This window comes from Salmo salar, unplaced genomic scaffold (assembly GCF_965601325.2).
Source record: "Salmo salar unplaced genomic scaffold, fSalSal1 ptg000914l, whole genome shotgun sequence".
In the NCBI taxonomy this organism is placed as follows: Eukaryota; Metazoa; Chordata; class Actinopteri; order Salmoniformes; family Salmonidae; genus Salmo; species Salmo salar.
This window is the reverse complement of record NW_027675550.1, coordinates 13,681-85,769: the sequence shown is the minus strand read 5'-3', so window position 1 is coordinate 85,769 and position 72,089 is coordinate 13,681. Positions and strand designations below refer to the sequence as shown.

The 72,089-nt window shown below is 46.8% G+C and overlaps 1 protein-coding gene across 1 annotated transcript; it reads right to left on the bottom strand.

The window, feature by feature from the left end:
* Positions 1-11,830: 11,830 nt before the first annotated feature.
* Positions 11,831-62,049, bottom strand: LOC106592644 (grainyhead-like protein 2 homolog). The gene is made up of 15 exons (XM_082972653.1): positions 61,667-62,049; positions 58,589-58,775; positions 53,876-54,412; positions 53,139-53,197; positions 46,455-46,614; positions 45,359-45,470; positions 42,878-42,972; positions 27,611-27,769; positions 26,439-26,526; positions 24,781-24,914; positions 23,104-23,141; positions 16,103-16,197; positions 14,563-14,648; positions 13,206-13,264; positions 11,831-12,966 (listed from the first exon to the last, which is right to left on the bottom strand). Exons 1-15 carry the CDS (start codon positions 61,783-61,785, stop codon positions 12,852-12,854), a joined length of 2,043 nt encoding a protein of 680 aa, XP_082828779.1. The 5' UTR covers positions 61,786-62,049; the 3' UTR covers positions 11,831-12,851.
* Positions 62,050-72,089: the final 10,040 nt, after the last annotated feature.

The window sequence follows — 72,089 nt, the reverse complement described above, 5'->3', positions numbered from 1 at the left end:
GTCCTGTCTAAATGTGTCTCTGAGCTGGGATTTCATACAGCAGGAATCCCTCTGTATTGAGAGGTCCTGTCTAAATGTGACTCTGAGCTGGGATTTCATACAGCAGGAATCCCTCTGTATTGAGAGGTCCTGTCTAAATGTGACTCTGAGCTGGGATTTCATACAGCGCAGGAATCCCTCTGTATTGAGAGGTCCTGTCTAAATGTGTCTCTGAGCTGGGATTTCATACAGCAGGAATCCCTCTGTATTGAGAGGTCCTGTCTAAATGTGACTCTGAGCTGGGATTTCATACAGCAGGAATCACTCTGTATTGAGAGGTCCTAGGAGCTGTTGAGGAGGAAAACATTATGGATCTATACTCTACTTCTACTCTTCATTGAATAAATATTTGTTTCTTTCCTGGAAACTGAACATAGCCTCTGTAGAGAACAGTCAGTCAGGGACAGAGTAAACAGTCAGTCAGTCAGGGACAGAGTAAACAGCCAGCCAAGTCAGTCAGTCAGGGACAGAATAAACAGTCAGTCAGGGACAGAGTAAACAGCCAGCCAAGTCAGTCAGGGACAGAGTAAACAGTCAGTCAGGAAGAAGTAAACAGCCAGCCCAGTCAGTCAGTCAGGGACAGAGTAAACAGCCAGCCAAGTCAGTCAGCCAGTCAGTCAGGGACAGAGTAAACAGTCAGTCAGCCAGTCAGTCAGGGACAGAGTAAACAGCCAGCCAAGTCAGTCAGTCAGGGACAGAATAAACAGTCAGTCAGGGACAGAGTAAACAGCCAGTCAGTCAGGGACAGAGTAAACAGCCAGCCAAGTCAGCCAGTCAGGGACAGAGTAAACAGCCAGTCAGGGACAGAGTAAACAGCCAGCCAAGTCAGTCAGTCAGGGACAGAGTAAACAGCCAGCCAGGGACAGAGTAAACAGCCAGCCAAGTCAGTCAGCCAGTCAGGGACAAAGTAAACAGCCAGCCAGGGACAGAGTAAACAGCCAGCCAGGGCAGAGTAAACAGCCAGCCAAGTCAGTCAGTCAGGGACAGAATAAACAGCCAGTCAGGGACAGAGTAAATAGCCAGTCAGTCAGGGACAGAGTAAACAGCCAGCCAGGGACAGAGTAAACAGCCAGCCCAGTCAGTCAGTCAGGGACAGAGTAAACAGCCAGCCAAGTCAGTCAGCCAGTCAGTCAGGGACAGAGTAAACAGTCAGCCAGTCAGTCAGGGACAGAGTAAACAGCCAGCCAAGTCAGTCAGTCAGGGACAGAATAAACAGTCAGTCAGGGACAGAGTAAACAGCCAGCCAAGTCAGTCAGTCAGGGACAGAATAAACAGTCAGTCAGGGACAGAGTAAACAGCCAGCCAAGTCAGTCAGGGACAGAGTAAACAGTCAGTCAGGAAGAAGTAAACAGCCAGCCCAGTCACTCAGTCAGGGACAGAGTAAACAGCCAGCCAAGTCAGTCAGCCAGTCAGTCAGGGACAGAGTAAACAGTCAGTCAGTCAGTCAGCCAGTCAGTCAGGGACAGAGTAAACAGCCAGCCAAGTCAGTCAGTCAGGGAAAGAATAAACAGTCAGTCAGGGACAGAGTAAACAGCCAGCCAAGTCAGTCAGTCAGGGACAGAATAAACAGTCAGTCAGGGACAGAGTAAACAGTCAGCCAGTCAGTCAGGGACAGAGTAAACAGCCAGCCAAGTCAGTCAGTCAGGGACAGAGTAAACAGCCAGCCAAGTCAGTCAGTCAGGGACAGAATAAACAGTCAGTCAGGGACAGAGTAAACAGACAGTCAGTCAGGGACAGAGTAAACAGCCAGCCAAGTCAGCCAGTCAGGGACAGAGTAAACAGCCAGTCAGGGACAGAGTAAACAGCCAGCCAAGTCAGTCAGTCAGGGACAGAGTAAACATCCAGCCAGGGACAGAGTAAACAGTCAGTCAGCCAGTCAGGGACAAAGTAAACAGCCAGCCAGGGACAGAGTAAACAGCCAGCCAGGGCAGAGTAAACAGCCAGCCAGGGCAGAGTAAACAGCCAGCCAAGTCAGTCAGTCAGGGACAGAATAAACAGCCAGTCAGGGACAGAGTAAATAGCCAGTCAGTCAGGGACAGAGTAAACAGCCAGCCAGGGACAGAGTAAACAGCCAGCCAGGGACAGAGTAAACAGCCAGTCAGTCAGGGACAGAGTAAACAGCCAGCCAAGTCAGTCAGTCAGGGACAGAGTAAACAGCCAGCCAAGTCAGTCAGCCAGGGACAGAGTAAACAGCCAGCCAGGGACAGAGTAAACAGCCAGTCAGGGACAGAGTAAACAGCCAGTCAAGTCAGTCAGTCAGGGACAGAGTAAACAGCCAGCCAGGGACAGAGTAAACAGCCAGTCAGGGACAGAGTAAACAGCCAGTCAGGGACAGAGTAAACAGCCAGCCAGTCAGGGACAGAGTAAACAGCCAGTCAGGGACGGAGTAAACAGCCAGTCAGGGACAGAGTAAACAGCCAGTCAGGGACAGAGTAAACAGCCAGCCAGGGACAGAGTAAACAGCCAGCCAGGGACAGAGTAAACAGCCAGCCAGGGACAGAGTAAACAGCCAGCCAGGGACAGAGTAAACAGTCAGTCAGCCAGTCAGGGACAGAGTAAACAGCCAGTCAGGGACAGAGTAAACAGCCAGTCAGGGACAGAGTAAACAGCCAGTCAGGGACAGAGTAAACAGCCAGTCAGGGACAGAGTAAACAGCCAGTCAGGGACAGAGTAAACAGCCAGTCAGGGACAGAGTAAACAGCCAGTCAGGGACAGAGTAAACAGCCAGTCAGGGACAGAGTAAACAGCCAGCCAAGTCAGTCAGTCAGGGACAGAGTAAACAGCCAGTCAGGGACAGAGTAAACAGCCAGTCAGGGACAGAGTAAACAGCCAGTCAGGGACAGAGTAAACAGCCAGTCAGGGACAGAGTAAACAGCCAGTCAGGGACAGAGTAAACAGCCAGTCAGGGACAGAGTAAACAGCCAGCCAGGGACAGAGTAAACAGCCAGCCAGGGACAGAGTAAACAGCCAGTCAGTCAGGGACAGAGTAAACAGCCAGTCAGGGACAGAGTAAACAGCCAGTCAGGGACAGAGTAAACAGCCAGTCAGGGACAGAGTAAACAGCCAGTCAGGGACAGAGTAAACAGCCAGTCAGGGACAGAGTAAACAGCCAGCCAGGGACAGAGTAAACAGCCAGTCAGTCAGGGACAGAGTAAACAGCCAGTCAGGGACAGAGTAAACAGCCAGCCAGGGACAGAGTAAACAGCCAGTCAGTCAGGGACAGAGTAAACAGCCAGCCAGGGACAGAGTAAACAGCCAGCCAGTCAGGGACAGAGTAAACAGCCAGCCAAGTCAGTCAGTCAGGGACAGAGTAAACAGCCAGCCAGGGACAGAGTAAACAGCCAGTCAGTCAGGGACAGAGTAAACAGCCAGCCAGGGACAGAGTAAACAGCCAGCCAGTCAGGGACAGAGTAAACAGCCAGTCAGGGACAGAGTAAACAGCCAGTCAGGGACAGAGTAAACAGCCAGCCAGGGACAGAGTAAACAGCCAGCCAAGTCAGTCAGTCCTAACTGCAACCTCTGAAAGACCAGACAGGGTCTACGTCCCAAATGGAATCCCTATATAGTGCACTACTTTCGACCAGAGACCTATGGGCCCCTGTCAAATGTAGGGCACTAAAATAGGGTGCCATTTGGGACGCAAACGCCTCCTGCTGGTCATTACAACACACGGGAAGCATGTTGTTCAGAGCCCCTGAGTTCTCCTGGACCGGGCAACCTCGTTACAAGGTGTTATTTATTAGTTCCAATCGTAGCAAAAATGTTTTGCAACAAAAACATGTTTCTATTGGACTAATTCAGGAAGGCCCCTCCTCCCCATTTGCTTCCGTCTGCTTTGTAGGGAATGTTCCCCCTAACCCTAACCTGATCTGGAGAAGACTAGTCCACATCAGATATCATATCTAACTACTGAACTGGAGAAGACTAGTCCACATCAGATAATATCATATCTATCTACTGAACTGGAGAAGACTAGGCCACATCAGATAATATCATATCTAACTACTGAACTGGAGAAGACTAGTCCACATCAGATAATATCATATCTAACTACTGAACTGGAGAAGACTAGTCCACATCAGATAATATCATATCTAACTACTGAACTGGAGAAGACTAGTCCACATCAGATAATATCATATCTAACTACTGAACTGGAGAAGACTAGTCCACATCAGATATCATATCTAACTACTGAACTGGAGAAGACTAGTCCACATCAGATAATATCATATCTAACTACTGAACTGGAGAAGACTAGTCCACATCAGATAATATCATATCTAACTACTGAACTGGAGAAGACTAGTCCACATCAGATAATATCATATCTAACTACTGAACTGGAGAAGACTAGGCCACATCAGATAATATCATATCTAACTACTGAACTGGAGAAGACTAGGCCACATCAGATAATATCATATCTAACTACTGAACTGGAGAAGACTAGTCCACATCAGATAATATCATATCTAACTACTGAACTGGAGAAGACTAGGCCACATCAGATAATATCATATCTAACTACTGAACTGGAGAAGACTAGGCCACATCAGATAATATCATATCTAACTACTGAACTGGAGAAGACTAGGCCACATCAGATAATATCATATCTAACTACTGAACTGGAGAAGACTAGTCCACATCAGATAATATATCTAACTACTGAACTGGAGAAGACTAGTCCACATCAGATAATATCATATCTAACTACTGAACTGGAGAAGACTAGTCCACATCAGATAATATATCTAACTACTGAACTGGAGAAGACTAGTCCACATCAGATAATATCATATCTAACTACTGAACTGGAGAAGACTAGTCCACATCAGCTAATATCATATCTAACTACTGAACTGGAGAAGACTAGTCCACATCAGCTAATATCATATCTAACTACTGAACTGGAGAAGACTAGTCCACATCAGATAATATCATATCTAACTACTGAACTGGAGAAGACTAGTCCACATCAGATAATATCATATCTAACTACTGAACTGGAGAAGACTAGGCACATCAGATAATATCATATCTAACTACTGAACTGGAGAAGACTAGGCCACATCAGATAATATCATATCTAACTACTGAACTGGAGAAGACTAGTCCACATCAGCTAATATAATATCTAACTACTGAACTGGAGAAGACTAGTCCACATCAGCTAATATCATATATAACTACTGAACTGTAGAAGACTAGTCCACATCAGATAATATCATATCTAACTACTGAACTATAGAAGACTAGTCCGCATCAGCTAATATCATATCTAACTACTGAACTGGAGAAGACTAGTCCGCATCAGCTAATATCATATCTAACTACTGAACTGGAGAAGACTAGTCCGCATCAAATAATATCATATCTAACTACTGAACTGGAGAAGACTAGTCCACATCAGCTAATATCATATCTAACTACTGAACTGGATAAGACTAGTCCACATCAGCTAATATCATATCTAACTACTGAACTGGAGAAGACTAGGCCACATCAGATAATATCATATCTAACTACTGAACTGGAGAAGACTAGTCCACATCAGATAATATCATATCTAACTACTGAACTGGAGAAGACTAGTCCACATCAGATAATATCATATCTAACTACTGAACTGGAGTAGACTAGTCCACATCAGATAATATCATATCTAACTACTGAACTGGAGAAGACTAGTCCACATCAGCTAATATCTTATCTAACTACTGAACTGGAGAAGACTAGTCCACATCAGCTAATATCATATCTAACTACTGAACTGGAGAAGACTAGTCCACATCAGCTAATATCATATCTAACTACTGAACTATAGAAGACTAGTCCACATCAGCTAATATCATATCTAACTACTGAACTGGAGAAGACTAGTCCGCATCAGATAATATCATATCTAACTACTGAACTGGAGAAGACTAGTCCGCATCAAATAATATCATATCTAACTACTGAACTGGAGAAGACTAGTCCACATCAGCTAATATCATATCTAACTACTGAACTGGAGAAGACTAGTCCACATCAGCTAATATCATATCTAACTACTGAACTGGAGAAGACTAGTCCACATCAGCTAATATCATATCTAACTACTGAACTGGAGAAGACTAGTCCACATCAGCTAATATATCTAACTACTGAACTGGAGAAGACTAGTCCACATCAGCTAATATCATATCTAACTACTGAACTATAGAAGACTAGTCCACATCAGCTAATATCATATCTAACTACTGAACTGGAGAAGACTAGTCCACATCAGCTAATATCATATCTAACTACTGAACTATCGAAGACTAGTCCACATCAGCTAATATCATATCTAACTACTGAACTGGAGAAGACTAGTCCACATCAGATAATATCATATCTAACTACTGAACTGGAGAAGACTAGTCCACATCAGCTAATATATCTAACTACTGAACTGGAGAAGACTAGTCCACATCAGCTAATATCATATCTAACTACTGAACTATAGAAGACTAGTCCACATCAGCTAATATCATATCTAACTACTGAACTGGAGAAGACTAGTCCACATCAGCTAATATCATATCTAACTACTGAACTGGAGAAGACTAGTCCACATCAGCTAATATCATATCTAACTACTGAACTGGAGAAGACTAGTCCACATCAGCTAATATATCTAACTACTGAACTGGAGAAGACTAGTCCACATCAGCTAATATCATATCTAACTACTGAACTGGAGAAGACTAGTCCACATCAGCTAATATCATATCTAACTACTGAACTGGAGAAGACTAGTCCACATCAGATAATATCATATCTAACTACTGAACTGGAGAAGACTAGTCCACATCAGCTAATATCATATCTAACTACTGAACTGGAGAAGACTAGTCCACATCAGATAATATCATATCTAACTACTGAACTGGAGAAGACTAGTCCATTCCCGTTGGTAAGACACACCAACCCACTTGCTCCCAAAATAAATGAAGCAAATTCGGTTTTGAACACAGGAAATGGTTTGTTCCAATAGATTCTGTGAAGTTCCCAAATGCTCAGATTGCTGTTGATCTGGTCATTATCCCCAGACGGCGTAAACAGTCTTCACGGTGCGATGAGGCGATTATACACAAGAGGAAGAGATATGATTGATTAATAACCTTGAGAATCAACTCCCCCCAATGAGACAATTTAATTTAATAAATATGCATCAAACCAGGACAGTCATCAGAGTTAGAAACATCGCTGTGGTTGATTATCTCCTCACTGGTTGTGGACAATTTCCTGTTTGATCCTAAAGAAATGTTTGAAAAGCCTGGACAACAAAATGAGGATTTCACTGGGGAGGGTTTTTTTTTGTATCTGTTGTCATTCTCAGTAAATAAAGGAGAGCGGTTATCCAATCAGAAAAGACCTGGCAAACTGGGTCTGTTTAGTTCAACATCCTGGTGTAAAAATACATCAAACTCTGATTGGCTGTTTTCAAACTGCACCATCGTGAAACACTTCTTTAAAGTTAAATCCACTAAAGAGGAACAACGGGTAAATACTGAAGAACATGCTCATCCCCAGAATATTTATACGCGTCTGTTTTCACAGGATGAAGCTGAGAACATCAACAATATGGAACACTATAGAACACTATAACAATATGGAACACTATAGAACACTATAACAATATGGAACACTAACAAAATGGAACACTATAGAACACTATAGAACACTATAACAATATGGAACACTGGAACAATATGGAACACTGTAACAATATGGAACACTATAGAACACTATAGCAATATGGAACACTGGAACAATATGGAACACTGTAACAATATGGAACACTATAGAACACTAACAATATGGAACACTGTAACAATATGGAACACTGTAACAATATGGAACACTATAGAACACTAACAATATGGAACACTGTAACAATATGGAACACTAACAAAATGGAACACTATAGAACACTAAAACGATATGGAACACTATAGAACACTGTAACAATATGGAACACTTTAGAACACTAAAACGATATGGAACACTGTAACAATATGGAACACTATAGAACACTAACAATATGGAACACTGTAACAATATGGAACACTATAGAACACTAACAATATGTAACACTGTAACAATATGTAACACTATAGAACACTTAAACAATATGGAACACTGTAACAATATGGAACACTATAGAACACTATAACAATATGGAACACTAACAAAATGGAACACTATAGAACACTAAAACGATATGGAACACTATAGAACACTGTAACAATATGGAACACTATAGAACACTAAAACGATATGGAACACTGTAACAATATGGAACACTGTAACAATATGGAACACTATAGAACACTAACAATATGGAACACTGTAACAATATGGAACACTATAGAACACTAACAATATGGAACACTGTAACAATATGTAACACTATAGAACACTTAAACAATATGGAACACTGTAACAATATGGAACACTGTAACAATATGGAACACTATAGAACACTAAAACAATATGGAACACTGTAACAATATGGAACACTGTAACAATATGGAACACTGTAACAATATGGAACACTATAGAACACTAACAATATGGAACACTGTAACAATATGGAACACGGTAACAATATGGAACACTAAAACAATATGGAACACTGTAACAATATGGAACACTATAGAACACTATAACAATATGTAACACGGTAACAATATGGAACACTATAGAACACTAAAACAATATGTAACACTATAGAACACTATAACAATATGGAACACTATAGAACACTAAAACGATATGGAACACTGTAACAATATGGAACACTGTAACAATATGGAACACTATAGAACACTAACAATATGGAACACTAACAATATGGAACACTGTAACAATATGGAACACTATAGAACACTAACAATATGGAACACTGTAACAATATGGAACACTATAGAACACTGTAACAATATGGAACACTAAAACATCAAAAACTTCATAGTTAAGAACACTGTAACAATATGGAACACTGTAACAATATGGAACACTATAGAACACTAACAATATAGAACACTAAAACAATATGGAACACTGTAACAATATGGAACACTATAGAACACTGTTAACAATATGGAACACTATAACAATATGGAACACTATAGAACACTGTAACAATATGGAACACTAACAATATGGAACACTATAGAACACTAAAACAATATGGAACACTAACAATATGGAACACTATAGAACACTGTTAACAATATGGAACACTAACAATATGGAACACTGTAACAATATGGAACACTGTAACAATATGGAACACTATAGAACACTATAACAATATGGAACACTATAGAACACTGTAACAATATGGAACACTATAACAATATGGAACACTAACAATATGGAACACTATAGAACACTAAAAATATGGAACACTGTAACAATATGGAACACTAAAACAATATGGAACCCTAACAATATGGAACACTAACAATATGGAACACTGTAACAATATGGAACACTAACAATATGGAACACTGTAACAATATGGAACACTGTAACAATATGGAACACTAACAATATGGAACACTTTAACAATATGGAACACTATAACAATATGGAACACTATAGAACACTGTAACAATATGGAACACTATAACAATATGGAACACTGTTAATAACAATATGGAAGAAAATGAAACGTATTCTAGAAGAACCAATATCCCTCCCTAGAAAAACACACCCTTCTGGAACAATCCTTGGATAGCTTTTCACAATCCACTGATAAATGGGTCCACATGGGGAGACTAAAGGCATAGAAACCATAAATGACTTGATAATAAGAAATACATTTATTTCCATGACTGCAGTAAAAAAAAAAAAAGCCATTTTGGACTGACCAATGTAGATATTTTCAAATACTGTACATCCAACTTAAACGTTTTACATCAGAGAATTTCAATGTTTAAATATTGTGGACATGAGAGCCATCTTGAAGGGAATCCTATTTGAGAAGAGAAAATGATATTCATATATAGGTCAGCTATACAAAAACTTACAGAGATCCTATCCAACTGACTATCTCTTTTAGATAGAAATATGAACTACTGGAAACGAGCTTTAAGAAGAACTGATGTCGGCACAAGACGGAGGGAATGATGGAACATAACTGAAGAGATTACAGTTCATGAGAACGTACGCTTAATCCAGTATAAATTTAATGTTTAAAATGTTTTATACAAGAGACAAAATTCACAAATTGTACAGAACAACGACAGAGTCGTGTCTGAAGAGTAAAACTACCAATGACTCAATAATCCATGTCTTCTCGGGAAATGTTATAAAGTCCAAAAGTTACGGGCGGAGATGGAAAGATGGCTGCCAGAAGTGTTACAATTGTCAATTTACTTTAAATTCGTCTGTCTGCATATATCAAGACATGGCATATGAGGATGCAGTGAGAAATCCCGATGGGTTGGACAATACTTTTCTCATCAATTATCTTAAAAAAAAAAAATGTTTACCTAAAAAATGTAAATCAACTTCTGCTGTTCAGGCAACAGAAAGGGCAAATGATTTCAAAACATGTAAAGTTTGTGGGTGACGGAGAGAAACAAAATGGTGCCGTTTGAGGCCATGTGGTGAAAAATGATACAGGAGCTGGAGAGAAGGGTGGGGGATAGTGGGTCTGGGGAGGAGGGATATAGGGGTGGGGAGGAGGGATATAGGGGTGGGTCTGGGGAGGAGGGATATAGGGGTGGGGAGGAGGGATATAGGGGTGGGGAGGAGGGATATAGGGGTGGGGAGGAGGGATATAGGGTGGGGGATAGTGGGTCTGGGGAGGAGGGATATAGGGGTGGGGAGGAGGGATATAGGGGTGGGGAGGAGGGATATAGGGGTGGGGAGGAGGGATATAGGGGTGGGGAGGAGGGATATAGGGGTGGGGGATAGTGGGTCTGGGGAGGAGGGATATAGGGGTGGGGAGGAGGGATATAGGGGTGGGGAGGAGGGATATAGGGGTGGGGAGGAGGGATATAGGGGTGGGTCTGGGGAGGAGGGATATAGGGGTGGGGAGGAGGGATATAGGGGTGGGGAGGAGGGATATAGGGGTGGGGAGGAGGGATATAGGGGTGGAGGATAGTGGGTCTGGGGAGGAGGGATATAGGGGTGGGGGATAGTGGGTCTGGGGAGGAGGGATATAGGGGTGGGGGATAGTGGGTCTGGGGAGGAGGGATATAGGGGTGGGGAGGAGGGATATAGGGGTGGGGAGGAGGGATATAGGGGTGGGGAGGAGGGATATAGGGGTGGGGAGGAGGGATATAGGGGTGGGGGATAGTGGGTCTGGGGAGGAGGGATATAGGGGTGGGGAGGAGGGATATAGGGGTGGGGAGGAGGGATATAGGGGTGGGGAGGAGGGATATAGGGGTGGGTCTGGGGAGGAGGGATATAGGGGTGGGGAGGAGGGATATAGGGGTGGGGAGGAGGGATATAGGGGTGGGGAGGAGGGATATAGGGGTGGGGAGGAGGGATATAGGGTGGGGGATAGTGGGTCTGGGGAGGAGGGATATAGGGGTGGGGAGGAGGGATATAGGGGTGGGGAGGAGGGATATAGGGGTGGGGGATAGTGGGTCTGGGGAGGAGGGATATAGGGGTGGGGAGGAGGGATATAGGGGTGGGGAGGAGGGATATAGGGTGGGGGATAGTGGGTCTGGGGAGGAGGGATATAGGGGTGGGGAGGAGTGATATAGGGGTGGGGAGGAGGGATATAGGGGTGGGGAGGAGGGATATAGGGGTGGGGAGGAGGGATATAGGGGTGGGGAGGAGGGATATAGGGGTGGGGAGGAGGGATATAGGGGTGGGGGATAGTGGGTCTGGGGAGGAGGGATATAGGGGTGGGGAGGAGGGATATAGGGGTGGGGAGGAGGGATATAGGGGTGGGGAGGAGGGATATAGGGGTGGGGGATAAGGGGTCACTACGTCGTCGTTTGTATCTGTATGTTTTTGTATCGTTGATAAAATATCCAATAAAATCTCCTATAAAACAATATGAATCAGTCTTGTTGAGTGCTTCTACGAGAACAGTTGTTGACTGGACTTTAAAAGCAGCAGGGCTTTGAAGCCTCAGCTTTAATGGGCTCTGTACCATTTGGGACTCTGCGTTTTGTTCGGCGTTACTTCCTCTCAGTCACAAGAGATGTAATTTCCTCTCAGTCACAGAGATGTCATTTCCTCTCAGTCACAAGAGATGTCATTTCCTCTCAGTCACAAGAGATGTCATTTCCTCTCAGTCACAAGAGATGTCATTTCCTCTCGGTCACAGAGATGTCATTTCCTCTCGGTCACAGAGATGTCATTTCCTCTCGGTCACAGAGATGTCATTTCCTCTCAGTCACAAGAGATGTCATTTCCTCTCAGTCACAAGAGATGTAATTTCCTCTCAGTCACAGAGATGTAATTTCCTCTCAGTCACAGAGATGTCATTTCCTCTCAGTCACAGAGATGTCAGGAGCCCAGGCGAGATGGGAGGTTGGGGGTGAGGATTACGTTCAGAAGGCACTAACTGGGAGGAAGCTAATGGAACCATGCTGGAGAGAGAGAGAGAGGCAGATCAGAGCCCCTAATGTCCCACTGGAGTCCCAGTCTCCACCAGCAGGGGGAGCTATTGGGGGGGGTTGAGCCGATTAACTACTGAACAACGCAGGTATCCCATCCACCGTCTGGAGCGGGAGCCTTGGCGTCCAGCATTGGCTCTGAGGTGTGGGTGCCGTCCAGTGAGGCCCCTACTCCCTCACGAAGGGTCAGATCTCTGCCAGCGTGACCCGGAAGCAGTCCGCTGACCTCTCGATGGACAGGGTGAAGGTGTCCTCGTTGGAATAGTGGTCTATGATACTGTCATTCATGTTCACCAGGATCCTGAGGGAGAGAAGAAAAAGGTTCTCATTTCATAAGAAAAAAAAATTACATTTAAAAAACATTTGTACAAGCATAGAGGAATGACTCGCCCTCTGTTGTTCTGGAACGACTCGCCCTCTGTTGTTCTGGAACGACTCACCCTCTGTTGTTCTGGAATGACTCACCCTCTGTTGTTCTGGAACGACTCACCCTCTGTTGTTCTGGAACGACTCACCCTCTGTTGTTCTGGAATGACTCACCCTCTGTTGTTCTGGTAGATCTTGGTATTCTCGCGGGGTACTCCATACTTCTCTGAGATCTGTGAAAACAGTTACAGAGGATGTCACGATACGTGGCCGGTTTTATTACAGTTATCCTGGTTTCCAGTGTATCAACACTGAACAGAAATATAAACACAACATGTAAAGTGTTGGTCTCATGTTTCATGAGCTGAAATAAAAGATCCCAGAAATGTCCCATAGAGTTATGGTATGGGCCCCATGGTGGAGGTGGGGTTATGGTATGGACCAGGCGTAAGCTACGGACAACGAAATCAACTGCATTTTATCCGATGGCAATTTGAATACGCAGAGATACCGTGATGAGATCCTGAGGCCCCGTTGTCGTGCCGTTCGTCCTCCTCCATCACCTCATGTTTCAGCATGATAATGCACGGCCCCCCATGTCACAAGGATCTGTACACAATTCCTGGAAGCTGAAAATGTCCCAGTTCTTCCATGGCCTGCATACTCACCAGACATGTCACCCATTGAGCATGTTTGGGATGCTCTGGATGTTCCAGTTCCCGCCAATATCCAGCAACTTCGCACAGCCATTGAAGAGGAGTGGGACGACATTCCATAGACCACATCTCCCGGGTGGCGCAGTGGTCTAAGGCTGTGCCACTACAGATCCTGGTTCGAGTCCAGGCTCTGTCGCAGCCGGCCGTGACCGGGAGACCCATGGGGCGGCGCACAATTTGCCCGGCGTCGTCCGGGTTAGGGGCGGGTTTGTCCGGCAGGGATGTTCTTGTCCCACCGCGCTCTAGCGACTCCTGTGGCGGGCCGGGCGCAGTGCACGCTGACACCATCACCAGGTGTACGGTGTTTCCTCCGACACATTGGTGCGGCCGGCTTCCGGGTTAAGCGGGCAGCGTTGTGTCAAGAAGCAGTGCGGCTTGGTTGGGTCGTGTTTTCGGAGGACGCACTGCTCTCGACCTTCGCCTCTCCCGAGTCCGTACTGGAGTTGCAGCGATGGGACAAGACTGTAACTACCAATTGGATACCAGGACATATGGGAGAAAAATGAACAATAAAAACATTCCTCAGGCCCCAATCAACAGCCTGATCAACTCTATGCGAAGGAGATGTGTCGCGCTGCATGAGGCGAATGGTGGTCACACCAGATACTGACCGGTTTTCTGATCCACGCCCCCTACCTCATTATTAAGGTATCTCTGACCAACAGATTCATATCCTGTAATCCCAGTCATGTGAAATCCATAGATTACGGCCTAATTAATTAATTTCAATTGACTGATTTCCTGATATGAACTGTAACTCGGAAATATGTTTACTATTGTTGCGTGTTGCGATTATATTTTTTAGTTGTACTTACTGCTTCCAGCAAGGCCATCAGAGTGGGAGACTTCAACATCAGAGCATCAAACACCTCATCTGATTCCTTCCTCACATACAGCAGGACTGTAGACACGGGGAATAGAGAGGACGTATTATGGTCAATAGGGCTGGACACAGTTAGTTTGTTGATTTACAGAAAACCAATTCAGATGTCATTTGACTAGGCTTGAAACAAATATGGACATTTTCTTTATTACAGGAGACGTGACTGATGTTCCCTGTAGAGAGGAGACGTGACTGATGTTCCCTGTAGAGAGGAGACGTGACTGATGTTCCCTGTAGAGAGGAGACGTGACTGATGTTCCCTGTAGAGAGGAGACGTGACTGATGTTCCCTGTAGAGAGGAGACGTGACTGATGTTCCCTGCAGAGAGGAGACGTGACTGATGTTCCCTGCAGAGAGGAGACGTGACTGATGTTCCCTGTAGAGAGGAGACGTGACTGATGTTCCCTGTAGAGAGGAGACGTGACTGATGTTCCCTGTAGAGAGGAGACGTGACTGATGTTCCCTGTAGAGAGGAGACGTGACTGATGTTCCCTGCAGAGAGGAGACGTGACTGATGTTCCCTGTAGAGAGGAGACGTGACTGATGTTCCCTGTAGAGAGGAGACGTGACTGATGTTCCCTGTAGAGAGGAGACGTGACTGATGTTCCCTGCAGAGAGGAGACGTGACTGATGTCCCCTGTAGAGAGGAGACGTGACTGATGTTCCCTGTAGAGAGGAGACGTGACTGATGTTCCCTGTAGAGAGGAGACGTGACTGATGTTCCCTGTAGAGACGTGACTGATGTTCCCTGTAGAGAGGAGACGTGACTGATGTTCCCTGTAGAGAGGAGACGTGACTGATGTTCCCTGTAGAGACGTGACTGATGTTCCCTGTAGAGAGGAGACGTGACTGATGTTCCCTGTAGAGAGGAGACGTGACTGATGTTCCCTGTAGAGACGTGACTGATGTTCCCTGTAGAGAGGAGACGTGACTGATGTTCCCTGCAGAGAGGAGACGTGACTGATGTTCCCTGCAGAGAGGAGACGTGACTGATGTTCCCTGTAGAGAGGAGACGTGACTGATGTTCCCTGTAGAGAGGAGACGTGACTGATGTTCCCTGTAGAGAGGAGACGTGACTGATGTTCCCTGTAGACGTGACTGATGTTCCCTGTAGAGAGGAGACGTGACTGATGTTCCCTGTAGAGAGGAGACGTGACTGATGTTCCCTGTAGAGAGGAGACGTGACTGATGTTCCCTGCAGAGAGGAGACGTGACTGATGTTCCCTGCAGAGAGGAGACGTGACTGATGTTCCCTGTAGAGAGGAGACGTGACTGATGTTCCCTGTAGAGAGGAGACGTGACTGATGTTCCCTGCAGAGAGGAGACGTGACTGATGTTCCCTGTAGAGAGGAGACGTGACTGATGTTCCCTGTAGACAGGGAGACGTGACTGATGTTCCCTGTAGACAGGGAGACGTGACTGATGTTCCCTGTAGACAGGGAGACGTGACTGTTGTTATGACAACCACCCACCTCTCTTCCGGGTTTCTGGTTTGAAGTGTTTGGCAGGAGGAGGCGAACAGACGTGCTCCTCATCAGGCCGTGCCACCCTCTTCATCGCGACGCCCCTGAAACACAGGAAGACATCAACAGTGGGAACGAACAGCCAACAGGATAGGATAGGATAATAGGATCCCATTTAAGGGTTTTAAACAGCAGCCAAATCCAGCAGCTCTAACTCCTCATCAGTCCTTTAAACGCTGTAAATGCAGACCAACTAGTGAGAAATAGTCACAGCATTGAGGAGGATTTCATTACACGCTGTTTTAAATAGAGACCTACATCAGAACGTGGCCATTATGTCACCATGGAAACGTGGCCATTACGTCTCCATGGAAACACACGGCAGCTTATCGAAGCAGCCACTGGAATGTGTGGATTTGATATTTCTCCTACCCTCTCTATCCAACCCTCTCTCCTGCCCTCTCTCCTGCCCTCTCTCCTGCCCTCTCTCCTGCCCTCTCTCCGACCCTCTCTCCGACCCTCTCTATCCAACCCTCTCTCCTACCCTCTCTCCAACCCCTCTCTCCTACCCCTCTCTCATACTCTCCTTTCTCCTACCCTCTCCAACCCTCTCTCCTACCCTCTCTCCTACCTTCTCTGCTACCCTCTCTGCTACACTTCTCTCCAACCCTCCTCACTACTACCCTTCTCTCCTACCCTCTCTCCTACCCTCCTCTCTCCTACCCTCTACTACCCTCCTCTCTCCTACCCTTCTCTCCTACCTTCTCTCCTACCCTCTCTCCTACCCTCTCTACTACCCTCTCTACTACCCTCTCTCCTACCCTCTCTCCAACCCTCTCTCCTACCCTGTCTCCAACCCTCTCTCCTACCCTCTCTCCAACCCTCTCTCCTACCCTCTCTCCAACCCTCTCTCCTACCCTCTCTTCTGCCCTCTCTCCTACCCTCTCCTACCCTCCTCTCTACTACCCTCTCTCATACCCTCTCTCCTGCCCTCCTCTCTCCTACCCTCTCCTACCCTCCTCTCTCCTACCCTCTCTCCAACCCTCTCTCCTGCCCTCTCTCCTACCCTCTCTCTCCTACCCTCTCTCCAACCCTCTCTCCTACCCTCCTCTCTCCTACCCTCTCTCCAACCCTCTCTCCTGCCCTCTCTCCTACCCTCTCTCCTACCCTCTCTCCAACCCTCTCTCCTACCCTCCTCTCTCCTACCCTCTCTCCAACCCTCTCTCCTGCCCTCTCTCCTACCCTCTCTCCTACCCTCTCTCCAACCCTTCTCCCCTACCCTCCTCTCTTCTACCCTCTCTCCTACCCTCCTCTCTCCTACCCTCCTCTCTTCTACCTTCTCTCCTACCCTCTCTTCTGCCCTCTCTCCTACCCTCTCCTACCCTCCTCTCTCCTACCCTCTCTCATACCCTCTCTCCTGCCCTCTCTCCTACCCTCCTCTCTCCTACCCTCTCCTACCCTCCTCTCTCCTACCCTCTCTCCAACCCTCTCTCCTGCCCTCTCTCCTACCCTCTCTCCTACCCTCCTCTCTCCTACCCTCTCTCCTACCCTCCTCTCTCCTACCCTCCTCTCTCCTACCCTCCTCTCTCCTACCCTCCTCTCTCCTACCCTCTCTCCTACCCTCTCTCCTACCCTCCTCTCTCCTACCCTCCTCTCTCCTACCCTCTCCTACCCTCCTCTCTCCTACCCTCTCTCCTACCCTCTCTCCTACCCTCCTCTCTCCTACCCTCCTCTCTCCTACCCTCTCCTACCCTCCTCTCTCCTACCCTCCTCTCTCCTACCCTCCTCTCTCCTACCCTCTCCTACCCTCCTCTCTCCTACCCTCCTCTCTCCTACCCTCTCTCCTACCCTCTCTCCTACCCTCCTCTCTCCTACCCTCCTCTCTCCTACCCTCTCCTACCCTCCTCTCTCCTACCCTCTCTCCTACCCTCCTCACCCCTACCCTCCTCTCTCCTACCCTCCTCTCTCCTACCCTCCTCTCTTCTACCCTCTCTCCAACCCTCTCTCCTACATGAAATCTTATTAAAATGTGTTCGTGTACAACCCCAGGAAGACTACGACACCTGTTTTTAATATTTTCTGTCAAGCGAGCACTTAGATATGGTCATTTTAACCTTTTCATAAATTCATAGAGTGTTTGGGAATGACGTAGAGTAAGGTTTTGTGAATGTAGAGTGAGAAAGTGGTCGTGCGTTTGGACAATTAAGACACTGCAGTAAATAAACCTTAATAAAAATATCTGTCTCGTCCAGGACCGGAGTCTACTGCAGACCGGTGGTTCATAGCCAATCAGAGCTACAGTAGGTCTATATGCAAATTAGCCATATGCCACACAAGCCTGTCATCATTCACTATGAACTGGACTGTGTGTTTACAGGCAGTAGGACCTGCCATCATTCACTATGAACTGGACTGTGTGTTTACAGGCAGTAGGACCTGTCATCATTCACTATGAACTGGACTGTGTGTTTACAGGCAGTAGGACCTGTCATCATTCACTATGAACTGGACTGTGTTTACAGGCAGTAGGACCTGTCATCATTCACTATGAACTGGACTGTGTGTTTACAGGCAGTAGGACCTGCCATCATTCACTATGAACTGGACTGTGTGTTTACAGGCAGTAGGACCTGCCATCATTCACTATGAACTGGACTGTGTGTTTACAGTAGGACCTGTCATCATTCACTATGAACTGGACTGTGTTTACAGGCAGTAGGACCTGCCATCATTCACTATGAACTGGACTGTGTTTACAGGCAGTAGGACCTGTCATCATTCACTATGAACTGGACTGTGTGTTTACAGACAGTAGGGCCTGCCATCATTCACTATGAGCTGGACTGTGTTTACAGGCAGTAGGACCTGCCATCATTCACTATGAACTGGACTGTGTGTTTACAGGCAGTAGGACCTGCCATCATTCACTATGAACTGGACTGTGTGTTTACAGTAGGACCTGCCATCATTCACTATGAACTGGACTGTGTGTTTACAGGCAGTAGGACCTGCCATCATTCACTATGAACTGGACTGTGTGTTTACAGGCAGTAGGACCTGCCATCATTCACTATGAACTGGACTGTGTTTACAGTAGAGTAGCCAGTCTTACTGTATGGTGTATTACAGTAGAGTAGCCAGTCTAACTGTATGGTGTATTACAGTAGAGTAGCCAGCCTTACTGTATGGTGTATTACAGTAGAGTAGCCAGTCTTACTGTATGGTGTATTATAGTAGAGTAGCCAGCCTTACTGTATGGTGTATTACAGTAGAGTAGCCAGTCTTACTGTATGGTGTATTATAGTAGAGTAGCCAGTCTAACTGTATGGTGTATTATAGTAGAGTAGCCAGTCTTACTGTATGGTGTATTACAGTAGAGTAGCCAGTCTTACTGTATGGTGTATTACAGTAGAGTAGCCAGTCTTACTGTATGGTGTATTACAGTAGAGTAGCCAGTCTTACTGTATGGTGTATTATAGTAGAGTAGCCAGTCTGTATGGTGTATTACAGTAGAGTAGCCAGACACTTACCCTTCCCTCTCCATCTATACAGCTACACTTACCCTTCCCTCTCCATCTATACAGCTATACTTACCCTTCCCTCTCCATCTATACAGCTACACTTACCCTTCCCTCTCCATTTAAACAGCTACACTTACCCTTCCCTCCCCATCTATACAGCTACACTTACCCTTCCCTCTATTAGAACTATACAGCTACACTTACCCTTCCCTCTCCATCTATACAGCTACACTTACCCTTCCCTCTCCATCTATACAGCTACACTTACCCTTCCCTCTCCATCTATACAGCTACACTTACCCTTCCCTCCCCATCTATACAGCTACACTTACCCTTCCCTCTCCATCTATACAGCTACACTTACCCTTCCCTCTCCATCTATACAGCTACACTTACCCTTCCCATCTATACAGCTACACTTACCCTTCCCTCTCTATTAGAACTATACAGCTACACTTACCCTTCCCTCCACCATCTATACAGCTACACTTACCCTTCCCTCTCCATCTATACAGCTACACTTACCCTTCCCTCTCCATCTATACAGCTACACTTACCCTTCCCTCTCCATCTATACAGCTACACTTACCCTTCCCTGTCCATCTATACAGCTACACTTACCCTTCCCTCTCCATCTATACAGCTACACTTACCCTTCCCTCTCCATCTATACAGCTACACTTACCCTTCCCTCTCCATCTATACAGCTACACTTACCCTTCCCTCTCCATCTATACAGCTACACTTACCCTTCCCTCTCCATCTATACAGCTACACTTACCCTTCCCTCTCCATCTATACAGCTACACTTACCCTTCCCTCCCCATCTATACAGCTACACTTACCCTTCCCTCTCCATCTATACAGCTACACTTACCCTTCCCTCTCCATCTATACAGCTACACTTACCCTTCCCTCTCCATCTAAACAGCTACACTTACCCTTCCCTCTCCATCTATACAGCTACACTTACCCTTCCCTCTCCATCTATACAGCTACACTTACCCTTCCCTCTCCATCTATACAGCTACACTTACCCTTCCCTCCCCATCTATACAGCTACACTTACCCTTCCCTCTCCATCTATACAGCTACACTTACCCTTCCCTCTCCATCTATACAGCTACACTTACCCTTCCCTCCCCATCTATACAGCTACACTTACCCTTCCCTCCCCATCTATACAGCTACACTTACCCTTCCCTCTCCATCTATACAGCTACACTTACCCTTCCCTCTCCATCTATACAGCTACACTTACCCTTCCCTCTCCATCTATACAGCTACACTTACCCTTCCCTCCCCATCTATACAGCTACACTTACCCTTCCCTCCCCATCTATACAGCTACACTTACCCTTCCCTCTCCATCTATACAGCTACACTTACCCTTCCCTCTCCATCTATACAGCTACACTTACCCTTCCCTCTCCATCTATACAGCTACACTTACCCTTCCCTCTCCATCTATACAGCTACACTTACCCTTCCCTCTCCATCTATACAGCTACACTTACCCTTCCCTCTCCATCTATACAGCTACACTTACCCTTCCCTCTCCATCTATACAGCTACACTTACCCTTCCCTCCCCATCTATACAGCTACACTTACCCTTCCCTCTCCATCTAAACAGCTACACTTACCCTTCCCTCCCCATCTATACAGCTACACTTACCCTTCCCTCTCTATTAGAACTATACAGCTACACTTACCCTTCCCTCTCCATCTATACAGCTACACTTACCCTTCCCTCCCCATCTATACAGCTACACTTACCCTTCCCTCCCCATCTATACAGCTACACTTACCCTTCCCTCTCCATCTATACAGCTACACTTACCCTTCCCTCTCCATCTATACAGCTACACTTACCCTTCCCTCCCCATCTATACAGCTACACTTACCCTTCCCTCCCCATCTATACAGCTACACTTACCCTTCCCTCTCCATCTATACAGCTACACTTACCCTTCCCTCTCCATCTATACAGCTACACTTACCCTTCCCTCTCCATCTATACAGCTACACTTACCCTTCCCTCTATTAGAACTATACAGCTACACTTACCCTTCCCTCTATTAGAACTATACAGCTATACTTACCCTTCCCTCTCCATCTATACAGCTATACTTACCCTTCCCTCTCCATCTATACAGCTACAATTACCCTTCCCTCTCCATCTATACAGCTACACTTACCCTTCCCTCTCCATCTATACAGCTACACTTACCCTTCCCTCTCCATCTATACAGCTACACTTACCCTTCCCTCTCCATCTATACAGCTACAATTACCCTTCCCTCTCCATCTATACAGCTACACTTACCCTTCCCTCTCCATCTATACAGCTACACTTACCCTTCCCTCTCCATCTATACAGCTACACTTACCCTTCCCTCTCCATCTATACAGCTACACTTACCCTTCCCTCTCCATCTATACAGCTACACTTACCCTTCCCTCTCCATCTATACAGCTACACTTACCCTTCCCTCCACCATCTATACAGCTACACTTACCCTTCCCTCTCTATCTATACAGCTACACTTACCCTTCCCTCTCCATCTATACAGCTACACTTACCCTTCCCTCCCCATCTATACAGCTACACTTACCCTTCCCTCTCCATCTATACAGCTACACTTACCCTTCCCTCTCCATCTATACAGCTACACTTACCCTTCCCATCTATACAGCTACACTTACCCTTCCCTCTCCATCTATACAGCTACACTTACCCTTCCCTCTCTATCTATACAGCTACACTTACCCTTCCCATCTATACAGCTACACTTACCCTTCCCTCTCCATCTATACAGCTACACTTACCCTTCCCTCCCCATCTATACAGCTACACTTACCCTTCCCATCTATACAGCTACACTTACCCTTCCCATCTATACAGCTACACTTACCCTTCCCTCTCCATCTATACAGCTACACTTACCCTTCCCTCTCCATCTATACAGCTACACTTACCCTTCCCTCCCCATCTATACAGCTACACTTACCCTTCCCTCTCCATCTATACAGCTACACTTACCCTTCCCTCTCCATCTATACAGCTACACTTACCCTTCCCTCTCCATCTATACAGCTACACTTACCCTTCCCTCTCCATCTATACAGCTACACTTACCCTTCCCTCTCCATCTATACAGCTACACTTACCCTTCCCATCTATACAGCTACACTTACCCTTCCCTCTCCATCTATACAGCTACACTTACCCTTCCCTCCCCATCTATACAGCTACACTTACCCTTCCCTCTCCATCTATACAGCTACACTTACCCTTCCCTCTCCATCTATACAGCTACACTTACCCTTCCCTCCCCATCTATACAGCTACACTTACCCTTCCCTCTCCATCTATACAGCTACACTTACCCTTCCCTCTCCATCTATACAGCTACACTTACCCTTCCCTCCACCATCTATACAGCTACACTTACCCTTCCCTCCCCATCTATACAGCTACACTTACCCTTCCCTCTCCATCTCCTCTGTGTTGAAGGCAAAGACCTAGGGGTGGACAACACAGACAGACAGATGAATCACAAGGCAAAGACCTAGGGGTGGACAACACAGACAGACAGATGAATCACAAGGCAAAGACCTAGGGGTGGACAACACAGACAGACAGATGGATCACAGGGCAAAGACCTAGGGGTGGACAACACAGACAGACAGATGAATCACAAGGCAAAGACCTAGAGGTGGACAACACAGACAGACAGATGAATCACAAGGCAAAGACCTAGAGGTGGACAACACAGACAGACAGATGAATCACAAGGCAAATACCTAGGGGTGGACAACACAGACAGACAGATGAATCACAAGGCAAAGACCTAGGGGTGGACAACACAGACAGACAGATGAATCACAAGGCAAAGACCTAGAGGTGGACAACACAGACAGACAGATGAATCACAAGGCAAAGACCTAGGGGTGGACAACACAGACAGACAGATGAATCACAAGGCAAAGACCTAGGGGTGGACAACACAGACAGACAGATGAATCACAAGGCAAAGACCTAGGGGTGGACAACACAGACAGACAGATGAATCACAAGGCAAAGACCTAGGGGTGGACAACACAGACAGACAGATGGATCACAGGGCAAAGACCTAGGGGTGGACAACACAGATAGACAGATGAATCACAGGGCAAAGACCTAGGGGTGGACAACACAGACAGACAGATGAATCACAAGGCAAATACCTAGGGGTGGACAACACAGACAGACAGATGAATCACAAGGCAAAGACCTAGGGGTGGACAACACAGACAGACAGATGAATCACAAGGCAAAGACCTAGGGGTGGACAACACAGACAGACAGATGGATCACAGGGCAAAGACCTAGGGGTGGACAACACAGACAGACAGATGAATCACAAGGCAAATACCTAGGGGTGGACAACACAGACAGACAGATGAATCACAAGGCAAAGACCTAGGGGTGGACAACACAGACAGACAGATGAATCACAAGGCAAATACCTAGGGGTGGACAACACAGACAGACAGATGAATCACAAGGCAAAGACCTAGGGTTGGACAACACAGACAGACAGATGAATCACAAGGCAAATACCTAGGGGTGGACAACACAGACAGACAGATGAATCACAAGCCAAAGACCTAGGGGTGGACAACACAGACAGACAGATGAATCACAAGGCAAAGAGACCTAGGGGTGGACAACACAGACAGACAGATGAATCACAAGGCAAAGACCTAGGGGTGGACAACACAGACAGACAGATGAATCACAAGGCAAAGACCTAGGGGTGGACAACACAGACAGACAGATGAATCACAAGGCAAAGACCTAGGGGTGGACAACACAGACAGACAGATGGATCACAGGGCAAAGAGACCTAGGGGTGGACAACACAGACAGACAGATGAATCACAAGGCAAAGACCTAGGGGTGGACAACACAGACAGACAGATGAATCACAAGGCAAATACCTAGGGGTGGACAACACAGACAGACAGATGAATCACGCTGTAAGATTGTATCTAAGATAATCACTTTCATTACCAAATGATAGAGATATTCTGGATCATTCTGGTCATTATTGACTCATGCATTTGTCTGTGTGTCACGGTGGCTGGTTTAACCGTTGTCTCCAAAAGTGTCTCTCACCTGTCCAGTCCTCTGCAGGTGCCCGAAGTTGACGTCTGGGATGAACAGGACAGGCTGGGTGTCCAGGTCAGAGAGGGACTTGAAAAACATTGTATCTGACTTCCTGTCCAACGCTGCCAGGCTCCCAGCCGTCCCTGGAACACGGGAGAGAAACAACATGCAAGGTTACTCGCGGTTAGTCTACATAGAACAACAACAAAAAAACCATCGGCACACCTACTGTCACAGGTACACAGGTGCGTAGGTTGTCACGCCCTGACCTGAGAGAGCCTTTTTTAATGTCTCTATTTAGGTTTGGTCAGGGTGTGATTTGGGTGGGCATTCTATGTCCTTTTTTTTTTCTATGTTTTTCGTATTTCTTTGTTTTGGCCTGGTATGGCTCTCAATCAGGGACAGCTGTACATCGTTGTCGCTGATTGGGAGCCATACTTAGGCAGCCTGTTTTCCTTCGGGTTTTTGTGGGTAGTTATTTCTGTTTAGTGTTTTGCACCTGACGGAACTGTTGGTCGTTTTGTAATTTTGGCTAAAAGCGTTCTCAGTAAATACATTTCATGATGAGCACTAACCACGCTGCATCTTGGTCCCCTCTTTCAGACGATCGTTAGTTACACAGGTACACAGGTGAGTAGGAAAAACAAATCATAAACTGAAGTCTGACGTCCAGTTGATTCAGATCCATGCAACCATCATCCACCTTCCCTGCCTGCACCAGTCTGAATGTCCCGGTTGATTCAGATCCATGCAACCATCATCCACCTTCCCTGCCTGCACCAGTCTGAATGTCCCGGTTGTCGTATGGATTAGACCAAAAACGAAACAGTCCTGTCAGGTGCAACTGCCACGTCCTGACCAGTATTAGGGATTATTTGTTATGGTAGTTTGGTCAGGACGTGGCAGAGGGTATTTTGTTTATGTGGTTCGGGGTAGTGGTTTAGTTAGTTCCGGGTTATGTTCTGTGTTAGTATTTCTATGTTCTTTCTGGTTAGTTGTATATCTATGTCTAGTAAATTGGGGGTTGGACTCTCAATTGGAGGCAGTTGTTTTCTCGTTGCCTCTGATTGGGAGTCCTATATATGGGTATGTGTTTGGTTTAGTGTTGGTGGGAGATTGTTTCTTGTTTTTTGCTGTATGTTGCCTGACAAGACTGTCTAGTTCGTTTGCTGTTTTTTTGTATACGTGTTTATTTTGGTTTTTCCTTCTTTGTCCGTAATAAAGAAGATGAGTGTACACTTCCCTGCTGCATTTTGGTCCTCTCCTTACGACAACCGTGACAGCAACAAACACTAAACGAGGAATAACTACCCACAAAATCCCATAGGAAAAAAAACACCCCTCTTAAATAGGACCTTCAATTAGAGGCAACGAGGAGCAGCTGCTTCCAATTGAAGGTCCAACCCAATAAAACACCACATAGAAATAGACATACTAGAACTAACATAGAAATAAACTAACATAGAACATAGCCCGACAAACCCCGAAACACTCTAAACAAACACCCCCTGCCATGTCCTGACCAAACTACAATAACAAATAACCCCTTATACTGGTCAGGACGTGACACTGAACCCCTAATCATAGCTTCCTGTTGAATTCAGACAGGAACTCTCGTTACCGCAGGAGAACTTCAGGAGGTTAATAGCAACCGGTATGTTCTTTACCATTATCTCCATGGAAACTACTTATCTGACCTTTGGGCTTCATCCGGATCTGCTTCCTCTCCTCGCCACGGATTTTCCTTTCTGCTCCCTGTGGAATGGACGGGATGATTAATACCAGGGATTAGGAGGAGAGATGGAAACCTGGAATGGATGGGATGATTAATACCAGGGATTAGGAGGAGAGATGGAATGGATGGGATGATTAACACCAGGGATTAGGAGGAGAGATGGAAACCTGGAATGGATGGGATGATTAATACCAGGGATTAGGAGGAGAGATGGAAACATGGAATGGATGGGATGATTAATACCAGGGATTAGGAGGAGAGATGGAAACATGTAATGGACGGGATGATTAATACCAGGGATTAGGAGGAGAGATGGAAACATGGAATGGATGGGATGATTAATACCAGGGATTAGGAGGAGAGATGGAAACATGGAATGGATGGGATGATTAATACCAGGGATTAGGAGGAGAGATGGTAACCTGGAATGGATGGGATGATTAACACCAGGGATTAGGAGGAGAGATGGAATGGATGGGATGATTAATACCAGGGATTAGGAGGAGAGATGGAAACATGGAATGGATGGGATGATTAATACCAGTCCACCCCACCTCCCATCTCCCCAGCCCACCACCAGTCCACCCCACCTCCCATCTCCCCAGTCCACCTCCAGTCCAGCCCACCTCCCCAGCCCACCCCACCTCCCATCTCCCCAGTCCACCCCCAGTCCAGCCAACCCCCAGTCCACCTCCCATCTCCCCAGCCCACCCCCAGTCCAGCCAACCCCCAGTCCACCTCCCATCTCCCCAGTCCACCTCCCATCTCCCCAGCCCACCACCAGTCCAGCCCACCTCCCATCTCCCAGCCCACCCCCAGTCCAGCCCACCCTACATCCCATTTCCCCAGTCCAGCCCACCTGTATTTTTGACAACTTTTAATTTTACTTCCCTACATTCTTAAAGAAAATAATGTACTTTTTACTCCATACATTTTCCCTGACACCTAAAAGTACTCGTTACATTTTGAATTCTTAGCAGGACAGAAAAATTTGCCAATTCACACATTTTTTTATTTTGATACAGTATATTTAAAAACCAAATAGTTTTAGAGAGCCTTCCGTGGAGGGGTTTAGGGTTAAAGGTCAAAGAGAGAGAGACTCGCCTTGTCACAGAAGACCTTGATCTCAGAGAAGGCTCTGTGTGTGGGTGTGTTGCAGCGATGGTTATAGCTGTAAGTGTCTATCTGGATCCTCAGAGGCATGCCTTTCACCCCCTTCTGGCAGGAGAAGTCTGTACTCAGACAGTTCACTGTGATGAATACCTGGTCGAGAGAAGAGAGAGTACAGGTTACATCTATATGAAATAGGGCTAGCACCATTACCGTACAACCCACGGTTATGAAAACAGACTGTCGTGAAAATAATAATACAAATAAACATCATGAAGAAAACTTCCGGGGAATTCGTACGGTTTAAATCTGTTTCTGCGATAACAACGTTGTCAGAATAATGTTGTATCCTAATGATAATAATTAACAAATCGATAAGCTTCGACTAATCGCCCAAAGGTTTGTAAGACTCTAGGTTTAATAATAATTAGTCAAAGACTCAGCTTTCTGCAAAAGGTTCTGTACAGTTTATTCACGAGAACGTTCTGAAGTCCATTACATTTTAGTCATTTAGCAGACGCTATTATCCAGAGCGACTTACAGTAGTGAATGCATACATTTCATTTCATGCATTTTTTGTTGTTGTACTGGCCCCCTGTTGGAATCGAACCCACAACCCTGGCGTTGCAAACACCATGCTCTACCAACTGAGCCACAGGGAAGACGACATTACACAAAGACATTCATTTTATTACTCACTCCCCGCTTACGCACATACCTCCACACGAACAGTAGGTGAGTTGTAACCCTTCTCCAGAGTTCTCACCACTGTTTATCGCTACCCAGCGCTGTCCGTTCCATTTCCCCCCGAGATTAGAGGAAACTTGAAAAGGACTCCCTGTCCTATCATATGTTTCTCAGAGTTCTAGCCAGGTCGGGTCAAACACAGTTGAATTGTTCTCGGTATTTTCTTAGACACACACACACACACACACACACACACACACATTTCTATCCCTCACATCTCTACCAAACCTTATTGGACTTACGTTTAGTACTTTAATTATTCATTATACATGCTACATAAACTAATAATCACTAATAGTTTGGTTTCAGGGTGGAATAATTTAATCATTACCTTTAAACATATATATTCCCTTATCACCAACAGGGAGCGGATAATAGCCTGTCTGTAGGCCTGTTTCTGACAGACCAACAGGAAGTGGATAATGGCCTGTTTCTGACAGACCAACAGGAAGTGGCTAATGGCCTGTTTGACAGACCAACAGGAAGCGGATAATGGCCTGTTTCTGACAGACCAACAGGAAGCGGATAATGGCCTGTTTCTGACAGACCAACAGGAAGTGGATAATGGCCTGTTTCTGACAGACCAACAGGAAGCGGATAATGGCCTGTTTCTGACAGACCAACAGGAAGAGGATAATGGCCTGTTTCTGACAGACCAACAGGGTGCGGATAATGGCCTGTTTCTGACAGACCAACAGGAAGTGGATAATGGCCTGTTTCTGACAGACCAACAGGAAGTGGATAATGGCCTGTTTCTGACAGACCAACAGGGAGCGGATAATGGCCTGTTTCTGACAGACCAACAGGGAGCGGGATAATGGCCTGTTTCTGACAGACCAACAGGAAGCGGGATAATGGCCTGTTTGACAGACCAACAGGAAGCGAGATAATGGCCTGTTTCTGACAGACCAACAGGAAGCGAGATAATGGCCTGTCTGTAGGCCTGTTTCTGACAGACCAACAGGAAGTGGATAATGGCCTGTTTCTGACAGACCAACAGGCCATTATCCTTGTTCAAGTACTGCACATCTAGATTTGAATATACTGTACAAGAGGGGTTTAATAAATGCATTCTACGGAAGATAATGGTATAGGAAACCTACAAAATAATAGCAAGAACCCCCTCTGCAGTTTAGAAAATGCTGTCATAATGCTGTGCTGATAAACATTTACAATACATGCGGATAATGGCCTGTTTCTGACAGACCAACAGGGAGAGGATAATGGCCTGTTTCTGACAGACCAACAGGGAGCGGGATAATGGCCTGTTTCTGACAGACCAACAGGAAGTGGATAATGGCCTGTTTCTGACAGACCAACAGGAAGTGGATAATGGCCTGTTTCTGACAGACCAACAGGAAGCGGATAATGGCCTGTTTCTGACAGACCAACAGGGAGCGGGATAATGGCCTGTTTCTGACAGACCAACAGGGAGCGGGATAATGGCCTGTTTCTGACAGACCAACAGGGAGCGAGATAATGGCCTGTTTCTGACAGACCAACAGGAAGCGGATAATGGCCTGTTTCTGACAGACCAACAGGAAGCGGATAATGGCCTGTTTCTGACAGACCAACAGGGAGCGAGATAATGGCCTGTTTCTGACAGACCAACAGGGAGAGGATAATGGCCTGTTTCTGACAGACCAACAGGGAGCGGGCTAATGGCCTGTTTCTGACAGACCAACAGGGAGAGGATAATGGCCGGTTTCTGACAGACCAACAGGGAGAGGATAATGGCCTGTTTCTGACAGACCAACAGGGAGAGGATAATGGCCCGTTTCTGACAGACCAACAGGAAGCGGATAATGGCCTGTTTCTGACAGACCAACAGGAAGCGGGATAATGGCCTGTTTCTGACAGACCAACAGGGAGAGGATAATGGCCTGTTTCTGACAGACCAACAGGGAGCGGGCTAATGGCCTGTTTCTGACAGACCAACAGGGAGAGGATAATGGCCTGTTTCTGACAGACCAACAGGAAGCGGATAATGGCCTGTTTCTGACAGACCAACAGGAAGCGGATAATGGCCTGTTTCTGACAGACCAACAGGGGGAGGTGCGAGCGGGGATAATGGCCTGTTTCTGACAGACCAACAGGAAGCGGATAATGGCCTGTTTCTGACAGACCAACGGGGGAGGCCGCGACGCCACGGGGTGATAATGGCCTGTTTCTGACAGACCAACAGGGAGCGGGATAATGGCCTGTTTCTGACAGACCAACAGGGTGCGGATAATGGCCTGTTTCTAACAGACCAACAGGAAGCGGATAATGGCCTGTTTCTGACAGACCAACAGGGAGCGGGATAATGGCCTGTTTCTGACAGACCAACAGGAAGCGGATAATGGCCTGTTTCTGACAGACCAACAGGAAGCGGGATAATGGCCTGTTTCTGACAGACCAACAGGGAGAGGATAATGGCCTGTTTCTGACAGACCAACAGGGAGAGGATAATGGCCTGTTTCTGACAGACCAACAGGGAGAGGATAATGGCCTGTTTCTGACAGACCAACAGGGAGAGGATAATGGCCCGTTTCTGACAGACCAACAGGGTGCGGGATAATGGCCTGTTTCTGACAGACCAACAGGAAGCGGATAATGGCCTGTTTCTGACAGACCAACAGGGAGCGGGATAATGGCCTGTTTCTGACAGACCAACAGGAAGCGGGATAATGGCCTGTTTCTGACAGACCAACAGGGAGCGGGATAATGGCCTGTTTCTGAAAGACCAAGGGTCTGGGTGCGGATAATGGCCTGTTTCTGACAGACCAACAGGGAGCGGATAATGGCCTGTTTCTGACAGACCAACAGGAAGCGGATAATGGCCTGTTTCTGACAGACCAACAGGAAGCGGATAATGGCCTGTTTCTGACAGACCAACAGGGAGAGGATAATGGCCTGTTTCTGACAGACCAACAGGGAGAGGATAATGGCCTGTTTCTGACAGACCAACAGGAAGCGGATAATGGCCTGTTTCTGACAGACCAACAGGAAGCGGATAATGGCCTGTTTCTGACAGACCAACAGGGAGATGATAATGGCCTGTTTCTGACAGACCAACAGGAAGCGGATAATGGCCTGTTTCTGACAGACCAACAGGGAGAGGATAATGGCCTGTTTCTGACAGACCAACAGGGAGCGGGATAATGGCCTGTTTCTGACAGACCAACAGGAAGCGGATAATGGCCTGTTTCTGACAGACCAACAGGAAGCGGATAATGGCCTGTTTCTGACAGACCAACAGGAAGCGGATAATGGCCTGTTTCTGACAGACCAACAGGGAGCGGGATAATGGCCTGTTTCTGACAGACCAACAGGGAGCGAGATAATGGCCTGTTTCTGACAGACCAACAGGGAGCGGATAATGGCCTGTTTCTGACAGACCAACAGGGAGCGGATAATGGCCTGTTTCTGACAGACCAACAGGGAGCGGATAATGGCCTGTTTCTGACAGACCAACAGGGAGAGGATAATGGCCTGTTTCTGACAGACCAACAGGGAGAGGATAATGGCCTGTTTCTGACAGACCAACAGGAAGCGGATAATGGCCTGTTTCTGACAGACCAACAGGAAGCGGATAATGGCCTGTTTCTGACAGACCAACAGGGAGAGGATAATGGCCTGTTTCTGACAGACCAACAGGAAGCGGATAATGGCCTGTTTCTGACAGACCAACAGGGAGAGGATAATGGCCTGTTTCTGACAGACCAACAGGGAGCGGGATAATGGCCTGTTTCTGACAGACCAACAGGAAGCGGATAATGGCCTGTTTCTGACAGACCAACAGGAAGTGGATAATGGCCTGTTTCTGACAGACCAACAGGAAGCGGATAATGGCCTGTTTCTGACAGACCAACAGGGAGCGGGATAATGGCCTGTTTCTGACAGACCAACAGGGAGCGGGATAATGGCCTGTTTCTGACAGACCAACAGGGAGCGAGATAATGGCCTGTTTCTGACAGACCAACAGGAAGCGGATAATGGCCTGTTTCTGACAGACCAACAGGAAGCGGATAATGGCCTGTTTCTGACAGACCAACAGGGAGCGAGATAATGGCCTGTTTCTGACAGACCAACAGGGAGAGGATAATGGCCTGTTTCTGACAGACCAACAGGGAGCGGGCTAATGGCCTGTTTCTGACAGACCAACAGGGAGAGGATAATGGCCTGTTTCTGACAGACCAACAGGGAGAGGATAATGGCCTGTTTCTGACAGACCAACAGGGAGAGGATAATGGCCCGTTTCTGACAGACCAACAGGAAGCGGATAATGGCCTGTTTCTGACAGACCAACAGGAAGCGGGATAATGGCCTGTTTCTGACAGACCAACAGGGAGAGGATAATGGCCTGTTTCTGACAGACCAACAGGGAGCGGGCTAATGGCCTGTTTCTGACAGACCAACAGGGAGAGGATAATGGCCTGTTTCTGACAGACCAACAGGGAGAGGATAATGGCCTGTTTCTGACAGACCAACAGGGAGAGGATAATGGCCCGTTTCTGACAGACCAACAGGGTGCGGGATAATGGCCTGTTTCTGACAGACCAACAGGAAGCGGATAATGGCCTGTTTCTGACAGACCAACAGGGAGCGGGATAATGGCCTGTTTCTGACAGACCAACAGGAAGCGGATAATGGCCTGTTTCTGACAGACCAACAGGAAGCGGATAATGGCCTGTTTCTGACAGACCAACAGGAAGCGGATAATGGCCTGTTTCTGACAGACCAAATGGAAGCGGATAATGGCCTGTTTCTGACAGACCAACAGGGAGATGATAATGGCCTGTTTCTGACAGACCAACAGGGAGCGGGATAATGGCCTGTTTCTGACAGACCAACAGGGAGCGAGATAATGGCCTGTTTCTGACAGACCAACAGGAAGCGGATAATGGCCTGTTTCTGACAGACCAACAGGAAGCGGATAATGGCCTGTTTCTGACAGACCAACAGGGAGCGAGATAATGGCCTGTTTCTGACAGACCAACAGGAAGCGGATAATGGCCTGTTTCTGACAGACCAACAGGAAGCGGATAATGGCCTGTTTCTGACAGACCAACAGGAAGCGGATAATGGCCTGTTTCTGACAGACCAACAGGAAGTGGATAATGGCCTGTTTCTGACAGACCAACAGGAAGCGGATAATGGCCTGTTTCTGACAGACCAAATGGAAGCGGATAATGGCCTGTTTCTGACAGACCAACAGGGAGATGATAATGGCCTGTTTCTGACAGACCAACAGGGAGCGGGATAATGGCCTGTTTCTGACAGACCAACAGGGAGCGAGATAATGGCCTGTTTCTGACAGACCAACAGGAAGCGGATAATGGCCTGTTTCTGACAGACCAACAGGAAGCGGATAATGGCCTGTTTCTGACAGACCAACAGGGAGCGAGATAATGGCCTGTTTCTGACAGACCAACAGGAAGCGGATAATGGCCTGTTTCTGACAGACCAACAGGAAGTGGATAATGGCCTGTTTCTGACAGACCAACAGGAAGCGGATAATGGCCTGTTTCTGACAGACCAACAGGGAGCGGGATAATGGCCTGTTTCTGACAGACCAACAGGGAGCGGGATAATGGCCTGTTTCTGACAGACCAACAGGGAGCGAGATAATGGCCTGTTTCTGACAGACCAACAGGAAGCGGATAATGGCCTGTTTCTGACAGACCAACAGGAAGCGGATAATGGCCTGTTTCTGACAGACCAACAGGGAGCGAGATAATGGCCTGTTTCTGACAGACCAACAGGGAGAGGATAATGGCCTGTTTCTGACAGACCAACAGGGAGCGGGCTAATGGCCTGTTTCTGACAGACCAACAGGGAGAGGATAATGGCCTGTTTCTGACAGACCAACAGGGAGAGGATAATGGCCTGTTTCTGACAGACCAACAGGGAGAGGATAATGGCCCGTTTCTGACAGACCAACAGGAAGCGGATAATGGCCTGTTTCTGACAGACCAACAGGAAGCGGGATAATGGCCTGTTTCTGACAGACCAACAGGGAGAGGATAATGGCCTGTTTCTGACAGACCAACAGGGAGCGGGCTAATGGCCTGTTTCTGACAGACCAACAGGGAGAGGATAATGGCCTGTTTCTGACAGACCAACAGGGAGAGGATAATGGCCTGTTTCTGACAGACCAACAGGGAGAGGATAATGGCCCGTTTCTGACAGACAAACAGGGTGCGGGATAATGGCCTGTTTCTGACAGACCAACAGGAAGCGGATAATGGCCTGTTTCTGACAGACCAACAGGGAGCGGGATAATGGCCTGTTTCTGACAGACCAACAGGAAGCGGATAATGGCCTGTTTCTGACAGACCAAATGGAAGCGGATAATGGCCTGTTTCTGACAGACCAACAGGGAGATGATAATGGCCTGTTTCTGACAGACCAACAGGGAGCGGGATAATGGCCTGTTTCTGACAGACCAACAGGGAGCGAGATAATGGCCTGTTTCTGACAGACCAACAGGAAGCGGATAATGGCCTGTTTCTGACAGACCAACAGGAAGCGGATAATGGCCTGTTTCTGACAGACCAACAGGGAGCGAGATAATGGCCTGTTTCTGACAGACCAACAGGAAGCGGATAATGGCCTGTTTCTGACAGACCAACAGGAAGCGGATAATGGCCTGTTTCTGACAGACCAACAGGAAGCGGATAATGGCCTGTTTCTGACAGACCAACAGGAAGTGGATAATGGCCTGTTTCTGACAGACCAACAGGAAGCGGATAATGGCCTGTTTCTGACAGACCAAATGGAAGCGGATAATGGCCTGTTTCTGACAGACCAACAGGGAGATGATAATGGCCTGTTTCTGACAGACCAACAGGGAGCGGGATAATGGCCTGTTTCTGACAGACCAACAGGGAGCGAGATAATGGCCTGTTTCTGACAGACCAACAGGAAGCGGATAATGGCCTGTTTCTGACAGACCAACAGGAAGCGGATAATGGCCTGTTTCTGACAGACCAACAGGGAGCGAGATAATGGCCTGTTTCTGACAGACCAACAGGAAGCGGATAATGGCCTGTTTCTGACAGACCAACAGGAAGCGGATAATGGCCTGTTTCTGACAGACCAACAGGAAGCGGATAATGGCCTGTTTCTGACAGACCAACAGGAAGTGGATAATGGCCTGTTTCTGACAGACCAACAGGAAGCGGATAATGGCCTGTTTCTGACAGACCAAATGGAAGCGGATAATGGCCTGTTTCTGACAGACCAACAGGGAGATGATAATGGCCTGTTTCTGACAGACCAACAGGGAGCGGGATAATGGCCTGTTTCTGACAGACCAACAGGGAGCGAGATAATGGCCTGTTTCTGACAGACCAACAGGAAGCGGATAATGGCCTGTTTCTGACAGACCAACAGGAAGCGGATAATGGCCTGTTTCTGACAGACCAACAGGGAGCGAGATATTGGCCTGTTTCTGACAGACCAACAGGAAGCGGATAATGGCCTGTTTCTGACAGACCAACAGGAAGCGGATAATGGCCTGTTTCTGACAGACCAACAGGAAGCGGGATAATGGCCTGTTTCTGACAGACCAACAGGAAGCGGATAATGGCCTGTTTCTGACAGACCAACAGGAAGCGGATAATGGCCTGTTTCTGACAGACCAACAGGGAGATGATAATGGCCTGTTTCTGACAGACCAACAGGGAGCGGGATAATGGCCTGTTTCTGACAGACCAACAGGGTGCGGATAATGGCCTGTTTCTAACAGACCAACAGGAAGCGGATAATGGCCTGTTTCTGACAGACCAACAGGAAGCGGATAATGGCCTGTTTCTGACAGACAAACAGGAAGCGGGATAATGGCCTGTTTCTGACAGACCAACAGGGAGCGGGATAATGGCCTGTTTCTGACAGACCAACAGGGAGTGGATAATGGCCTGTTTCTGACAGACCAACAGGGAGAGGATAATGGCCTGTTTCTGACAGACCAACAGGGAGAGGATAATGGCCCGTTTCTGACAGACCAACAGGGTGCGGGATAATGGCCTGTTTCTGACAGACCAACAGGAAGCGGATAATGGCCTGTTTCTGACAGACCAACAGGGAGCGGGATAATGGCCTGTTTCTGACAGACCAACAGGAAGCGGGATAATGGCCTGTTTCTGACAGACCAACAGGGAGCGGGATAATGGCCTGTTTCTGACAGACCAAGGGTCTGGGTGCGGATAATGGCCTGTTTCTGACAGACCAACAGGGAGCGGATAATGGCCTGTTTCTGACAGACCAACAGGAAGCGGATAATGGCCTGTTTCTGACAGACCAACAGGAAGCGGATAATGGCCTGTTTCTGACAGACCAACAGGGAGAGGATAATGGCCTGTTTCTGACAGACCAACAGGGAGAGGATAATGGCCTGTTTCTGACAGACCAACAGGAAGCGGATAATGGCCTGTTTCTGACAGACCAACAGGGAGCGGATAATGGCCTGTTTCTGACAGACCAACAGGGAGAGGATAATGGCCTGTTTCTGACAGACCAACAGGGAGCGGGCTAATGGCCTGTTTCTGACAGACCAACAGGGAGAGGATAATGGCCTGTTTCTGACAGACCAACAGGGAGAGGATAATGGCCTGTTTCTGACAGACCAACAGGGAGAGGATAATGGCCCGTTTCTGACAGACCAACAGGAAGCGGATAATGGCCTGTTTCTGACAGACCAACAGGAAGCGGGATAATGGCCTGTTTCTGACAGACCAACAGGGAGAGGATAATGGCCTGTTTCTGACAGACCAACAGGGAGCGGGCTAATGGCCTGTTTCTGACAGACCAACAGGGAGAGGATAATGGCCTGTTTCTGACAGACCAACAGGGAGAGGATAATGGCCTGTTTCTGACAGACCAACAGGGAGAGGATAATGGCCCGTTTCTGACAGACAAACAGGGTGCGGGATAATGGCCTGTTTCGGACAGACCAACAGGAAGCGGATAATGGCCTGTTTCTGACAGACCAACAGGGAGCGGGATAATGGCCTGTTTCTGACAGACCAACAGGAAGCGGATAATGGCCTGTTTCTGACAGACCAACAGGAAGCGGATAATGGCCTGTTTCTGACAGACCAACAGGAAGCGGATAATGGCCTGTTTCTGACAGACCAAATGGAAGCGGATAATGGCCTGTTTCTGACAGACCAACAGGGAGATGATAATGGCCTGTTTCTGACAGACCAACAGGGAGCGGGATAATGGCCTGTTTCTGACAGACCAACAGGGAGCGAGATAATGGCCTGTTTCTGACAGACCAACAGGAAGCGGATAATGGCCTGTTTCTGACAGACCAACAGGAAGCGGATAATGGCCTGTTTCTGACAGACCAACAGGGAGCGAGATAATGGCCTGTTTCTGACAGACCAACAGGAAGCGGATAATGGCCTGTTTCTGACAGACCAACAGGAAGCGGATAATGGCCTGTTTCTGACAGACCAACAGGAAGCGGATAATGGCCTGTTTCTGACAGACCAACAGGAAGTGGATAATGGCCTGTTTCTGACAGACCAACAGGAAGCGGATAATGGCCTGTTTCTGACAGACCAAATGGAAGCGGATAATGGCCTGTTTCTGACAGACCAACAGGGAGATGATAATGGCCTGTTTCTGACAGACCAACAGGGAGCGGGATAATGGCCTGTTTCTGACAGACCAACAGGGAGCGAGATAATGGCCTGTTTCTGACAGACCAACAGGAAGCGGATAATGGCCTGTTTCTGACAGACCAACAGGAAGCGGATAATGGCCTGTTTCTGACAGACCAACAGGAAGCGGATAATGGCCTGTTTCTGACAGACCAACAGGAAGCGGATAATGGCCTGTTTCTGACAGACCAACAGGGAGCGAGATAATGGCCTGTTTCTGACAGACCAACAGGAAGCGGATAATGGCCTGTTTCTGACAGACCAACAGGAAGCGGATAATGGCCTGTTTCTGACAGACCAACAGGAAGCGGATAATGGCCTGTTTCTGACAGACCAACAGGGAGCGAGATAATGGCCTGTTTCTGACAGACCAACAGGAAGCGGATAATGGCCTGTTTCTGACAGACCAACAGGAAGCGGATAATGGCCTGTTTCTGACAGACCAACAGGAAGCGGATAATGGCCTGTTTCTGACAGACCAACAGGAAGCGGATAATGGCCTGTTTCTGACAGACCAACAGGAAGCGGATAATGGCCTGTTTCTGACAGACCAACAGGGAGATGATAATGGCCTGTTTCTGACAGACCAACAGGGAGCGGGATAATGGCCTGTTTCTGACAGACCAACAGGGTGCGGATAATGGCCTGTTTCTAACAGACCAACAGGAAGCGGATAATGGCCTGTTTCTGACAGACCAACAGGGAGCGGGATAATGGCCTGTTTCTGACAGACCAACAGGAAGCGGATAATGGCCTGTTTCTGACAGACAAACAGGAAGCGGGATAATGGCCTGTTTCTGACAGACCAACAGGGAGAGGATAATGGCCTGTTTCTGACAGACCAACAGGGAGCGGGATAATGGCCTGTTTCTGACAGACCAACAGGGAGTGGATAATGGCCTGTTTCTGACAGACCAACAGGGAGAGGATAATGGCCTGTTTCTGACAGACCAACAGGGAGAGGATAATGGCCCGTTTCTGACAGACCAACAGGGTGCGGGATAATGGCCTGTTTCTGACAGACCAACAGGAAGCGGATAATGGCCTGTTTCTGACAGACCAACAGGGAGCGGGATAATGGCCTGTTTCTGACAGACCAACAGGAAGCGGGATAATGGCCTGTTTCTGACAGACCAACAGGGAGCGGGATAATGGCCTGTTTCTGACAGACCAACAGGGAGCGGATAATGGCCTGTTTCTGACAGACCAACAGGGAGCGGATAATGGCCTGTTTCTGACAGACCAACAGGAAGCGGATAATGGCCTGTTTCTGACAGACCAACAGGAAGCGGATAATGGCCTGTTTCTGACAGACCAACAGGGAGAGGATAATGGCCTGTTTCTGACAGACCAACAGGGAGCGGATAATGGCCTGTTTCTGACAGACCAACAGGAAGCGGATAATGGCCTGTTTCTGACAGACCAACAGGAAGCGGATAATGGCCTGTTTCTGACAGACCAACAGGGAGATGATAATGGCCTGTTTCTGACAGACCAACAGGAAGCGGATAATGGCCTGTTTCTGACATACCAACAGGGAGAGGATAATGGCCTGTTTCTGACAGACCAACAGGGAGCGGGATAATGGCCTGTTTCTGACAGACCAACAGGAAGCGGATAATGGCCTGTTTCTGACAGACCAACAGGAAGTGGATAATGGCCTGTTTCTGACAGACCAACAGGAAGCGGATAATGGCCTGTTTCTGACAGACCAACAGGGAGCGGGATAATGGCCTGTTTCTGACAGACCAACAGGGAGCGGGATAATGGCCTGTTTCTGACAGACCAACAGGGAGCGAGATAATGGCCTGTTTCTGACAGACCAACAGGAAGCGGATAATGGCCTGTTTCTGACAGACCAACAGGAAGCGGATAATGGCCTGTTTCTGACAGACCAACAGGGAGCGAGATAATGGCCTGTTTCTGACAGACCAACAGGAAGCGGATAATGGCCTGTTTCTGACAGACCAACAGGAAGCGGATAATGGCCTGTTTCTGACAGACCAACAGGAAGTGGATAATGGCCTGTTTCTGACAGACCAACAGGAAGCGGATAATGGCCTGTTTCTGACAGACCAACAGGAAGCGGATAATGGCCTGTTTCTGACAGACCAACAGGGAGATGATAATGGCCTGTTTCTGACAGACCAACAGGGAGCGGGATAATGGCCTGTTTCTGACAGACCAACAGGGTGCGGATAATGGCCTGTTTCTAACAGACCAACAGGAAGCGGATAATGGCCTGTTTCTGACAGACCAACAGGGAGCGGGATAATGGCCTGTTTCTGACAGACCAACAGGAAGCGGATAATGGCCTGTTTCTGACAGACCAACAGGAAGCGGGATAATGGCCTGTTTCTGACAGACCAACAGGGAGAGGATAATGGCCTGTTTCTGACAGACCAACAGGGAGCGGGATAATGGCCTGTTTCTGACAGACCAACAGGGAGAGGATAATGGCCTGTTTCTGACAGACCAACAGGGAGAGGATAATGGCCTGTTTCTGACAGACCAACAGGGAGAGGATAATGGCCCGTTTCTGACAGACCAACAGGGTGCGGGATAATGGCCTGTTTCTGACAGACCAACAGGAAGCGGATAATGGCCTGTTTCTGACAGACCAACAGGGAGCGGGATAATGGCCTGTTTCTGACAGACCAACAGGAAGCGGGATAATGGCCTGTTTCTGACAGACCAACAGGGAGCGGGATAATGGCCTGTTTCTGACAGACCAAGGGTCTGGGTGCGGATAATGGCCTGTTTCTGACAGACCAACAGGGAGCGGATAATGGCCTGTTTCTGACAGACCAACAGGAAGCGGATAATGGCCTGTTTCTGACAGACCAACAGGAAGCGGATAATGGCCTGTTTCTGACAGACCAACAGGGAGCGGGATAATGGCCTGTTTCTGACAGACCAACAGGAAGCGGGATAATGGCCTGTTTCTGACAGACCAACAGGGAGCGGGATAATGGCCTGTTTCTGACAGACCAACAGGAAGCGGATAATGGCCTGTTTCTGACAGACCAACAGGAAGCGGGATAATGGCCTGTTTCTGACAGACCAACAGGGAGAGGATAATGGCCTGTTTCTGACAGACCAACAGGGAGCGGGATAATGGCCTGTTTCTGACAGACCAACAGGGAGAGGATAATGGCCTGTTTCTGACAGACCAACAGGGAGAGGATAATGGCCTGTTTCTGACAGACCAACAGGGAGAGGATAATGGCCCGTTTCTGACAGACCAACAGGGTGCGGGATAATGGCCTGTTTCTGACAGACCAACAGGAAGCGGATAATGGCCTGTTTCTGACAGACCAACAGGGAGCGGGATAATGGCCTGTTTCTGACAGACCAACAGGAAGCGGGATAATGGCCTGTTTCTGACAGACCAACAGGGAGCGGGATAATGGCCTGTTTCTGACAGACCAAGGGTCTGGGTGCGGATAATGGCCTGTTTCTGACAGACCAACAGGGAGCGGATAATGGCCTGTTTCTGACAGACCAACAGGAAGCGGATAATGGCCTGTTTCTGACAGACCAACAGGAAGCGGATAATGGCCTGTTTCTGACAGACCAACAGGAAGCGGATAATGGCCTGTTTCTGACAGACCAACAGGGAGATGATAATGGCCTGTTTCTGACAGACCAACAGGAAGCGGATAATGGCCTGTTTCTGACAGACCAACAGGGAGAGGATAATGGCCTGTTTCTGACAGACCAACAGGAAGTGGATAATGGCCTGTTTCTGACAGACCAACAGGAAGCGGATAATGGCCTGTTTCTGACAGACCAACAGGGAGCGGGATAATGGCCTGTTTCTGACAGACCAACAGGAAGCGGGATAATGGCCTGTTTCTGACAGACCAACAGGAAGCGGATAATGGCCTGTTTCTGACAGACCAACAGGGAGATGATAATGGCCTGTTTCTGACAGACCAACAGGAAGCGGATAATGGCCTGTTTCTGACAGACCAACAGGAAGTGGATAATGGCCTGTTTCTGACAGACCAACAGGAAGCGGGATAATGGCCTGTTTCTGACAGACCAACAGGGAGCGGGATAATGGCCTGTTTCTGACAGACCAACAGGGAGCGGATAATGGCCTGTTTCTGACAGACCAAGGGTCTGGGTGCGGATAATGGCCTGTTTCTGACAGACCAACAGGAAGCGGATAATGGCCTGTTTCTGACAGACCAACAGGAAGCGGATAATGGCCTGTTTCTGACAGACCAACAGGAAGCGGATAATGGCCTGTTTCTGACAGACCAACAGGAAGTGGATAATGGCCTGTTTCTGACAGACCAAACAGGAAGCGGATAATGGCACCACAGGTACGATGGAACTCATTATTTACCACTGTAACGCCCTGGCCATAGAGAGGGGATTTTGTTCTTTATTTTGGTTAGGCCAGGGTGTTACATTGGGTGGGCGTTCTATGTTCATTTTTCTATGTTTTTGTATTTCTTTGTTTTGGGCCGTGTGTGTGTGTGGCTCCCAATCAGGCACAGCTGTAGTTCGTTGTTGCTGATTGGGAGTCACACATAAGTAGCCTGTTTTTCCTTTGGGTTTTTGTGGGTGATTGTATTTCGTTAGTGTGTTTTCCTGACAGAACTGTTTCTGGTCGTTTTTGTTTCGTTTTGTATTGTGTTCGTTCAGTCAATTCAAATTCTAATGATGAACACATCCTCCGCTGCACCTTGGTCTAATTCTGACGAAGGCCCTCCAAAGATTTAAGACCCTAGAAATATTTTCACTTGTTAACTTTTCTCATATCACCGTCTCCTGTACGGTACTGAGGGTAAGTTGCCACTTCTGTTGAAAAGCACTTTTATACAACAGTCCTGTTTCTCCTTACCTTGGCCTCGTCGTTGACGTCCCAAGTGAAGGAGACGGCGTTGTAGGAAATCTCCTCAACGTTCCCGATGGTGTCGAAGCTCTCTTTGTAGTCGGCTGCACGCAGAGAGGACGGTCACAGGACATCAGTATCTCTAAAACACTAACGTTGATGTTTCATTTACACAGAGCATGTTTAAAAAGAGCATTTCAAAATACCACACAGACACACACACACACACACACACACACACACACTCCTCTAAGACTCTAAATATTCCCTGCGGCAGCACAGTAGGAAATGTTTTTAACACTGCTAGCGTACGGCTAATGAGAGTGTAACAGTTTACTTCCATCCTTCTCCTCACCCCCACCTGGGCTCGTTGAACCAAGGAACCCTCTGCACACATCAACAGACACCCCTCGAAGCATCATTACCCACCGTGCACCAAAAGCCGCGGCCCTTGCAGAGCAAAGGGGAACAACTACTTCAAGGTCTCGGAGCGAGTGACATCACCGATTGAAACGCTATTAGTGCGCACCCCGCTAACTAGCTAGCCATTTCACATCGGTTACACCTATCCATTTCACACATCGGTTACACCTATCCATTTCCCCATCGGTTACACCTATCCATTTCCCTATCGGTTACACCTATCCATTTCACATCGTTACACCTATCCATTTCCCCATCGGTTACACCTATCCATTTCCCTATCGGTTACACCTATCCATTTCACATCGTTACACCTATCCATTTCCCTATCGGTTACACCTATCCATTTCACATCGTTACACCTATCCATTTCCCCATCGGTTACACCTATCCATTTCCCTATCGGTTACACCTAGTCATTTCCACATCGGTTACACCTAGCCATTTCACATCGGTTACACCTATCCATTTTCACATCGGTTACACCTATCCATTTTCACATCGGTTACACCTATCCATTTCCCTATCGGTTACACCTAGTCATTTCCACATCGGTTTCACCTAGCCATTTCACATCGGTTACACCTATCCATTTTCAAATCGGTTACACCTATCCATTTTCACATCGGTTACACCTATCCATTTCCCTATCGGTTACACCTATCCATTTCCCTATCGGTTACACCTATCCATTTTCACATCGGTTACACCTATCCATTTCCCCATCGGTTACACCTAGCCATTTCACATCGGTTACAACTAGCACACTAAATTCACTTCAAGAAAAGATCAGTATTTCCAAAATCTGCAACATCTTCTGTGCCCGAATCAGATTCTAAGTATTTAGTTGGCACATCCACAAAGCACAACGTTCAACACAGTTTTACGGGAAGACGAGATATAATGATGTTGTATTGGACAAGGCCACGTGACAGATAAAATATTCCCTGTCTATTTACCTATCAGTTTACTACTTCCCACAAGTTCAGACAAGTCCCCCCCCCCCCCACCACCCACCCCCCATGTTTCGGGCCAACAGCCCTGACGCAGTGACATCGCCACCGGGCCTCAGGAGGAATCGTACCAGACCGTTAATCAAATCATCGCCCTGTGTCAGCTTTCACTGCCGGTAACGTGAGGGCTCTCCTCCTCTCACCTCCCAGGTCTACCACCGGCTGGGGGGAGGATCTCCATTCCTAATATGTTAGGTACCTGGGGCAGTGGACCACACCTCAGGCTGATTCTTCCGCCACTAGAGGCCGTCACTTCCCTCTGTCCCCCCCCCCCCCCCCCCCCCCGCTGTATTCCCCATCTGTTACTGTCTAGGAATTGGGAGGGTTTCTCCATGGAAATGAAGACTGGTTATGAGTCGTAGTGTGCATCAGTAACATGAGAAAAGACAGACAAGAGAGAGGAGTGGTATCGAAACGGCCATTTCCATTACCTGGGCTTTGGCTCAAAAGACACTGTGGCTTTCCTGGAGGATACTGATATCATGGTTGATCAAGTCAATGTGGGAAAAGGCATGTTGAGTTTACCGATGTCGAGGACCCTCTGTTTGGCGGTGTGTTGTCTGGAGTGCCAGTATGTTGGTTAGTTAGGGTTAGTTAGGGTTAGTAAGGGTTAGTTAGGGTTAGTTAGGGTTAGTTAGGGTTAGTTAGTTGTTCTTACCGATATCGAGGACCCTCTGTTTGGCGGTGTGTTGTCTGGAGTGCCAGTACGTTGGTTAGTTAGGGTTAGTTAGGGTTAGTAAGGGTTAGTTAGGGTTAGTTAGGGTTAGTTAGTTGTCCTTACCGATGTCGAGGACCCTCTGTTTGGCGGTGTGTTGTCTGGAGTGCCAGTACGTTGGTTAGTTAGGGTTAGTTAGGGTTAGTTAGTGTAGTTAGGGTTAGTTAGGGTTAGTTAGTGTAGTTAGGGTTAGTTAGTTGTTCTTACCGATGTCTAGGACCCTCTGTTTGGCGGTGTGTTGTCTGGAGTGCCAGTACGTTGGTTAGTTAGGGTTAGTTAGGGTTAGTTAGTGTAGTTAGGGTTAGTTAGGGTTAGTTAGGGTTAGTTAGTTGTTCTTACCGATGTCGAGGACCCTCTGTTTGGCGGTGTGTTGTCTGGAGTGCCAGTACTTCCAGTGTTTCAGCTGCTCATCTCTGTCCTTATCATCACTGAACGTCACCATCACCACACTCTGGAGAGAATACAGTACATTCAGCTCAATACCCAGTACATCATTATCCAGGCTAGGGTTCAGCTCAATACCCAGTACATTACTATCCAGGCAAGGGTTCAGCTCAATACCCAGTACATCATTATCCAGGCTAGGGTTCAGCTCAATACCCAGTACATCATTATCCAGGCTAGGGTTCAGCTCAATACCCAGTACATCATTATCCAGGCAAGGGTTCAGCTCAATACCCAGTACATCATTATCCAGGCTAGGGTTCAGCTCAATACCCAGGACATTATTATCCAGGCTAGGGTTCAGCTCAATACCCAGTACATCATTATCCAGGCTAGGGTTCAGCTCAATACCCAGTACATTACTATCCAGGCTAGGGTTCAGCTCAATACCCAGTACATTATTATCCAGGCTAGGGTTCAGCTCAATAACCAGTACATCATTATCCAGGCTAGGGTTCAGCTCAATACCCAGGACATTATTATCCAGGCTAGGGTTCAGCTCAATACCAAGGACATTATTATCCAGGCTAGGGTTCGCTCATTACCCAGTACATTATTATCCAGGCTAGGGTTCAGCTCAATACCCAGGACATCATTATCCAGGCTAGGGTTCAGCTCAATACCCAGTGCATCACCTCCTCTACACCTCCTCCCCCTCTCCCTCACCTGCACAACACTCTGGCTCCTCCCCCTCTCCCTCACCTGCACAACACTCTGGCTCCTCCCCCTCTCCCTCACCTGCACAACACTCTGGCTCCTCCCCCTCTCCCTCACCTGCACAACACTCTGGCTCCTCCCCCTCTCCCGCACAACACTCTGGCTCCTCCCCCCTCTCCCTCACCTGCACAACACTCTGGCTCCTCCCCCTCTCCCTCACCTGCACAACACTCTGGCTCCTCCCCCTCTCCCTCACCTGCACAACACTCTGGCTCCTCCCCCTCACCTGCACAACACTCTGGCTCCTCCCTGCCCCTTCCCACGGCCCACTCACCCGCACTTTGCTGAATGGATTGCGTCGGCCCTTGTTGGCTCCGCCCATCTCGCGCAGCGTCATGGCGTAGAACTGTCCCTTGTTCAGGTAGGTCATAGGCCCCTCCCTCTGCTTCTGATTGACAGACCTGGGCGCCTCTAGAGAACACTGGAAAGTATCACTGTTGAGAAGAGGACAATGATGTGTGTTGAGAAGAGGACAATGATGTGTGTTGAGCGCGACCAGACTACCCTTCATGGACAAAGGTCTATAAATACAATGGAATTGAATTAGAATAGTGGTAGCATTATGGTAGTGGTAGCAGTATGGTAGTGGTAGCAGTGTGGTAGTGGTAGCATTATGGTAGTGGTAGCAGTATGGTAGTGGTAGCAGTATGGTAGTGGTAGCAGTATGGTAGTGGTAGCAGTATAGTAGTGGTAGCAGTATAGTAGTGGTAGCAGTATGGTAGTGGTAGCAGTGTGGTAGTGGTAGCAGTATAGTAGTGGTAGCAGTATAGTAGTGGTAGCATAATGGTAGTGGTAGCAGTATGGTAGTGGTAGCAGTATGGTAGTGGTAGCAGTATGGTAGTGGTAGCAGTATGGTAGTGGTAGCAGTATAGTAGTGGTAGCATAATGGTAGTGGTAGCATTATGGTAGTGGTAGCAGTATGGTAGTGGTAGCAGTATGGTAGTGGTAGCAGTATGGTAGTGGTAGCAGTATGGTAGTGGTAGCAGTATGGTAGTGTAGCAGTATGGTAGTGGTAGCAGTGTGGTAGTGGTAGCAGTGTGGTAGTGGTAGCAGTATGGTAGTGGTAGCAGTATAGTAGTGGTAGCAGTGTGGTAGTGGTAGCAGTATGGTAGTGGTAGCAGTATAGGTAGTGGTAGCAGTATGGTAGTGGTAGCAGTATGGTAGAGTATGGTAGTGGTAGCAGTATGGTAGTGGTAGCAGTGTGGTAGTGGTAGCAGTGTGGTAGTGGTAGCAGTATGGTAGTGGTAGCAGTATGGTAGTGGTAGCAGTATGGTAGTGGTAGCAGTATGGTAGTGGTAGCAGTATGGTAGCAGTATGGTAGTGGTAGCAGTGTGGTAGTGGTAGCGGTATGGTAGTGGTAGCGGTATGGTAGTGGTAGCAGTGTGGTAGTGGTAGCAGTATGGTAGTGGTAGCAGTGTGGTAGTGGTAGCAGTGTGGTAGTGGTAGCAGTATGGTAGTGGTAGCAGTGTGGTAGTGGTAGCAGTGTGGTAGTGGTAGCAGTATGGTAGTGGTAGCAGTATGGTAGTGGTAGCAGTATGGTAGTGGTAGCAGTATGGTAGTGGTAGCGGTATGGTAGTGGTAGCAGTATAGTAGTGGTAGCAGTATGGTAGTGGTAGCAGTGTGGTAGTGGTAGCAGTGTGGTAGTGGTAGCAGTATGGTAGTGGTAGCAGTGTGGTAGTGGTAGCAGTATGGTAGTGGTAGCAGTATGTTAGTGGTAGCAGTATGGTAGTGGTAGCAGTATGGTAGTGGTAGTGGTAGCAGTGTGGTAGTGGTAGCAGTGTGGTAGTGGTAGCGGTATGGTAGTGGTAGCAGTGTGGTAGTGGTAGCAGTATGGTAGTGGTAGCGGTATGGTAGTGGTAGCAGTATGGTAGTGGTAGCAGTATGGTAGTGGTAGCAGTATGGTAGTGGTAGCAGTATGGTAGTGGTAGCAGTATGGTAGTGGTAGCAGTGTGGTAGTGGTAGCAGTATGGTAGTGGTAGCGGTATGGTAGTGGTAGCAGTATAGTAGTGGTAGCAGTATGGTAGTGGTAGCAGTGTGGTAGTGGTAGCAGTGTGGTAGTGGTAGCAGTATGGTAGTGGTAGCAGTGTGGTAGTGGTAGCAGTATGGTAGTGGTAGCAGTATGGTAGTGGTAGCAATATGGTAGTGGTAGCAGTATAGTAGTGGTAGCAGTATAGTAGTGGTAGCAGTATGGTAGTGGTAGCGGTATAGTAGTGGTAGAGTAGTGGTAGCAGTAGAGTAGTGGTAGCAGTATGGTAGTGGTAGCAGTATGGTAGTGGTAGCAGTATGGTAGTGGTAGCAGTATGGTAGTGGTTGCAGTATAGTAGTGGTAGCAGTATGGTAGTGGTAGCAGTATGGTAGCGGTAGAGTAGTGGTAGCGGTAGAGTAGTGGTAGCAGTATAGTAGTGGTAGCAGTATAGTAGTGGTAGCAGTATGGTAGTGGTAGCAGTATAGTAGTGGTAGTAGTATGGTAGTGGTAACAGTATAGTAGTGGTAGCAGAATAGTAGTGGTAGCAGTATAGTAGTGGTAGCAGTATAGTAGTGGTATCAGTATGGTAGTGGTAGCAGTATGATAGTGGTAGCAGCATTATGGTAGTGCTGACTGTAGATGTTAAAGAGAGTCAGTCAGTAACTAACGCTCCAGGCTGACTGTAGAGGTTAAAGAGAGTCAGTCGGTAAGTAACGCTCCAGGCTGACTGTAGAGGTTAGAGAGAGTCAGTCGGTAACTAACGCTCCAGGCTGACTGTAGAGGTTAAAGACAGTCAGTCGGTAACTAACGCTCCAGGCTGACTGTAGAGGTTAAAGACAGTCAGTCGGTAACTAACGCTCCAGGCTGACTGTAGAGGTTAAAGAGAGTCAGTCGGTAACTAACGCTCCAGGCTGACTGTAGAGGTTAAAGACAGTCAGTCGGTAACTAACGCTCCAGGCTGACTGTAGAGGTTAGAGAGAGTCAGTCGGTAACTAACGCTCCAGGCTGACTGTAGAGTTTAAAGATAGTCAGTCGGTAAGTAACGCTCCAGGCTGACTGTAGAGGTTAGAGAGAGTCAGTCGGTAACTAACGCTCCAGGCTGACTGTAGAGGTTAAAGTCAGTCAGTCGGTAACTAACGCTCCAGGCTGACTGTAGAGGTTAAAGAGAGTCAGTCGGTAACTAACGCTCCAGGCTGACTGTAGAGGTTAAAGAGAGTCAGTCGGTAACTAACGCTCCAAGCTGACTGTAGAGGTTAAAGAGAGTCAGTCGGTAACTAACGCTCCAGGCTGACTGTAGAGGTTAAAGACAGTCAGTCGGTAACTAACGCTCCAGGCTGACTGTAGAGGTTAAAGACAGTCAGTCGGTAACTAACGCTCCAGGCTGACTGTAGAGGTTAAAGAGAGTCAGTCGGTAACTAACGCTCCAGGCTGACTGTAGAGGTTAAAGAGAGTCAGTCGGTAACTAACGCTCCAGGCTGACTGTAGAGGTTAAAGACAGTCAGTCGGTAACTAACGCTCCAGGCTGACTGTAGAGGTTAAAGAGAGTCAGTCGGTAACTAACGCTCCAGGCTGACTGTAGAGGTTAAAGACAGTCAGTCGGTAACTAACGCTCCAGGCTGACTGTAGAGGTTAGAGAGAGTCAGTCGGTAACTTACGCTCCAGGCTGACTGTAGAGTTTAAAGATAGTCAGTCGGTAAGTAACGCTCCAGGCTGACTGTAGAGGTTAGAGAGAGTCAGTCGGTAACTAACGCTCCAGGCTGACTGTAGAGGTTAAAGTCAGTCAGTCGGTAACTAACGCTCCAGGCTGACTGTAGAGGTTAAAGACAGTCAGTCGGTAACTAACGCTCCAGGCTGACTGTAGAGGTTAAAGACAGTCAGTCGGTAACTAACGCTCCAGGCTGACTGTAGAGGTTAAAGACAGTCAGTCGGTAACTAACGCTCCAGGCTGACTGTAGAGGTTAAAGAGAGTCAGTCGGTAACTAACGCTCCAGGCTGACTGTAGAGGTTAAAGACAGTCAGTCGGTAACTAACGCTCCAGGCTGACTGTAGAGGTTAGAGAGAGTCAGTCGGTAACTTACGCTCCAGGCTGACTGTAGAGTTTAAAGATAGTCAGTCGGTAAGTAACGCTCCAGGCTGACTGTAGAGGTTAGAGAGAGTCAGTCGGTAACTAACGCTCCAGGCTGACTGTAGAGGTTAAAGTCAGTCAGTCGGTAACTAACGCTCCAGGCTGACTGTAGAGGTTAAAGACAGTCAGTCGGTAACTAACGCTCCAGGCTGACTGTAGAGGTTAAAGACAGTCAGTCGGTAACTAACGCTCCAGGCTGACTGTAGAGGTTAAAGAGAGTCAGTCGGTAACTAACGCTCCAGGCTGACTGTAGAGGTTAAAGACAGTCAGTCGGTAACTAACGCTCCAGGCTGACTGTAGAGGTTAAAGACAGTCAGTCGGTAACTAACGCTCCAGGCTGACTGTAGAGGTTAAAGAGAGTCAGTCGGTAACTAACGCTCCAGGCTGACTGTAGAGGTTAAAGACAGTCAGTCGGTAACTAACGCTCCAGGCTGACTGTAGAGGTTAGAGAGAGTCAGTCGGTAACTTACGCTCCAGGCTGACTGTAGAGGTTAGAGAGAGTCAGTCGGTAACTAACGCTCCAGGCTGACTGTAGAGGTTAAAGACAGTCAGTCGGTAACTAACGCTCCAGGCTGACTGTAGAGGTTAAAGACAGTCAGTCGGTAACTAACGCTCCAGGCTGACTGTAGAGGTTAAAGACAGTCAGTCGGTAACTTACGCTCCAGGCTGACTGTAGAGGTTAAAGAGAGTCAGTCGGTAACTAACGCTCCAGGCTGACTGTAGAGGTTAAAGACAGTCAGTCGGTAACTAACGCTCCAGGCTGACTGTAGAGGTTAGAGAGAGTCAGTCGGTAACTTACGCTCCAGGCTGACTGTAGAGGTTAGAGAGAGTCAGTCGGTAACTAACGCTCCAGGCTGACTGTAGAGGTTAAAGACAGTCAGTCGGTAACTAACGCTCCAGGCTGACTGTAGAGGTTAAAGACAGTCAGTCGGTAACTAACGCTCCAGGCTGACTGTAGAGGTTAGAGAGAGTCAGTCGGTAACTTACGCTCCAGGCTGACTGTAGAGGTTAAAGAGAGTCAGTCGGTAACTAACGCTCCAGGCTGACTGTAGAGGTTAAAGAGAGTCAGTCGGTAACTAACGCTCCAGGCTGACTGTAGAGGTTAGAGAGAGTCAGTCGGTAACTTACGCTCCAGGCTGACTGTAGAGGTTAAAGAGAGTCAGTCGGTAACTAACGCTCCAGGCTGACTGTAGAGGTTAAAGAGAGTCAGTCGGTAACTAACGCTCCAGGCTGACTGTAGAGGTTAAAGACAGTCAGTCGGTAACTAACGCTCCAGGCTGACTGTAGAGGTTAGAGAGAGTCAGTCGGTAACTTACGCTCCAGGCTGACTGTAGAGGTTAAAGACAGTCAGTCGGTAACTAACGCTCCAGGCTGACTGTAGAGGTTAAAGAGAGTCAGTCGGTAACTAACGCTCCAGGCTGACTGTAGAGGTTAAAGACAGTCAGTCGGTAACTAACGCTCCAGGCTGACTGTAGAGGTTAGAGAGAGTCAGTCGGTAACTTACGCTCCAGGCTGACTGTAGAGGTTAAAGACAGTCAGTCGGTAACTAACGCTCCAGGCTGACTGTAGAGGTTAAAGAGAGTCAGTCGGTAACTAACGCTCCAGGCTGACTGTAGAGGTTAAAGAGAGTCAGTCGGTAACTAACGCTCCAGGCTGACTGTAGAGGTTAAAGACAGTCAGTCGGTAACTAACGCTCCAGGCTGACTGTAGAGGTTAGAGAGAGTCAGTCGGTAACTTACGCTCCAGGCTGACTGTAGAGGTTAGAGAGAGTCAGTCGGTAACTTACGCTCCAGGCTGACTGTAGAGGTTAAAGAGAGTCAGTCGGTAACTAACGCTCCAGGCTGACTGTAGAGGTTAAAGACAGTCAGTCGGTAACTAACGCTCCAGGCTGACTGTAGAGGTTAAAGACAGTCAGTCGGTAACTAACGCTCCAGGCTGACTGTAGAGGTTAGAGAGAGTCAGTCGGTAACTTACGCTCCAGGCTGACTGTAGAGGTTAAAGACAGTCAGTCGGTAACTAACGCTCCAGGCTGACTGTAGAGGTTAGAGAGAGTCAGTCGGTAACTTACGCTCCAGGCTGACTGTAGAGGTTAAAGAGAGTCAGTCGGTAACTAACGCTCCAGGCTGACTGTAGAGGTTAAAGAGAGTCAGTCGGTAACTAACGCTCCAGGCTGACTGTAGAGGTTAGAGACAGTCAGTCGGTAACTAACGCTCCAGGCTGACTGTAGAGGTTAGAGAGAGTCAGTCGGTAACTAACGCTCCAGGCTGACTGTAGAGGTTAAAGAGAGTCAGTCGGTAACTAACGCTCCAGGCTGACTGTAGAGGTTAGAGAGAGTCAGTCGGTAACTAACGCTCCAGGCTGACTGTAGAGGTTAGAGAGAGTCAGTCGGTAACTAACGCTCCAGGCTGACTGTAGAGGTTAGAGAGAGTCAGTCGGTAACTTACGCTCCAGGCTGACTGTAGAGGTTAGAGAGAGTCAGTCGGTAACTAACGCTCCAGGCTGACTGTAGAGGTTAAAGACAGTCAGTCGGTAACTAACGCTCCAGGCTGACTGTAGAGGTTAGAGAGAGTCAGTCGGTAACTTACGCTCCAGGCTGACTGTAGAGGTTAAAGAGAGTCAGTCGGTAACTAACGCTCCAGGCTGACTGTAGAGGTTAAAGAGAGTCAGTCGGTAACTAACGCTCCAGGCTGACTGTAGAGGTTAGAGAGAGTCAGTCGGTAACTAACGCTCCAGGCTGACTGTAGAGGTTAGAGAGAGTCAGTCGGTAACTTACGCTCCAGGCTGACTGTAGAGGTTAAAGAGAGTCAGTCGGTAACTAACGCTCCAGGCTGACTGTAGAGGTTAGAGAGAGTCAGTCGGTAACTTACGCTCCAGGCTGACTGTAGAGGGATTCGTCCCCTCCTATAGTAGGTGATGGTCTGTATCTCTGTATTATAAATACACAACAGAACAGTCATGTCAGAAGATATTAACCGGCAGAAACAGGAACAACAGAACAGTCACGTCCTGGCCAGTATAAGGGGTTATTGGTTATTGTAGTTTGGTCAGGACGTGGCAGGGGGTGTTTGTTTTATGTGGTTCGGGGTTTGTTGGGATATGTCCTTATGTAAGAGGGGTGTTTGTTTTATGTGTTCCGGGGTTTTGGGGTATTGTTCTATGTTCTGTATTTCTATGATTTTCTATGTTGTGTATTTCTTTGTTGGCCTGGTATGGCTCTCAATTGGGAACAGCTGTACATCGTTGTTGCTGATTGGGAGTCATACTTAGGTAGCCCTTTTTTCGCTTGTGTTTTGTGGGGAAGTTGTTTTTGCACTGCTGCGTGTTTAGCCTGCAAGACTGTTTGTCGTTGGTTCGGTTTTCTTTATGTGTTCAATAAAAGTAAATATGAGCACTCAACCCACTGCGCCTTGGTCTACTCCATACGACGACCGTTACAGGTACAGTCATGTCAGAAGATACGGGACTATAGTGTCATTAACCAGCAGAAACAGGAATAACACAACAGTCATGGCTGAAAAGGTTTTGCTCCAGTTGATCATAATTGATTGGATTCAAAGGAATAACCAAACATGTAGACCCCATCCCACTCTGCTCCAGGCCTCACCTCCTGCTCCTCAGGGTAGGAGGCGTCATCGGTGCTGTCTGGAGAACACTTCCTGCTCTGTTCCTCCTTCATGTAGCCTCTGTGTCTCACAACATGGCTGACCAAGGAACCAGGGTCAACATGGCTGACCAGGGAACCATGGTCAACATGGCTGACATGGCTGACCAGGGAACCATGGTCAACATGGCTGACCAGGGAACCATGGTCACGGGGATTGATCTGCTCATAAACCACCCGGACCTGCTGCCGCTCCCCTTCTCCCCTGTACGACCCCCCAGGCGCCCCCGGACCTCCAGGAGCCACGTAGCAAGACGTCTGGTCCTCAGTCTTCACCACAGCTCCCACTGCCTCCCCAGGCGCCCCTCCATACCCTTGCCTGTCTGTACAGTCCAGCTGCTGGATGTTTAGAGACAGGTTGACAGGTTCAGATTTTGGCACTTGAACGCGATTCTCCATGTTCTCTAGGTTCCTCTGGGTGTTAGAGGCTGATGTCTCTGGTGCTTTAGAGCCGGGCAGCAGTCGCTTGTCTCTTGGGATCTAGGAAGAACAATCACACACCACAGATTTATCACCAAGGAGGGTTATTGGCTCACTTCAAACATTGTGAAACCGTAAGTATACAACTTAGTTCTGACGTTGATCTGTCAGATTTCACATCAGAGTCTTAGCTAGCAGCACGTTGATCTGTCAGATTTCACATCAGAGTCTTAGCTAGCAGCACGTTGATCTGTCAGATTTCACATCAGAGTCTTAGCTAGCAGCACGTTGATCTGTCAGATTTCACATCAGAGTCTTAGCTAGCAGCACGTTGATCTGTCAGATTTCACATCAGAGTCTTAGCTAGCATTACGTTGATCTGTCAGATTTCACATCAGAGTCTTAGCTAGCAGCACGTTGATCTGTCAGATTTCACATCAGAGTCTTAGCTAGCATTACGTTGATCTGTCAGATTTCATATCAGAGTCTTAGCTAGCAGCACGTTGTAGGGTTTGACGTTGATCTGTCAGATTTCATATCAGAGTCTTAGCTAGCAGCACGTTGATCTGTCAGATTTCACATCAGAGTCTTAGCTAGCAGCACGTTGATCTGTCAGATTTCACATCAGAGTCTTAGCTAGCAGCACGTTGATCTGTCAGATTTCACATCAGAGTCTTAGCTAGCAGCACGTTGATCTGTCAGATTTCACATCAGAGTCTTAGCTAGCATTACGTTGATCTGTCAGATTTCATATCAGAGTCTTAGCTAGCAGCACGTTGTAGGGTTTGACGTTGATCTGTCAGATTTCATATCAGAGTCTTAGCTAGCAGCACGTTGATCTGTCAGATTTCACATCAGAGTCTTAGCTAGCATTACGTTGATCTGTCAGATTTCATATCAGAGTCTTAGCTAGCATTACGTTGATCTGTCAGATTTCATATCAGAGTCTTAGCCAGCAGCACGTTGTAGGGTTTGACGTTGATCTGTCAGATTTCATATCAGAGTCTTAGCAAGTAAAGTACATGAGGAGACGGTACAACACAAGGAATCCCCCTTAATTGGGGCGGCAGGGTAGCCTAGTGGTTAGAGCGTTGGACTAGTAACTGGAAGGTTGCAAGTTCAAATCCCCCGAGCTAACAAGGTACAAATCTGTCCCTGAACAAGGCAGTTAACCCACTGTTCCCCGGTAGGCCGTCATTGAAAATAAGAATTTGATCTTAACTGACTTGCCTCGTTAAATAAAAAAAATGACCACTCCCACTAAAGCCGGCTCACCTTTGTCAAAGAGCGCTGTCCTCATCTCGACTGAGATCAGTCTGACCTCTCACCTTATAGTGGTGGTAGAACAGTCTGACCTCTCACCTTATAGTAATCGTAGAGCAGTCTAACCCCTGACCTCTCACCTTATAGTAATCGTAGAGCAGTCTAACCCCTGACCTCTCACCTTATAGTAATCGTAGAGCAGTCTAACCCCTGACCTCTCACCTTATAGTAATCGTAGAGCAGTCTAACCCCTGACCTCTCACCTTATAGTGGTCGTAGAGCAGTCTAACCCCTGACCTCTCACCTTATAGTGGTGGTAGAGCAGCCTGACCTCTCACCTTATAGTAATCGTAGAGCAGTCTAACCCCTGACCTCTCACCTTATAGTAATCGTAGAGCAGTCTAACCCCTCACCTCATAGTAATCGTAGAGCAGTCTAACCCCTCACCTCATAGTAATCGTAGAGCAGTCTAACCCCTCACCTCATAGTAATCGTAGAGCAGTCTAACCCCTCACCTCATAGTAATCGTAGAGCAGTCTAACCCCTCACCTCATAGTAATCGTAGAGCAGTCTAACCCCTCACCTCATAGTAATCGTAGAGCAGTCTAACCCCTCACCTCATAGTAATCGTAGAGCAGTCTAACCCCTCACCTCATAGTAATCGTAGAGCAGCCTGACCTCTCACCTTATAGTAATCGTAGAGCAGCCTGACCTCTCACCTTATAGTAATCGTAGAGCAGTCTAACCCCTGACCTCTCACCTTATAGTGGTGGTAGAGCAGCCTGACCTCTCACCTTATAGTAATCGTAGAGCAGTCTAACCCCTGACCTCTCACCTTATAGTGGTCGTAGAGCAGTCTAACCCCTGACCTCTCACCTTATAGTAATCGTAGAGCAGTCTAACCCCTGACCTCTCACCTTATAGTGGTCGTAGAGCAGTCTAACCCCTGACCTCTCACCTTATAGTAATCGTAGAGCAGTCTAACCCCTGACCTCTCACCTTATAGTGGTGGTAGAGCAGCCTGACCTCTCACCTTATAGTAATCGTAGAGCAGCCTGACCTCTCACCTTATAGTAATCGTAGAGCAGTCTAACCCCTGACCTCTCACCTTATAGTAGTCGTAGAGCAGTCTAACCCCTGACCTCTCACCTTATAGTAATCGTAGAGCAGTCTAACCCCTGACCTCTCACCTTATAGTAATCGTAGAGCAGTCTAACCCCTGACCTCTCACCTTATAGTGGTGGTAGAGCAGCCTGACCTCTCACCTTATAGTGGTGGTAGAGCAGTCTGACCTCTCACCTTATAGTAGTCGTAGAGCAGTCTGACCTCTCACCTTATAGTAATCGTAGAGCAGCCTGACCTCTCACCTTATAGTAATCGTAGAGCAGTCTAACCCCTGACCTCTCACCTTATAGTGGTGGTAGAGCAGCCTGACCTCTCACCTTATAGTAGTCGTAGAGCAGTCTGACCTCTCACCTTATAGTAATCGTAGAGCAGTCTAACCCCTGATCTCTCACCTTATAGTAATCGTAGAGCAGTCTAACCCCTGACCTCTCACCTCATAGTAATCGTAGAGCAGCCTGACCTCTCACCTTATAGTAATCGTAGAGCAGTCTAACCCCTCACCTCATAGTAATCGTAGAGCAGTCTAACCCCTCACCTCATAGTAATCGTAGAGCAGTCTAACCCCTCACCTCATAGTAATCGTAGAGCAGTCTAACCCCTCACCTCATAGTAATCGTAGAGCAGTCTAACCCCTCACCTCATAGTAATCGTAGAGCAGTCTAACCCCTCACCTCATAGTAATCGTAGAGCAGTCTAACCCCTCACCTCATAGTAATCGTAGAGCAGTCTAACCCCTCACCTCATAGTAATCGTAGAGCAGTCTAACCCCTCACCTCATAGTAATCGTAGAGCAGCCTGACCTCTCACCTTATAGTAATCGTAGAGCAGCCTGACCTCTCACCTTATAGTAATCGTAGAGCAGTCTAACCCCTCACCTCATAGTAATCGTAGAGCAGTCTAACCCCTGACCTCTCACCTCATAGTAATCATAGAGCAGCCTGACCTCATAGTAGTCGTAGAGCAGTCTAACCCCTCACCTCATAGTAATCGTAGAGCAGCCTGACCTCTCACCTCATAGTAGTCGTAGAGCAGTCTAACCCCTCACCTCATAGTAATCGTAGAGCAGTCTAACCCCTCACCTCATAGTAATCGTAGAGCAGCCTAACCCCTCACCTCATAGTAATCGTAGAGCAGTCTAACCCCTGACCTCTCACCTCATAGTAATCGTAGAGCAGTCTAACCCCTCACCTCATAGTAATCGTAGAGCAGTCTAACCCCTCACCTCATAGTAATCGTAGAGCAGTCTAACCCCTCACCTCATAGTAATCGTAGAGCAGTCTAACCCCTGACCTCTCACCTCATAGTAATCGTAGAGCAGCCTGACCTCATAGTAGTCGTAGAGCAGTCTAACCCCTCACCTCATAGTAATCGTAGAGCAGCCTGACCTCTCACCTCATAGTAGTCGTAGAGCAGTCTAACCCCTCACCTCATAGTAATCGTAGAGCAGTCTAACCCCTCACCTCATAGTAATCGTAGAGCAGCCTAACCCCTCACCTCATAGTAATCGTAGAGCAGTCTAACCCCTGACCTCTCACCTCATAGTAATCGTAGAGCAGTCTAACCCCTCACCTCATAGTAATCGTAGAGCAGTCTAACCCCTCACCTCATAGTAATCGTAGAGCAGTCTAACCCCTGACCTCATAGTAATCGTAGAGCAGTCTAACCCCTGACCTCTCACCTCATAGTAATCGTAGAGCAGTCTAACCCCTCACCTCATAGTAATCGTAGAGCAGTCTAACCCCTCACCTCATAGTAATCGTAGAGCAGTCTAACCCCTCACCTCATAGTAATCGTAGAGCAGTCTAACCCCTCACCTCATAGTAATCGTAGAGCAGTCTAACCCCTCACCTCATAGTAATCGTAGAGCAGTCCCAGAGTGGCAGCACTGTCCTCGTCTCCATTGATGCTCATCATGGCCTTGGTGGCTGCAGTCAGAGGGTTCTCCAGGCTGGTCTTCCATTCCTCGTCCTCACTGCTGAAGGACCTCCGCGACGGGGCAAAAATCTCGTTGGGCACCACCACCACCAGACGCTTACTGGAGGACAACACAATGAGACAACACGATCACCAGACGCTTACTGGAGGACACAACACAATGAGACAACACGATCACCAGACGCTTACTGGAGGACAACACAATGAGACAACACGATCACCAGACGCTTACTGGAAGACAACACAATGAGACAACACCACCACCAGACGCTTACTGGAGGACAACACAATGAGACAACACGATCACCAGACGCTCACTGGAGGACAACACGATCACCAGACGCTTACTGGAGGACAACACAATGAGACAACACGATCACCAGACGCTTACTGGAGGACAACACGATCACCAGACGCTTACTGGAGGACAACACAATGAGACAACACCACCACCAGACGCTTACTGGAGGACAACACAATGAGACAACACGATCACCAGATGCTCACTGGAGGACAACACGATCACCAGACGCTTACTGGAGGACAACACAATGAGACAACACGATCACCAGACGCTTACTGGAGGACAACACGATCACCAGACGCTTACTGGAGGACAACACAATGAGACAACACGATCACCAGACGCTTACTGGAGGACACAACACAATGAGACAACACGATCACCAGACGCTTACTGGAGGACAACACGATCACCAGACGCTTACTGGAGGACAACACAATGAGACAACACGATCACCAGACGCTTACTGGAGGACAACACAATGAGACAACACAATCACCAGACGCTTACTGGAGGACAACACGATCACCAGACGCTTACTGGAGGACAACACAATGAGACAACACCACCACCAGACGCTTACTGGAGGACAACACGATCACCAGACGCTTACTGGAGGACAACACAATCACCAGACGCTTACTGGAGGACAACACAATCACCAGACGCTTACTGGAGGACAACACAATCACCAAACGCTTACTGGAGGACACAACACAATGAGACAACACGATCACCAGACGCTTACTGGAGGACAACACAATCACCAGACGCTTACTGGAGGACACAACACAATGAGACAACACGATCACCAGACGCTTACTGGAGGACAACACAATGAGACAACACGATCACCAGACGCTTACTGGAGGACAATCCCTAGAAAATATTCCTCACCACAGGGACACTTCAACCAGTAGGACACAATACAACGACATTACCAGATGCTTGCTATTGGACACACCCATCGATATTCCCACTATTGGACACACCCATCGATATTCCCACTATTGGACACACCCATCGATATTCCCACTATTGGACACACCCATCGATATTCCCACTATTGGACACACCCATCGATATTCCCACTATTGGACACACCCATCGATATTCCCACTATTGGACACACCCATCGATATTCCCACTATTGGACACACCCATCGATATTCCCACTATTGGACACACCCATCGATATTCCCACTATTTGACACACCCATCGATATTCCCACTATTGGACACACCCATCGATATTCCCCCTATTGGACACACCCATCGATATTCCCACTATTGGACACACCCATCGATATTCCCCCTATTGGACACACCCATCGATATTCCCACTATTGGACCCACCACATTGGGAAACGGTGGGACATGAGAGAACATGTTCATTGTGTCATTAAAGAGCATTCGTCACCATGTCTGCCAAGCCGCTACTGTTGCTGTAAATTCTGCCCCGGGCTGTTTCTCACCAAGCTGCCACCATTTTACAATTTTTTTTTACATTTACGTCATTTAGCAGACGCTCTTATCCAGAGCGACTTACAAAATTGGCTGCATTCGCCTTATGATATCCAGTGGAACAACCACTTTACAATAGTACATCTATATATATTTTTGGGGGGAGGGAGGGAGGATGGGGGGGTAGGGGTGGGCTGGGGGGGGGGGGGGGGGGGCTGGGGGGGCTGGGGGGGGGGGGGGGGGTTAGAAGGATTACTTAATCCTATCCCAGGTATTCCTTAAAGAGGTGTGGGGTTTCAGGTTTCCTGTCGTCCTGACTCTGTTCATGATATCCCTCGGGTTGATTAAGCTGCAGCATATGTTATTAAACTACAGTAAATCATAAATATATTGATTTTTTTTTTTATTGATTTTTTTCCTCACAAAATATAACCTCTCACAGTATTTCTCAATAACAAATGATACATTTCATTCCTAAAAGTTATGTTTTTTCTTCTTCTCCAAGTTAAAGATGCTAGACTGCAGGCAGACTATATAACGGACACATCATGTCAAGCATGCCACCATAAATTAAGATTACCATAATAGCCGCAGAATTTAGACCTGCCATAATCTGTAAATATTTACTGCTGCTATTGTTGAATGGTTGTAGAAATGGGTCACCGATGTGTTAATCAAATCAAATCACATGTTATTTGTCACATGTGCCTAATATAACAGGTGTAGACCTTACAGAAACGCTTACTTACAAGCCCTTAACCAACAATGCAGAATTTTTTTGAAGTAAAAAAATATTGGCCTTTTTTTATTAAATAAACTAAAGTAAGAAAAAAAGTACCGGCATCGTGCAGTGCTAGAGGCGTCACTACAGACCCGGGTTCGATCGCGGGCTGTATCACAACTGGGCTGTATCACAACCGTCCGTGAATCGGGAGTCCCTTAGGGCGACGCACAATTGGGCCCAGCGTCGTCCGGGTTCGGGGAGAGTTTGGCCGGGCTTTACAAGTAGGCCGTCATTGTAAATAAGAATTTATTCTTAACTGACTTGCCGAGTTAAATAAAGGTTAAATAATAAATTAAATACATGCTAGTCGAAGTAAATTGATGTAATAATATTATGTACATTTAATTAGGCTAAATAAATTCCTTGTGGGATATTAAAAGTAAATAAAATGAAATAACAGGCGTAGTAACTTCGCCAAGCAGCACAGTAAATTACTTACTTGTCAAACTCCTGAGGCATTTTCACGAGGTCTTGCTTGACGAACTGGACTTTCAAGTTTGAGTTAGCCGAGGCGCCGGAGGAAGGAAGGATGTCAAATGAACTTGTCCCGCGGGTCATTTCACTTCTTTATCAGGATCCTGTATTCTGCGTCCTTTGGTTTCAAGTCTGGCTGTGTGATTTACGCAACGTGCGTATTTCCCTGGCGCTCAGTAAACCAGTACATTAGTCGATGAGTCCCTTTCTAATTCAACCGATCTGGAGTCAAAACGAACAAAATATCACATTGGTATAGCTGCAAATGACTGTAGAAGAGAATTGAAGTCATTATATTAATAAAACGTTTGTGCAGTGTGTAATGCCGCGTTGACGTGCTTTTGGAAACTCAGAACCTCCGAGTGGAAATGAACGTAAGTTATTTGCGTAGAGCTTCCTATTGGTTGATTTTAATACTTCCCAAGCTGGAAACTCGGGATCATATTTCAACGAGTTAGCAAATCGGAAAGTTCCGGATACAGCAGATAAAGTGTAGTGTTTTTATAGCAGATAAAGTGTAGTGTTATAACAGATAAAGTGTAGTGTTGTTATAACAGATAAAGTGTAGTGTTGTTATAGCAGATAAAGTGTTGTTATAACAGATAAAGTGTAGTGTTGTTATAACAGATAAAGTGAAGTGTTGTTATAACAGATAAAGCGTAGTGTTGTTATAACAGATTAAGTGTAGTGTTGTTATAGCAGATCAAGTGTAGTGTTGTTATAACAGATAAAGTGTAGTGTTGTTATAGCAGATCAAGTGTTGTGTTGTTATAACAGATAAAGTGTAGTGTTGTTATAACAGATAAAGTGTAGTGTTGTTATAGCAGATAAAGTGTTGTTATAACAGATAAAGTGTAGTGTTGTTATAACAGATAAAGTGAAGTGTTGTTATAACAGATAAAGCGTAGTGTTGTTATAACAGATTAAGTGTAGTGTTGTTATAACAGATAAAGGGTAGTGTTGTTATAACAGATAAAGTGTAGTGTTGTTATAACAGATAAAGTGTAGCGTTGTTATAACAGATAGTGTTGTTATAACAGATAAAGTGTAGTGTTGTTATAACAGATAAAGTGTAGTGTTGTTATAGCAGATCAAGTGTAGTGTTGTTATAACAGATAAAGTGTAGTGTTGTTATAGCAGATCAAGTGTAGTGTTGTTATAACAGATAAAGTGTAGTGTTGTTATAGCAGATCAAGTGTAGTGATGTTAATACAGATAAAGTGTAGTGTTGTTATAGCAGATCAAGTGTAGTGTTGTTATAACAGATAAAGTGTAGTGTTGTTATAACAGATGAAGTGTAGTGTTGTTATAACAGATGAAGTGTAGTGTTGTTATAACAGATAAAGTGTTGTTATAACAGATAAAGTGTAGTGTTGTTATAACAGATAAAGTGTTGTTATAACAGATAAAGTGTAGTGTTGTTATAACAGATAAAGTGTTGTTATAACAGATAAAGTGTTGTTATAACAGATAAAGTGAAGTGTTGTTATAACAGATAAAGCGTAGTGTTGTTATAACAGATTAAGTGTTGTGTTGTTATAACAGATAAAGTGTAGTGTTGTTATAGCAGATCAAGTGTAGTGATGTTAATACAGATAAAGTGTAGTGTTGTTATAACAGATAAAGTGTTGTTATAACAGATAAAGTGTAGTGTTGTTATAACAGATAAAGTGTAGTGTTGTTATAACAGATAAAGTGTAGTGTTGTTATAACAGATAAAGTGTTGTTTTAGCAGATAAAGTGTAGTGTTGTTATAACAGATAAAGTGTAGTGTTGTTTTAACAGATAAAGTGTTGTTTTAGCAGATAAAGTGTAGTGTTGTTATAACAGATAAAGTGTAGTGTTGTTATAACAGATGAAGTGTAGTGTTGTTATAACAGATAAAGTGTAGTGTTGTTATAACAGATGAAGTGTAGTGTTGTTATAACAGATGAAGTGTAGTGTTGTTATAACAGATAAAGTGTAGTGTTGTTATAACATATAAAGTGTTGTTATAACAGATAATGTGAAGTGTTGTTATAACAGATAAAGTGTAGTGTTGTTATAACAGATAAAGGGTTGTTATAACAGATTAAGTGTAGTGTTGTTATAACAGATAAAGCGTAGTGTTGTTATAACAGATAAAGTGTAGTGTTGTTATAACAGATAAAGTGTAGTGTTGTTTTAGCAGATAAAGTGTAGTGTTGTTATAGCAGATAAAGTGTTGTTATAACAGATTAAGTGTAGTGTTGTTATAACAGATAAAGTGTAATGTTGTTATAACAGATAAAGTGTAGTGTTGTTATAACAGATAAAGTGTTGTTATAGCAGATCAAGTGTAGTGTTGTTATAACAGATAAAGTGTAGTGTTGTTATAACAGATAAAGTGTAGTGTTGTTATAACAGATAAAGTGTTGTTAGAGCAGATCAAGTGTAGTGTTGTTATAACAGATAAAGTGTAGTGTTGTTATAACAGATAAAGTGTTGTTATAACAGATAAATTGTAGTGTTGTTATAACAGATAAAGTGTAGTGTTGTTATAACAGATAAAGTGTTGTTATAACAGATAAAGTGTAGTGTCGTTATAACAGATGACAGATAAAGGTGAAAGGTGTGTTGTATTCCAGGTATTTCATGGGAACCAGTTTCATGTCTGGACATTACCAGGAAACACACACACACACACACACACACACACACTCACACACACACGGTGTGTTTACTACTTCCTGTTTGACAGGTAACGACTAGAGTGTGAAGTGAGAGTGAGACGGGAATGTGTGTTTGTACTGGTGTGTCAGTTGTATCCTCTCAACAGGTGAGGCTTGGCTACCAAACACACACACACACACACACACACACACACACACACACACACACACACACACACACACACACACACACACACACACACACACACACACACCATCCTTTACAGTTTGGATGTTGTTTTTTATATGTGATTTCCTCTGTATGTATGGTGATTGCTGCTAAAATAATTGCCTCTTTGAGGACATCTGAATCCTAATTCATTCCTTCTATGTCCCATTCCATAATCCTTCACAGGTAGGATACTATTGTATTACACATTGTTCTGGGTATCTCTCAATGGGAAGCTCTGTTTCCTCCTGGAGTCTATTGGTGTGGGTATCTCTCAATGGGAAGCTCTCAGGTTTCCTCCTGGAGTCTATAGGATGGGTATCTCTCAATGGGAAGCTCTCAGGTTTCCTCCTGGAGTCTATAGGGTGGGTATCTCTCAATGGGAAGCTCTCAGGTTTCCTCCTGGAGTCTATAGGGTGGGTATCTCTCAATGGGAAGCTCTCAGGTTTCCTCCTGGAGTCTATAGGGTGGGTATCTCTCAATGGGAAGCTCTCAGGTTTCCTCCTGGAGTCTATAGGATGGGTATCTCTCAATGGGAAGCTCTCAGGTTTCCTCCTGGAGTCTATAGGGTGGGTATCTCTCAATGGGAAGCTCTCAGGTTTCCTCCTGGAGTCTATAGGGTGGGTATCTCTCAATGGGAAGCTCTCAGGTTTCCTCCTGGAGTCTATAGGGTGGGTATCTCTAAATGGGAAGCTCTCAGGTTTCCTCCTGGGGTCTATAGGGTGGGTATCTCTCAATGGGAAGCTCTCAGGTTTCCTCCTGGAGTCTATAGGGTGGGTATCTCTCAATGGGAAGCTCTCAGGTTTCCTCCTGGAGTCTATAGGGTGGGTATCTCTCAATGGGAAGCTCTCAGGTTTCCTCCTGGAGTCTATAGGGTGGGTATCTCTAAATGGGAAGCTCTTAGGTTTCCTCCTGGAGTCTATAGGGTGGGTATCTCTCAATGGGAAGCTCTCAGGTTTCCTCCTGGAGTCTATAGGGTGGGTATCTCTCAATGGGAAGCTCTCAGGTTTCCTCCTGGAGTCTATAGGGTGGGTATCTCTCAATGGGAAGCTCTCAGGTTTCCTCCTGGAGTCTATAGGGTGGGTATCTCTCAATGGGAAGCTCTCATGTTTCCTCCTGGAGTCTATAGGGTGGGTATCTCTCAATGGGAAGCTCTCAGGTTTCCTCCTGGAGTCTATAGGGTGGGTATCTCTCAATGGGAAGCTCTCAGGTTTCCTCCTGGAGTCTATAGGGTGGGTATCTCTCAATGGGAAGCTCTCAGGTTTCCTCCTGGAGTCTATAGGGTGGGTATCTCTCAATGGGAAGCTCTCAGGTTTCCTCCTGGAGTCTATAGGGTGGGTATCTCTCAATGGGAAGCTCTCAGGTTTCCTCCTGGAGTCTATAGGGTGGGTATCTCTAAATGGGAAGCTCTTAGGTTTCCTCCTGGGGTCTATAGGGTGGTTATCTCTCAATGGGAAGCTCTCAGGTTTCCTCCTGGAGTCTATAGGGTGGGTATCTCTCAATGGGAAGCTCTCAGTTTCCTCCTGGAGTCTATAGGATGGTATCTCTCAATGGGAAGCTCTCAGGTTTCCTCCTGGAGTCTATAGGGTGGGTATCTCTCAATGGGAAGCTCTCAGGTTTCCTCCTGGAGTCTACAGAGTGGGTATCGCTCCCTAAAACAGGTCATTAACACCCTGCTATATGGCTTTGTGGTGGGTTGATCGTTCATCAACAGCTATATGGCTTTGTGGTGGGTTGATCGTTCATCAACAGCTATATGGCTTTGTGGTGGGTTGATCGTTCATCAACAGCTATATGGCTTTGTGGTGGGTTGATCGTTCATCAACAGCTATATGGCTTTGTGGTGGGTTGATCGTTCATCAACAGCTATATGGCTTTGTGGTGGGTTGATCGTTCATCAACAGCTATATGGCTTTGTGGTGGGTTGATCGTTCATCAACAGCTATATGGCTTTGTGGTGGGTTGATCGTTCATCAACAGCTATATGGCTTTGTGGTGGGTTGATCGTTCATCAACCGCTATATGGCTTTGTGGTGGGTTGATCGTTCATCAACAGCTATATGGCTTTGTGGTGGGTTGATCGTTCATCAACAGCTATATGGCTTTGTGGTGGGTTGATCGTTCATCAACAGCTATATGGCTTTGTGGTGGGTTGATCGTTCATCAACAGCTATATGGCTTTGTGGTGGGTATAATATGTCCTAAAGCTAAACCTATCTAGTCATACATTCACAGTTGGTATTTGGTACACAGTGATTCAGTGAACAAATCCTAGACTGCAAAGTCAGGGGTATTGTCTGGAGGACACGGGGAAGAATCAGACCCTCGATAAAGAGGGTCAGAGCAGGGATTGTTTCCTAGATGGGAGGGAGACAGAGGGTCAGAGCAGGGATTGTTTCCTGGATGGGAGGGAGACAGAGGATCCAAGCAGGGATTGTTTCCTGGATGGGAGGGAGACAGAGGATCCAAGCAGGGATTGTTTCCTAGATGGGAGGGAGACAGAGGGTCAGAGCAGGGATTGTTTCCTAGATGGGAGGGAGACAGAGGATCCAAGCAGGGATTGTTTCCTGGATGGGAGGGAGACAGAGGGTCAGAGCAGGGATTGTTTCCTGGATGGGAGGGAGACAGAGGATCCAAGCAGGGATTGTTTCCTGGATGGGAGGGAGACAGAGGGTCAGAGCAGGGATTGTTTCCTAGATGGGAGGGAGACAGAGGATCAGAGCAGGGATTGTTTCCTGGATGGGAGGGAGACAGAGGGTCAGAGCAGGGATTGTTTCCTAGATGGGAGGGAGACAGAGGATCAGAGCAGGGATTGTTTCCTGGATGGGAGGGAGACAGAGGATCCAAGCAGGGATTGTTTCCTAGATGGGAGGGAGACAGAGGGTCAGAGCAGGGATTGTTTCCTAGATGGGAGGGAGACAGAGGGTCAGAGCAGGGATTGTTTCCTAGATGGGAGGGAGACAGAGGGTCAGAGCAGGGATTGTTTCCTAGATGGGAGGGAGACAGAGGGTCAGAGCAGGGATTGTTTCCTAGATGGGAGGGAGACAGAGGATCCAAGCAGGGATTGTTTCCTGGATGGGAGGGAGACAGAGGGTCAGAGCAGGGATTGTTTCCTAGATGGGAGGGAGACAGAGGGTCAGAGCAGGGATTGTTTCCTGGATGGGAGGGAGACAGAGGATCCAAGCAGGGATTGTTTCCTGGATGGGAGGGAGACAGATTGTTTCCTAGATGGGAGGGAGTCAGATTATCTCCTGGATGGGAGGGGGACAGATTATCTCCTGGATGGCAGGGGGACAGATTGTCTCCTGGATGTGAGGGGGACAGATTGTCTCCTGGATGGGAGGGAGACAGATTGTCTCCTGGATGGGAGGGGGACAGAGGAGATATAGAATTCTCTCTATCACCTCAGACTCAGGGGTTTTCTCACAACGATAACACTTCACTGGTCTGAAAGGAAATGACTGGAGAGAGAAACGACTGGAGAGAGAAACGTCTGGAGAGAGAAACGACTGGAGAGAGAAACGACTGGAGAGAGAAACGACGGGACGACTGGAGAGAGAAACGACTGGAGAGAGAAACGACTGGAGAGAGAAACGACGGGAGAAACGACTGGAGAGAGAAACGACTGGAGAGAGAAACGACGGGAGAGAGAAACGACGGGACGACTGGAGAGAGAAACGACTGGAGAGAGAAACGTCTGGAGAGAGAAACGACTGGCACAGATTCATAGAGTTGTATGAAGCAGATGCATTATGTCAATCTCAGTGTCTTCCAGTACTCTACCAAAATAACTTTGATGAATGATGTTGCCAGTCCTAAACTCTGCCCTAGAGAGGTGTGACCCAACTATGTACCTGTCTGTAGGTTCCACAGGGCCTAGTGTTTAGGAGGTTACACAGGGCCTAGTGTTGAGTTCTATACCTGTGTTTCCTGATGCACATGGCAGGTGGGCCTTAGGCCTTAGCCCAACCTGGACTCAGGAGTAGATATGTTATGTTTCATATGCTATCTATTCATTTGTGGATGTCCATCATCCATTTAGTATGATATGTTATCAATTACAATTCCTTAGATATGTTATGAATTACAATTCTTGTGATATGTTATGAATTACAATTCTTGTGATATGTTATGAATTACAATTCCTGTGATATGTTATGAATTACAATTCTTGTGATATGTTATGAATTACAATCTGTATGATATGTTATGAATTACAATTCCTGTGATATATTATGAATTACAATCCATAAGATATGTTATGAATTACAATGTCTGTGATATTTTATGAATTACAATTCTTATGATATGTTATGAATTACAATTCCTTAGATATGTTATGAATTACATTTCCTGTGATATGTTATAAATTACAATTCCTTAGATATGTTATGAATTACATTTCCTGTGATATGTTATAAATTACAATTCCTGTGATATGTTATGAATTACATTTCCTGTGATATGTTATGATTTACAATCTGTATGATATGTTATGAATTACAATTCCTGCGATATGTTATGAATTGCAATTCCTGTGATATGTTATGAATTACAATCCATATGATATGTTATGAATTACAATTTCTGTGATATGTTATGAATTACAATTCTTATGATATGTTATGAATTACAATTCCTGTGTTATGTTATGAATTACAATTCGTATGATATGTTATGAATTACAATGTCTGTGATTTGTTATGAATTACAATTCGTACGATATGTTATGAATTACAATTCTTATGATTTGTTATGAATTACAATTCTTATGATATGTTATGAATTACAATTCCTGTGATATGTTATGAATTACAATTCCTGTGATATGTTATGAATTACAATTCCTTTGATATGTTATGAATTACAATTCGTATGATATGTTATGAATTACAATTCGTATGATATGTTATGAATTACATTTCCTGTGATATGTTATGAATTACGTAGGTGGCTAACGTTAGTTAGGGTAGGGGTCAGGGGTTAAATCAAATCACATGTTATTGGTCACATGCTTCGTAAACAACAGGTGTAGACTAACAGTGATATATACAGGGTATTACGGTACAGAGTCAATGTGGAGGCTATATACAGGGTATTACGGTACAGAGTCAATGTGGAGGCTATATACAGGGTATTACGTTACAGTCAATGTGGAGGCTATATACAGGGTATTACGGTACAGAGTCAATGTGGAGGCTATATACAGGGTATTACGGTACAAAGTCAATGTGGAGGCTATATACAGGGGGTACCGGTACAGAGTCAATGTGGAGGCTATATACAGGGTATTACGGTACAGAGTCAATGTGGAGGCTATATACAGGGTATTACGGTACAGAGTCAATGTGGAGGCTATATACAGGGGGTACCGGTACAGAGTCAATGTGGAGGCTATATACAGGGTATTACGGTACAGAGTCAATGTGGAGGCTATATACAGGGTATTACGGTACAGAGTCAATGTGGAGGCTATATACAGGGTATTACGGTACAGAGTCAATGTGGAGGCTATATACAGGGTATTACGGTACAGAGTCAATGTGGAGGCTATATACAGGATATTACGGTACAGAGTCAATGTGGAGGCTATATACAGGGTATTACGGTACAGAGTCAATGTGGAGGCTATATACAGGGGGTACCGGTACAGAGTCAATGTGGAGGCTATATACAGGGGGTACCGGTACAGAGTCAATGTGGAGGCTATATACAGGGGGGTACCGGTACAGAGTCAATGTGGAGGCTATATACAGGGGGTACCGGTACAGAATCAATGTGGAGGCTATATACAGGGGGTACCGGTACAGAGTCAATGTGGAGGCTATATACAGGGGGTACCGGTACAGAGTCAATGTGGAGGCTATATACAGGGTATTACGGTACAGAGTCAATGTGGAGGCTATATACAGGGTATTACGGTACAGAGTCAATGTGGAGGCTATATACAGGGGGTACCGGTACAGAGTCAATGTGGAGGCTATATACAGGGTATTACGGTACAGAGTCAATGTGGAGGCTATATACAGGGTATTACGGTACAGAGTCAATGTGGAGGCTATATACAGGGTATTACGGTACAGAGTCAATGTGGAGGCTATATACAGGGGGTACCGGTACAGAGTCAATGTGGAGGCTATATACAGGGTATTACGGTACAGAGTCAATGTGGAGGCTATATACAGGGTATTACGGTACAGAGTCAATGTGGAGGCTATATACAGGGTATTACGGTACAGAGTCAATGTGGAGGCTATATACAGGGGGTACCGGTACAGAGTCAATGTGGAGGCTATATACAGGGTATTACGGTACAGAGTCAATGTGGAGGCTATATACAGGGTGTTACGGTACAGAGTCAATGTGGAGGCTATATACAGGGTATTACGGTACAGAGTCAATGTGGAGGCTATATACAGGGTATTACGGTACAGAGCCAATGTGGAGGCTATATACAGGGGGTACCAGTACAGAGTCAATGTGGAGGCTATATACAGGGTATTACGGTACAGAGTCAATGTGGAGGCTATATACAGGGGGTACCGGTACAGAGTCAATGTGGAGGCTATATACAGGGGGTACCGGTACAGAGTCAATGTGGAGGCTATATACAGGGGGTACCGGTACAGAGTCAATGTGGAGGCTATATACAGGGTATTACGGTACAGAGTCAATGTGGAGGCTATATACAGGGGGTACCAGTACAGAGTCAATGTGGAGGCTATATACAGGGGGTACCGGTACAGAGTTAATGTGGAGGCTATATACAGGGTGTTACGGTACAGAGTCAATGTGGAGGCTATATACAGGGTGTTACGGTACAGAGTCAATGTGGAGGCTATATACAGGGGGGTACCGGTACAGAGTCAATGTGGAGGCTATATACAGGGGGTACCAGTACCGAGTCCATGTGGAGGCTATATACAGGGGGTACCGGTACAGAGTCAATGTGGAGGCTATATACAGGGGGTACCAGTACCGAGTCCATGTGGAGGCTATATACAGGGGGTACCGGTACAGAGTCAATGTGGAGGCTATATACAGGGGGTACCAGTACAGAGTCCATGTGGAGGCTATATACAGGGGGTACCGGTACAGAGTCAATGTGGAGGCTATATACAGGGGGTACCAGTACCGAGTCCATGTGGTGGCTATATACAGGGGGTACCAGTACCGAGTCCATGTGGAGGCTATATACAGGGGGTACCAGTACAGAGTCAATGTGGAGGCTATATACAGGGGGTACCGGTACAGAGTCAATGTGGAGGCTATATACAGGGGGTACCGGTACAGAGTCAATGTGGAGGCTATATACAGGGGGTACCGGTACTGAGTCAATGTGGAGGCTATATACAGGGGGGTACCGGTACAGAGTCAATGTGGAGGCTATATACAGGGGGTACCGGTACAGAGTCAATGTGGAGGCTATATACAGGGTATTACGGTACAGAATCAATGTGGAGGCTATATACAGGGTATTACGGTACAGAGTCAATGTGGAGGCTATATACAGGGGGTACCGGTACAGA

Coding starts and splice junctions, on each gene's coding strand:
- LOC106592644 (XM_082972653.1), bottom strand. CDS start 61,785: ATGACCCGCGGGACAAGTTCATTTGACATCCTTCCTTCCTCCGGCGCC. Junction 46,615..53,138: donor CTCTACAGTCAGCCTGGAGC/GTAAGTTACCGA, acceptor TCTTCTCAACAG/TGATACTTTCCAGTGTTCTC. Junction 42,973..45,358: donor ACAGAGGGTCCTCGACATCG/GTAAGAACAACT, acceptor CTCTGCGTGCAG/CCGACTACAAAGAGAGCTTC.